This window comes from Lycium ferocissimum, unplaced genomic scaffold, assembly GCF_029784015.1.
Source record: "Lycium ferocissimum isolate CSIRO_LF1 unplaced genomic scaffold, AGI_CSIRO_Lferr_CH_V1 ctg9298, whole genome shotgun sequence".
Taxonomy (NCBI): Eukaryota; Viridiplantae; Streptophyta; class Magnoliopsida; order Solanales; family Solanaceae; genus Lycium; species Lycium ferocissimum.
The window spans coordinates 1-69,600 of NW_026727667.1; the positions used below are offsets into that span (position 1 = coordinate 1).

At 39.0% G+C, this 69,600-nt stretch overlaps 3 protein-coding genes across 5 annotated transcripts; 2 read left to right on the plus strand and 1 right to left on the minus strand.

Annotated features, from left to right (window-relative positions):
- Positions 1-6: 6 nt before the first annotated feature.
- On the plus strand, positions 7-4,333 carry LOC132046078 (uncharacterized membrane protein At3g27390-like). 3 transcript variants are annotated; one of them, XM_059436622.1, is made up of 8 exons: positions 7-264; positions 361-433; positions 720-1,008; positions 1,106-1,212; positions 1,312-1,438; positions 3,366-3,564; positions 3,640-3,883; positions 3,977-4,333. In XM_059436622.1, exons 2-8 carry the CDS (start codon positions 387-389, stop codon positions 4,206-4,208), a joined length of 1,245 nt encoding a protein of 414 aa, XP_059292605.1. In that variant the 5' UTR covers positions 7-264; positions 361-386; the 3' UTR covers positions 4,209-4,333. The 3 variants fall into 3 exon arrangements, with proteins under 3 accessions (XP_059292605.1, XP_059292604.1, XP_059292606.1); XM_059436621.1 differs by having other exon boundaries at positions 7-433; XM_059436623.1 differs by lacking the exon at positions 361-433.
- A 39,931-nt stretch (positions 4,334-44,264) lies between these two features.
- Positions 44,265-50,066, plus strand: LOC132046077 (uncharacterized). The gene is given in 14 exon segments (XM_059436620.1): positions 44,265-44,717; positions 44,796-44,850; positions 44,983-44,991; positions 44,994-45,037; positions 45,151-45,251; positions 45,386-45,455; positions 45,798-45,867; positions 46,717-46,773; positions 47,032-47,099; positions 47,369-47,449; positions 47,893-47,970; positions 48,083-48,238; positions 49,277-49,429; positions 49,688-50,066. Coding segments are annotated over 14 exon segments (1,164 nt in total). The 5' UTR covers positions 44,265-44,579; the 3' UTR covers positions 49,772-50,066.
- Positions 49,881-54,140, minus strand: LOC132046076 (uncharacterized). The gene is made up of 14 exons (XM_059436619.1): positions 53,638-54,140; positions 53,448-53,507; positions 52,511-52,612; positions 52,312-52,392; positions 52,109-52,227; positions 51,750-51,851; positions 51,511-51,627; positions 51,339-51,407; positions 51,177-51,243; positions 51,032-51,085; positions 50,841-50,927; positions 50,629-50,691; positions 50,516-50,554; positions 49,881-50,296 (listed from the first exon to the last, which is right to left on the minus strand). The coding sequence occupies exons 1-14, from the start codon at positions 53,761-53,763 to the stop codon at positions 50,180-50,182; spliced, it is 1,203 nt and encodes a 400-aa protein (XP_059292602.1). The 5' UTR covers positions 53,764-54,140; the 3' UTR covers positions 49,881-50,179.
- Positions 54,141-69,600: the final 15,460 nt, after the last annotated feature.

Here is a 69,600-nt window from a genome sequence, read left to right on the forward strand (position 1 = left end):
TTCCTTAAGTTTGTGCCTTTTAAAACAGTGATTAAGTTGCTCTTACCTCTAAAAAGGAAAAAGAAAAAGAAAGCAGAGGCCCCTCCGCCCACACCCAGGAGTTCTAACTTGTTTTGGAGAGCAGAAATGAGGTCAATATGTTACTCAACTTGTCCATGAGTCATGCTCGGGCGAAAGTCTCTACTCCTGGAATCTCAGGTGTCAAAGTTTGGATTTCATATAGTGCCTGAAAGAAGGGCTATATCCAAAATGTATGAAAATATAGTAAGTAGCCGTTTGGCCATAGATTCCAAATATTTTTCACTTTATTAGGAATTTATGAAGTTGGAGTTCTATTTGATTGTACTTTTTGCAAAGAAGAGAAAGGAGCACCTTATTTGGAATTTATGAAGATGCAATTGGAAAACAGTTTTGCAGCACTTCTCCATATTAGGTATCCAATTCCAAGTTGGATTTGAAAATTTTATAACCAAACACTAATAATCATTGCTTATGAACTCGGAAATTATCTTCTGTAGTTGTATTTGTAATATTTTTGTAAATTTTCCTTTCACTAGGTCTCTGTATTTGTCATTTTAGGTTTAAGGAGGGCTTCCACCTTTCATGACAAAGTACTCTTACATTTTACTGGATTCTCCATTAGTTATTTATGCGCAAGCATAAACTAGGGGGTTAACGTTAAATTTTTCCTCATGGGAATTTTCTTCATTCTCCTGCAGGCTGCTTTATATTCCTGGAGCAGTAATAGCTGGGGCATTAGGAGTGTTAGTAGACACGGTGATGATCATAGTAATTGCGACTTGCAAATTCCCTTACATGCTTTTTAAGGGGTGGAGTCGTTTGTTTCACGACTGTATCGGTGGACAAGGCCCCTTTTTAGAGACAATCTGTGTGCCATTTGCTGGTCTTGCTATCTTACTCTGGCCATTGGCTGTTGTTGGGGCACTCCTTGGCTCAATGTTATCAAGTATCTTCCTTGGTGCTTATGCAGGAGTTATCGTGTATCAGGTTAACTTTGCACTAACTGAATGCTTCTATAATGTGGCTTGTATATGGTTTTGTATTTTCTTCAACTGCTAAATTTACCTATCCCTTTGAACGTCAGGAAGAATCGTTTTGGTTGGGACTTTGCTATATTGTTGCTTCCTTGTCCATATATGACGAATATAGCAATGATGTTCTTGACATGCCAGAAGGGTCCTGCTTTCCTAGGTTCTGATTAGCATCCTTTTAAGTTTGATAAATGTGAATTGATAGTTCATTGATTTAACATAATTTTTACAGTGGCCATAAATTATGAGATTCATACAGGCCACAGTACCGAAAGAAGACTATGTCAAGGGCCAGCTCTCGTTCAGCTTCTCTTTCCAGGCCAAACTCTTCCAGGAAAAGTACAAACTCCATCAGCGCTCCTATGCTCGAGTTGAAGCCCCTCGAGGTACACTTTTTTGTGATAATCTATATTATATTAAAAGCATGAACTCCCTAACTTAAAAGTTAAATTACATAAATACCCCTCCTAAAAACCTAACTAACCTACTTATTAAAAAAAATTCTAACGCAAAGAAACAACATAATAACAAAGTTGAATAGTCACGTCTTTACACATTCTTGGCAAAGATTTGCATTGCTTAGTTATCTCTTTTCTCACGTGCTCTCTCTTACGTATTTGATGCCAGAATTTCAACTCTTCCACTATTTTTCCCCTTAGATCATTTGCGATATTTATAGGCGTGTAAGTTCACTTCTGTCTATTTACCAAAAAAATATTACCCGCTGATATATCTTATGATTCACAAATTATGCTATCCAATTCAAAATATTTGATGTTTCAATCTCTACAAGTTTGTCCAAAATAATTGATGTTTCAAAAAACTAGGAAGGTATTTAATTTATTTTCACAAATTTACCCTAGACACATTTATACTCCTAAGAAGAACACAAATCATAGTATTTTAATCAAAAGTTCTTTTAATTTTTTAGGGTAACTGAATTTTTTAATCAATATACCCAAGCCTAAAACATCAATTGTTTTGGACAGGAAGGAGTAGAAGTTATGGATTCTGGTGGTTTCTTTGGGAATTCTTCTATTATAGTTTGTTTTGAGATTTCTTGTTGTTATGTTAAAGCGAAGGGAGGTTTTTGCATGTGAAATATGTTTTCGGCTTCACTACTTTACTTTTGCCTTTTATAATCTTGTTTGTATTTCTCTACCAAAATAAATCATCAAATATTAGTGACAAAATGTAAACTTTCTATAGAAACAAGTCGAGGATAATCTTACTTACTACTGGTATATTTGCCAAACTGCTAGATTAGAGAAAGTTCTATCGACTAAGCTTGTAGATCACATCTACTGATAGACTTAATAGATACCATTGGCCATAAAGTTATTCTTATTTTTCTCTTGAAAAGACTATGATCTATAGGCATAATTTGCATAATAATATCGGTGGTGGGGAGAGGATGAGGATGGGTAATTTGTATGTGGAAGTTCAGAATTAAGGAAATTACAAATTTCTATTTCTTCAAGATTTGCGTGCAGGTGTAGATACTTCATAAAACATTTTGAAAATTTTGTGCAAAGACCAGAAGCTAAAATATAATAAATTGTTGGGTCTTCCCAGGTAGTTTAGAACCACCTCATGCACATATTTCATAGTGACTTAATGATAAACAAAGTAGCATGAAAGTATACTAGAGAAGTAGTGTAATAGAACAAAATCTGTTATTTTGGTTCCCTATTGCATAAAACGTTCTTGAATATCTACATATTAGATATGAGAAAACATTGGATGAAGGTTAAGTATTAGATGTCAACTACTTAAACGAATCACTCAGGGATCATATCGATATCTCACAATGGGGTGGTTTTCTAAAAAGGTTTAGAAGTTTGATAACACAGGCATACAAAATTTGTTATGTCATCAAAATGAGGAGGGTGATACTGCTTCGTATATTGCTGCAGAGAATTGCCACTGTTTAATTGTTATAAAATTACCTCCACAGCTTGATTATTTTAGAAAAGCATGAAAAGGGGACAATGAAAAAAGGAGAACAAAAACAAGTAATCATAGGTTTTACGCTTTTATCTTGAAGCATTCAATTTTTAGTAAAGCATTATTTGGTAGATATTACATTGAATTGGTACTTTAAATGTTTACTTACTGCTAACATTTAGGTCAATATGACTAGGCTTATATACACGTGCAACGCACGTATTGAGAAACTAGTAAACAGAGATAAAGCAAAAGATATATTTCCTTGAAGGTACAACTCGAAACTGGCTATAGATCATAATGATTCTAGTCACTTTGATGCTAAATTGCTAATTGCTAGTTTCCCCAACATATGATCTCCTGTAGCTTGCTGATGGCTTCTTCGAGGACTGTCGTAATTATGGGGAAATCATGGTATCAAAAGATGTAATTACACTAAAAGACATTGAAGATGCAAAGTCTAATAAAGATTGTGGTCAGGTCATTACCATTGGTTTACCTGCCTATTGCATCCTTCAGACCCTTATACGATCTGCCCAAGCAAACAGTACAGGTCTTTTGCTAAGTAAGTAAAAATATGCAAGTTTTTATCATTTAATACAAAGTTGGAGTATAAGACTGATCTCGTAAATCTTTACAGCTGACAATGTTACCGAAATAACTAGTACAAACAGGCCCGCAGATGCCTTCTACGAATGGTTTCTCAATCCGGTCTTGATCATCAAAGACCAGATTAGAGCTGAAAATCTTTCTGAAAGTGAAGAGGAATACATTGGCAAATTGGTTCTGTTAAGTGGTGATCCTGAGAGGTTGAAGAACTCAAATATCGGATCACCACCAGAATCTGATCTGAGGCGAGCGGAGTTTGATGCATTAGCTCGAAGGTGAGTTCTTCTAGGAAATCAAAATCCAGCTCTTTTGTATGGTTCTATTCCATTCTGAATTTGCGTTAACACTCACTGCATTTTGTCATGAAGGCTTCGAGGCATCACCAAATCGATATCTAGGTATCCAACATTTAGGCGCCGTTTTGATGGTAGCATCAGGATTATTTTAGAAGAACTGGCCAAGAAGAATGGTCATAGCAGAAAATCGGAAGATTTAGAACCTCTCAACCTTTCCAGGTCAAAAAGCATGTTTGCTCGTGTGTTTGGCCAGAAATCTGTCAGGACCAGAACAAACAAGAATGAATTTGATCAAGTGGCTTAGCCAGTAGCTATTTAGTTACATTTACCATAAATTATATATCGCCTCAGTTTCATTATTATTTCCTTGTTATCTTGATGGGATTTGATTGAAAATATCAGTTATGAATAGAAAAGGATGTTTTTTCTCTTTGGATGCTTTAGAATGAGTGTATACTTTTATGGTTTCTTCTTTCTCAATATTTTGAGCTTAGGATAACCACGACTTACAAAGATTCAGTTAATTTGTTTCTTTCTCTAATGTGTTAAAACAGAAGACACCTAAATCACAACCACATTACCACACCAAGACAGCCAAACGACTATTTCACAAGTCCATTCTAAGCATCTTATTCAACGGTGAGAATATCCATTGCTTATGCTTGTAAATCTGAAGTTTTTACAAAAACGAATAATTATTGATGATTCATATTTTTTATCCAGAATTTTTGGTCTCTAAAGTCTAACAATTGATCCCACATACAACAAAAATAGAAAAGAGAAAAAATGGAATACCACGACCCAAATTTCATAAGCTGTAATGGCACCTATTCCCAACCCGATAGGCAAGCCAAAATGATTAACATACCAATTCATTTAGAGTTAATTAAGCGGAAAGTAAAGTGATACAGAGATAAAATCCAAATACTAAGTCTTTTATAAAGAAACAAGTGCAGAAATACAAATACCCCCCAAGATTGTTGTCATGTGTACAAGAGTCACGACGAATACAATACAAGTCTGAAATTCACTAATACAATGTCTGGATACAGAGGAAAGACAAGAATAAATAAAGGATAGAGAAAAAAGGGCGTTGGGGATCAACCAAGCTGCTCACCACGATCTCCTGTAATCACGGTCTCGGGCTCAAGCAGCTTCGCAGGTCCCACCCAAACTCAAGACCGAATATGCACCACAAAGAGTGCAACAAGTGTAGTATGAGTACGGGAAACACGTATACTCAGTATATCTCATAGGCCGACAACAAAAGAAGTAGTGACGAAGTAATAGAAGAGTTTACTTTTTACCTTACCAATTGCCTTAACTCAAAACCAAATCAATAACCAGATAAAGAATTTAAAAGTACCAAGTAAAGCCATATACTTAGTGTTACACCTCGGAAAATTTTCCGTTGACGCACAGTGAATAGACTAACGAAGAGCACGAAGTGTGCGGTATTTCAATAAGAAAGGAATGACATTTGATGACCCTAATTAAGGTTTCAATGACATTCGAGGTAAGAGAAGAAAGTTTGCCAAGAGGAGGCAAGGCATACGATAGGTATCGAAAAGGAATTACGAGTAACAAGTTAACGATGACTTAATGATTCTTTGGAGAAGAGTTATAACATCCCTTAGATTGTTAATGAGGTGATAAACAAGTGTTAAGAAGGTTCCATAAGGATTAGAGATCAAACGAGTCGACGAGAAAAGTTCGGAAGAGCGGGCATTATGCGCCCAACATGCTGGCCGTATAAATTATACTGGCCGTATGTTTGGCCGTATAATCAGCCCAGAATAGCACACCTTTCTGGACCAAATCTACGGCCAGATGTACGGTCAGTATAGTTTATACGGACCGTATGTTGGTCCGTAGAATATGGTCGGGATTGAATTGTGTATTATTAATAAGGGACCAAGTTCATTTCATTTTATTTCCTCTTCACACCCCTTCTCTCTAGAACTCTCTAGAACACTTCTCCCACAAGAATTCAAGAGATATTATGTTATATCCCGCATTTTATGCAATTGGATAATTCGAGACAATCGCGGGAAGACGATAAACAAGGCCACATTTTATTTTGTTAGGCATATGAGTTGCTTATGAAAAGAATTAGAAGTGGAATTAGTGAGGAAGGTCAAGGACACAAAGGGAAATTCGCAATACGACTCGTGAAAATATGGAAGAAGACGAAGGGTAAAATTGGAAATTGGAAAATGTTTCATGAATTACAAGAATTTGCCAAGAATACAAAGTGGGCTTGAAAGAATTTTTTTTTGAAAAATTGGAAGGCCCAACCGGCCAAGTATAGGGTCAAGCCCATTTTGAATAAAATTTGGTCAATAAATGGATGACAAGTCACCCTTGCTCCATAATTTTCTAGAAATTTCAAGGAAAAACAAGAACAAAAAGAAGGAGAAAAGAAGCAAGGCCTTTCGGCCATAAGGAAATTTCAAGAAAAAAATTGCAAAATTCTTCAAAAATCATTTCCTACTAAGTAAAGGGTGCCTGACAAGGTGGAGTATTCATTTGGGCAAGAAAAGCTCATATTCATACAAGTTGGGAGTTCTTGTTAAGTGAAGAATCAAGGAAAGGTAAGGTTTAATTCTTCTTTTATATGTTATGAGTGCTTATGCATGTTGTGGCATAGAAAAATGGATGAAATTCATATGTTATGGAAGTGTTTGTGTGTGGCCGTGCATGGCAAGGTCAAGCCGTGGATGTGTGTGTGTGTTATGTGTATGTTGTGTGTTGGTTGTTGATGTAAAGGATAGATATTATGAGAATTCATGAAGAATATGCATATGAAGGTGTTGGCCGTGGGTTGTATGTTATATGTATGGTCGTGTAGTTGCGGTGTAGTATGGAAAAGATGAGTCAATTTTATTTAGTGTTTTGGTTGTCGTTGCGTTGCGGATACTACGTCGCCAATGAATGCATAACAATCTTGTGAAGTTCTAGAAGTTGGAAGCTTGTGATTGAGGTATTTAAATTGAATATTATGTTCTTGTATGCATGAAAGACAATATGAATAGTACGGTGTTGTTGGAATGTAGATTATGAGGTTGTTATTATTTTCATTGAAGTCGGAAGGTTTTGAAGGAAGTAGTAAATTGAGATTATGTATCTTGAATGGAATATGTGAATTGCTAGTATGATTGTTGAATTATGTTACTAGTTTGGCGGGTTTGAATTCCGGATTGTGGATTGTTGAGAATTTGGCTATGTTGAATGTTGAGGATGGTATATTTGCGGGGAAGTCTTTGTAGAAATTTCGGTAGCTAAGTGTTTCCTTAAGATTCCAATTCTAAGAACCCTAATAAGAGCTTTGGTAAACATGACCAATTTGCGAGATTTTGACGAGATTGCGACGCGAATTCGGAATAGCTAAAGAAGCCGGAAGAGGTATGTAAGGTCTTCCCTTCCTTTCTTGGCATGTCTTAGATGCATAGGCCTGATTTCGCGCCTCGGGGACCTTCCTAACTCCAGAAATCCGCAATCGACAATAGTTACTATTCATTCAGTAAGATTGAACTAAAAGTGCATGAATTGTGAAGACAATGTCTAAACATCCTAGAACTTGCAAGAATGAGACCGATTACCCTAAAGCCTTCATAGTAACGTCATGACACGTATTATATGTAAGTTGTCTACCTCATTTGACTCGAGGTGGGCCCACGGTTCCGAATTTTCTTTAATGCCTTGATTATTAAATGATAAGTGTTGTAACTATTTTAATGAGAATATTTCTACGACGGTAATGCTAAGAAAGAACATACGTCATGATCCTATGATGATAACAATGGGGTTGAGAAAGGGTAAACGTCTACGATAGCTACATTGACGGTATATTCTGCTATACAAATGAAAATATGGAACTGTTAAACGACCTCTTAATGTTTCAACTCTATTATATGGGATGACTGCTATAAAGGTTCTAGATTAACGAAACTATATTTTATGACCCTATTTGATGTTTTTTTTATATAACGACACTTTTCATTGGTGACTTCGTTCTATGATACACGTATATGTGCATACTGTTATGTGCAAATATATATGTGGGGAATGGGGGGGGCAACTGTGTCCACCTGATTCAGCTGGCTCATCATCCCGGACGCGGGATGCCCGGACGCGGGATGCCCGGACGCGGGATTTATGGGAAGAGCCGTACGCGGCGACTGTTTATGTGGTATATAACTTATACATATAATGTGATACATTGGGGTCACTGTTGGGGAGGGGGTGGGAGAGCTGATGTACTCAGCGTCTGTAAAGGTAAGAAAGAGATACTGTTTACTGAAATGTACTGTTTACTGAAATGTACTGTTTACTGAAATGTACTGTTTACTGAAATGTACTGTTTACAAAAATGTACTGTTTACTAAAATGTACTGTTTACTGTATACAGGGCATACACATGTACAGGTTACTTCTGTACTAGGATAAACTCTGTATATCTATTCTGTTATGACTTGTATTCTATATTCCCTTACTATGTTATCATTTATGCCTTACATACTCAGTACATTATTCGTACTGACGTCCCTTCTTGTGGACGCTGCGTTTCATGCCGCGCAGGTCAGCAGACAGGCGGACTTGATCTTTAGGAGCTCTACCAGCCGTACTTGACAGCGCTCCAGTTGTTCCGGGGCCTTATTTCTGTGGTACTCTACTGTGCATATTTTCGGGCACGACAGTACTCGGCCCTTTCTGTGTATAAGTGTATTATGTCTAGAGGCTCGTAGACAGATATATATAGTCAGTTATGTACAGTTAAATATGCGGTATTTTGGCATCATAATGCTGTTGTATAACGTGATAGCAAAGCTAACTGGTCTATGTTTATAGTGATGCTGCTGATGTTAATGTTTAGTTTGAAAGAAAAAAAAAACAGCACCGTTCATACGACTTGCTAAAAGGGTACAGGTAAAACGATAGGTAAGGGGTGCTCGGTACAAGTATCGGGTACTCGTCACGGCCCCTAGTCGGGTCGTGACAGAAGTGGTATCAGAGCAGTTCGGTCCTAGGGGTTTGTCTACGAGCCGTGTCCAGTAGAGTCTTGTTTATGGGTGTGTAGCGCGCCACACTTATAAACAGGAGGCTACAGGGCATTTAGGAAATATGACCTTCTTTGTGTTCTAAGATCGTGCGATAGAGCTATGCTACCAGGATCATATTCCTTTCCTAATCCTATGTTATGGTTTCGATAATGCGCGCGAAGAAGAAAGCTAGGGCGGCCCGGGGAGGGCGAGACAGCGGCTCGGGCCGGGCCGATGGCGGGGGCCATCCGATTCGACTCGGTTAGTTGCCGCACGGGCTCGGCGGCGGAGATACGGATCGGGAGAGCAGGGCGATGGCGCTAGGGCCCGTGATTTCATCGCCCTAAGACCCGGAGTTTATGGGTCAAAACCAGAGGAAGACCCGCAGAATTTTATAGATGAGATGCTAAGGACACTAAGGATAATACATGCTTCAGATACAGAGTCAGTGGAATTGGCATCGTACAGATTGCGGGATGTAGCAGTCCTGTGGTATGACAGTTGGAGAGCCTCAAGGGGAGCAAATGCCCCTCCCCCGGTTTGGCAGGAGTTTACGGGGCATTTACGCGACATTTCTGCCTTGTCGGAAGTTCGACGAGCCGGGCGATATGTTCTTAAATCTCGAGCGAGGGGGAATATGAGTGTCGGGGAATACGATCTCCGCTTTAACTCGCGGCCGAGGTATGCCCCGGCCATGATCGACGTATGGGGGATCGTGTACATCGATTTGTGAGTGGGTTGGGCCCGCGTATAATTAAGGAGTGTTTGACGACTTCCTCCGGGGACGGAATGACTATTGCCGGTATCCGGGCTCGTGCCCAAAATACGGAGGAACAACACCGGCCACGCCGGAGAAGAGCGCTATCCGGATAGGGGCTCGAGAAAAAGGCGATTTTCCGGGGCTAGGAGCGAGTATGGGGGGGGGACGAGGCACGAGGAGCAATCTAGGTATTTAGGCCAATCAGCGGCCAGTGCACCCCCTCAGTTTGCTGACAGAGCTTCAGAGTCCCAGTACAGGGCTGATTTTAGTAGGGTGGGGCTGCCCCCACCACGATGTGCTCGGTGTGGCAAGCCACATGCAGGCGGTGTTACGGAAACGGGCGGTTGCTTTGCACTCGCGGTCGAACCGACCATTTAGTGCGTGTTGCCCACTAAAGGATGGAAGAGGCCAAACTCGGCCGGCCGGATCGACAATTGGTTCATCGTCGACCGTGCGCCCTCGCGGACGGACTTCTCGAGGGCCCCGGCGGGCGCGGCCGAGGTAGAGGAGGGGCACCTAGTTCGGCGGTCCTATGCACCGCTTATATGCATCGACGGGACGACGGGATCCGAGCCTTCCGCGAGATGCGGCCACGAGTACTTTTCGGCACCTTACATGATATGCGTGTTAATTGATTCGGATTCTATCTTATCCCATGCCGCCCTTGTATTGTTGAACATTCGGAAATTAGGACGAAAAGTGACCATACGTACAGGTAACAGTGAATACTAGAGACTGCGGAGGGTAGAACTGTAAATAAAAGAAAAGATGTGTTACGCGGGCGTTTCAAAAACTGCGAAGACCCCAACTCGTCCCATATTGTGTGACATGAGTAGTGCGGGGGGAGGGGGAGCGACGGCGAAAATACTAACGCTAAGACGCTGAAATGTATTAAAGTTTCAAGGTTAAGCGTGCTACGGTAAGAGTAATTTTACGATGGGTGACCCCTGGGGAAATATGTTGGAAATTGCATAATTATGGAAGGCAGGGACGAATGTGAAGGTAAGTAGTTTAAAGTAAATTAGAGTGTGTGGGTATTTGGAAGCTCTATAAAAGCCGTGTGAAATCTGGACTAGCAAAAAGGGAGAGCGTGCTAGATTTAAAATGGACATGTTAAGCGACATATGGGATATTGACGAAGGAGACTCCCCCGAATATTATCATACGCTATGAGGCCGGTTCAACATTCGAGGACGAATGTTCTAAAGGGGGGGAGATGTTATATCCCGCATTTTATGCAATTGGATAATTCGAGACAATCGCGGGAAGACGATAAACAAGGCCACATTTTATTTTGTTAGGCATATGAGTTGCTTATGAAAAGAATTAGAAGTGGAATTAGTGAGGAAGGTCAAGGACACAAGGGAAATTCACAATACGACTCGTGAAAATATGGAAGAAGACGAAGGGTAAAATTGGAAATTGGAAAATGTTTCATGAATTACAAGAATTTGCCAAGAATACAAAGTGGGCTTGAAAGAATTTTTTTGAAAAATTGGAAGGCCCAACCGGCCAAGTATAGGGTCCAAGCCCATTTTGAATAAAATTTGGTCAATAAATGGATGACAAGTCACCCTTGCTCCATAATTTTCTAGAAATTTCAAGGAAAAACAAGAACAAAAAGAAGGAGAAAAGAAGCAAGGCCTTTCGGCCATAAGGAAATTTCAAAGAAAAAAAATTGCAAAAATTCTTCAAAAATCATTTCCTACTAAGTAAAGGGTGCACAACAAGGTGGAGTATTCATTTGGGCAAGAAAAGCTCATATTCATACAAGTTGGGAGTTCTTGTTAAGTGAAGAATCCAAGGAAAGGTAAGGTTTAATTCTTCTTTTATATGTTATGAGTGCTTATGCATGTTGTGGCATAGAAAAATGGATGAAATTCATATGTTATGGAAGTGTTTGTGTGTGGCCGTGCATGGCAAGGTCAAACCGTGGATGTGTGTGTGTGTTATGTGTATGTTTGTGTGTTGGTTGTTGATGTAAAGGATAGATATTATGAGAATTCATGAAGAATATATATGAAGGTGTTGGCCGTGGGTTGTATGTTATATGTATGGTCGTGTAGTTGCGGTGTAGTATGGAAAAGATGAGTCAATTTTATTTAGTGTTTTGGTTGTCGTTGCGTTGCGGATACTACGTCGCCAATGAATGCATAACAATCTTGTGAAGTTCTAGAAGTTGGAAGCTTGTGATTGAGGTATTTAAATTGAATATTATGTTCTTGTATGCATGAAAGACAATATGAATAGTACGGTGTTGTTGGAATGTAGATTATGAGGTTGTTATTATTTTCATTGAAGTCGGAAGGTTTTGAAGGAAGTAGTAAATTGAGATTATGTATCTTGAATGGAATATGTGAATTGCTAGTATGATTGTTGAATTATGTTACTAGTTTGGCCGGGTTTGAATTCCGGATTGTGGATTGTTGAGAATTTGGCTATGTTGAATGTTGAGGATGGTATATTTGCGGGGGAAGTCTTCCGAAATTTCGGTAGCTAAGTGTTTCCTTAAGATTCCAATTCTAAGAACCCTAATAAGAGCTTTGGTAAACATGACCAATTTGCGAGATTTTGACGAGATTGCGACGCGAATTCGGAATAGCTAAAGAAGCGGAAGAGGTATGTAAGGTCTTCCCTTCCTTTCTTGGCATGTCTTAGATGCATAGGCCACGATTTCGCGCCTCGGGGACTTCCTAACTCCCGAGGAAATCCGCAATCGAAAATAGTTACTATTCATTCGGTAAGATTGAACTAAAAGTGCATGAATTGTGAAGACAATGTCTAAACATCCTAGAACTTGCAAGAATGAGACCGATTACCCTAAAGCCTTCATAGTAACGTCATGACACGTATTATATGTAAGTTGTCTACGCCACCTCATTTGACTCGAGGTGGGCCCACGGTTCCCGAATTTTCTTTAATGCCTTGATTATTAAATGATAAGTGTTGTAACTATTTTAATGAGAATATTTCTACGACGGTAATGCTAAGAAAGAACATACGTCATGATCCTATGATGATAACAATGGGGTTGAGAAAGGGTAAACGTCTACGATAGCTACATTGACGGTATATTCTGTTTATACAAATGAAAATATGGAGCGTTAAACGACCTCTTAATGTTTCAACTCTATTATATGGGATGACTGCTATAAAGGTTCTAGATTAACGAAACTATATTTTATGACCCTATTTGATGTTTTTTTTTATATAACGACACTTTTCATTGGTGACTTCGTTCTATGATACACGTATATGTGCATACTGTTATGTGCAAATATATATGTGGGGGAATGGGGGGGGGGGGCAAGCGTGTCCACGATTCGGTGGCTCATAATCCGGACGCGGGATGCCGGACGCGGGATTTATGGGAAGAGCCGTACGCGGTGTTTATGTGGTATATAACTTATACATATAATGTGATACGTTGGGGTCGTTATTGGGGAGGGGTGGGAGAGCGATGTACTCGGCGTACGTAAAGGTAAGAAAGAATCGCATTCCTTCGAAATGTCTTGTTTACCGAAATGTCTTGTTCTTCGAAATGTCTTGTTTACAAAAATGTCTTGTTTACTAAAATGTCGTTTACGTATACGGGGCATACACGTATACGGTGTTACTTCGTACTAGGATAAACTACGTATATCTATTCGTTATGACTTGTATTCTATATTCCCTTACTATGTTATCATTTATGCCTTACATACTCGGTACATTATTCGTGCGCGTCCCTTCTTGTGGACGCATTGCGTTTCATGCCGCGCGAGTCGGCGAACGGGCGGACTTGATCTTTAGGAGCTCTACCGGCCGTGCTTGACGGCGCTCCGGTTGTTCGGGGCCTTATTTCTACGCGGTACTCTCGTGCATATTTTCGGGCACGACAGTACTCGGCCACTTTACGTGTATAAGTGTATTATGTCTAGAGGCTCGTAGACGAATATATATAGTCGGTTATGTACGGTTAAATATGCGATATTTTGGCATCATAATCTTTGTTGTATAACGTGATAGCAAAGCTAATGGTCTATGTTTATAGTGATCTAACGATGTTAATGTTTAGTTTGAAAGAAAAAAAACACCGTTAAATACGACTTGCTAAAAGGGTACAGGTAAAACGATAGGTAAGGGGTGCTCGGTACAAGTATCGGGTACTCGTCACGGCCCCTAGTCGGGTCGTGACATATTAGTGACCAACTTCATCAAACCAAGTGAATCAAGTGTAAGAAACCCATTAAAGTTCATCCAAGACAAGAATCCAAGTGAAGGTGAAATTAGGGTTTTGCTCAAGTGAAGTGTTTGCACCCAAGGGTCATTCCTACACCATCTAAGGTAAGTTTTATGGTATTTCCATATTGTTTAAGGTATTGAAAAGTTGAAACACTTGGATTGTAGAAGGCTATAGAAAATGGGTCATGAATGTGGGAATAGTGTCATTTTTGAGTAATAGTTTGGATTGAGTCATGATTCTTGATGTGTTGTGATTATGGTTATGTTATAAATGATGTTAAGAACACGGGATAGACATTGTATATGGATGAATGTAATCGTGTGCTATGACCATGAATATGGATGATTGGAAGTGAATTGAGAAGTAAGGATAATGTATGTGAATAAAGAGTATTGTTATGATGTTGAGAATGTTATTATTGATGTTTGGGAGTTGATATATGATATGGAGGAAGTTGTATAAATAAAGGAAATGCTGCCCAATTTTCTCTAGCTTTAGTCATGTATGCTAAGCTATCGATTTTCTAATGATAGTATAACTCTAATGAAGGTAGAAACGTGAGCATTGAAGGAGAACGTGCAAGTGATAGAATAGTTAAACGAAGAGGTATATAAGGCTAACCCTTCTTTCATAAGGCATGGTTCTTTAGCCAAATATCTATTCTTCTATGAGCCTATGATGTCCTCCAGATGACTTTATCTCTAAAAGCTACTAAGCTCATGATCCTCAATATGTTACGATTGTACTAAGTTCCTTATATGATGAGTAATCCTTTAAGGATAGATGTAATGAACGACGATAGTAATGATGTTAAAGATCTTATGAGCTTTTATGTATATGTGCCTATGTATGGCTACTATGAAACCCCGAGCTTATATGGTCGGGTAGAATGTATAAATATATATATATATTGCGCGCGCACCACTGCAGTTGGGTACGGTTAACCCTGAGCCTTAGTAGGGCCAGGTATGTGAAACACCGAACCTTCGTGGTCGGGTATGCTATGTAAATGCTATGTATATGATATGAATATGAATACAAATATGCTATGAATACGGAAATGCTATGAATATGAATGTAAATGAATACGAGTATGAATGGAAATATGACTACAAATACGAATGGATATGGAATGTAAACGAGTTCGGATACAGATATGGATGTATGTACACAATCACGCATTAGAAATGGAAATTCCCTATGAAAAGCAAGTAAGTGTTTATGACGATGATACTACTATCTCCCATCCTATGCTATTTCTTATGTTGTCTATTATGCTTTGATAATGATGTTGCTCATGCTTTACATACTCAGTACATTCTTCGTACTGACGTCCTTTTATTTGTGGACGCTGCGTCATGCCCGCAGGTGGCCAGGGAGACAGGCTTGATCCATAGCTACATTTCTCAGGGACTACATAGCGGAGCTCCATTTCATTCGGAGCTAGAACTTTTGGTATTCATTCTTTTGTGTACATATTTATGGGCATGGCGGGGTCCTGTCCCACCTATATGATATGACATACTCTTCTTAGAGGCTCGCAGACATGTGTATATGGTTAGATGTGTTTAGCCTTGTCGGCCTATATTTTGGATATCATTTTGTTAGCCTCATCGGCTTATGTACATTGATATGGGCATAGTTGCTAATGTGATATAAATGTATTGTTGTCCAATGGGATTAGTATGATTGATGGATGGAAAGTATGAATTAACTATGTGGCTCACCTAGATGTAAATGTGAAAGTATGATAAGAGGTGCCCGGGTGGGTTAGCACCGGGTGCCCGTCGCGGCCCTCCGGTTGGGTCGTGACACTCAGATAATCTGATATCATGTAGACAGAGAATCAGATAATCAGCTAATCAGTAATCAATTAGGAGATGAATAATGAAATGCAATGCAGTGAAGCATGCTTCGAATACACACAATGCTCCACGGGGCTGGAAAGAGATGTGGCCCATGAGGGACCACTAAGTTCATATACCAATGATGTGTCGTGGAATTATGACACATTTGATGTCTTTTGCGTGAAGTTTTTATTGTTTTAAGCCTGTTTTATGTCTTTTGTTATGTTATTTGTTTTATTGTTGGTATTTGGAGATAAGATGGCAGATATAAGAAAAAGATGATTATTCCCAGTTTTGATGATTTACGGACTGTACATTTTATGTACGGATCGTGCCTTGCGGCTTTGAAGAAGGTTGAAAGATAGAAGTTCCAGTGATTCAGAGATCTGTGTAGATTACATATGGTGGAATTCTATGGATCGTAAATTAGACATGCGGACCGTAATCTTACCGTAAGTCTTATCCAGAAACTTGGTTTAGCAAAGGATCGACCAACGATAGGACTCTACGGATCGTGTTTCTCTTTTACAGTTCATAAAGGTGGGTATAAATCAAACCCTAAGAAGAAGAAGAAATCCATCTATGGAGGCCTGAGCATGAGTTACGGATTGTTATTCCCTTTTTACGGTCCTTCCTTTTACCTTAAGTGAACCTGCAGGAATATTTTTGTCAGAATTTATTCCACATTTTTAGACCATTATAAATAGTTTTTATAGGGTTTTTGTGGGTCATCTTGTATAGAATTTTAGATACAATATTCTATAGCATTAAATAACTTTTAATTGAAGCTTTTAAAGAGAATATTTCATCTTTTCTTGTCATCTTCCATTCACTGTAAGCTTTCAATGATTTCTTTAATGCTTTGTTTTGTACTTTTAGACATGAGTAGCTAAGCTTAAATACTAAGGTTGGGGAACCCAATGGTGGGTGTTATGTTAATCGGTGTTTACCATTAAATATATGAATAATGGGTTGTTGGTTTCTATTCGTTTCTCTTCCTTTGTTGTTGGTTAGTGCTTGCAAACATTAACCCATGCCATTTACTCTTTCTTTATTTGAAAAAGTAAGTTAGAGTTTGGTAGAAATGAAAAAACAAGAACTGGGGGCGTTAACCCTCGTTTAATAGGCTCGCTTAGGGATAAGATGAGTTTACTTGGCATATATTGATCGTTCTTAATCACAACTCTTTTGCATTTGGGAAAATCATAAAGAGGAAATACTATTTAACTGTTGAAAAATATTGGATAGTGAAAAAGAGATCATTTCATATCATATGACGACCCTTTAGAAATTTATTATATTAACACCCATAGCATTACACTTCATTAACGGGAACACGACCTTTGTCTCTCTTTCCAATTAAGTAATCGTAAATCAAAATAGCGAATTAGAATTATCAAAATCTTTTACACTTTACCGGAGTAGAATTACGACTAAAGTCAAATAACACACTACTCAAAGTAATATTTTCACGCCATATTTTCTGTGGGGTTTGACTCCAACCTTGTTGGGTTACTATATTTGACATCAATTGCGTTATACCATTTATACAGGTGTAATTTGATTGTACAAATTTTGGCACCATTTCAAGGGAATACGGTTTTCAAATTACTAAATAGTGTGTACTCTACTTTAATTTTTTTTCAATTCCATCACACCTTGTTTACTTTGTTTTGTGAACCAGGTGAGTATGGCTAGACGGAGAGGAGGACGAGGAGCACCGGACTCGGGCACCAAATGTAGTCCCAATGCCACCGGTACGAGGAAAATGTACTTGCAGATATGGCTCAAGAAATTTACTATACAAATGCAATTGTTCCTCTAAGGGTTGATGCGGCCACATTCAAGATAGACAATGGAATCTATGTAATGCTAAAAGCTCAGGGTCTTTTCCAGAATTCGATTGATGATAACCCATATCAACTTCTCAAGAACTTTATTGGGTTATAGAACCACATGTCGGAGGATGTTATAAGGTTGAGGGTGTTTAAATACTCTTTGGCCGGTGAAGTGAGAACATGGCTTCATAATCTACCACCAAACTCCATGCACACTTAGGGTGAGCTAGTGAGTGTTTTTCTCAAGAAATGGCTTCCACCGAGTAAAAAGGCTAAGCTCAGAGATAATATCTTCCATTTGAAGCACCTTTCTGGGGAACAACTCTTCAAAGCATGGGAGAGGTTCAAACAAGCTTTTATGAGGTCTTCAACTCATGGTTTTCCAGAGAATATTGTTACACCTCGAAAATTTTTGCGTCGTTTGCACATAAGTGAACTAACGTAATCCTGGAGAGGTTATGGAACCCTTATAAGGTTAAGGAAGACTTTTAACAAGTGCTAAGAAAGTGTCTAAAGTTTCCGGGACCAAGCGAATCGAAGGAATTAAGTTTATCGAAACTTGGGGAAAACTTGGCAGAATTTTGGATAGAAATTTTTGGTCCAACTTGAGGAAGGTATATCTCATAGAATGTTGGGAGTTATGGAATGAATAACCTATGTAAATTCAAGTTCAGCGAGTCTTCTTTCCAATGCAACTGACAGATCGCAAATCTGAGAAGTACGGGATAAAGTACAGCCCGTACAAAATTGTACGTCCCGTACCTCATTTGCCGTATTTTTCCAGAATTTTCCAGAAAGTTGAATTTTGACCTTCCAAGTACGGGCTGAAAGTACTGGACGTACATTGAAGTACGGCCCGTACATTTTGGCCGTATTTTAGGTCGGTGGAAATTTTTCCTTGGCCTATAAATAGATTTCCCACGACTTGGGGCTCATTTGTTCACCAAAATAGATCCCTAGTGACCTTCTAAGCTCTCTCAAACATCTATAATCATCCCAAATCATTTCAAGAGAAGATCAAGCCATAAAATCTCTAACTAGTTCATAGATAGTGGTTGTTCTTGCTTCTACTTAGAGTTGTGGTGAATTTGGTCTTGAGAAAAGTTGTGTGTGACTAAAGTTCTTCAAGTATAAGGTATGTTCTTCATCTTGTTTCTTATGTTGAGTTGATTTGAAGGTTAAACAAGTCTTATAATTGAAAAGAGACATGGAGAAAAAATCATAAAGTGTTGTGTTGTAGTTGATGGCTATGGATTGAATTTGAAAAGAAGTTTTGGATGGATTTGAGTCTAGTTTGAATGTCATTTCTTGGGTATGATATTGTTGATGTCATTATTAATGCTTGGGAGTTGTTTTGGAGTTTGACGGAAGTAGGTGATACAGGGGAAATGCTGCCTAAATTTCGTTAGCTTACCTAATAGTTTAGTTTGACCTTATAAGAGTTTCAACGACTTAACCTTAGTGTGAATCATCTTGAATGTAGATTTGTAAGCTCGGGAGGATAGACGTTGAGTGGTTAAGTAGACGACGAGGTATGTTAAGGCTATCCCTTTCTTTCTTTTTGGCATGATCCTTATGAATAAGACGTACACGTAACGTTAATCCATATTGATTCTACTCTTAGAGTTAGGGATGATCCATTTGATTCATGTTCCATAAGTTATCTTCAAAAAGTCTTCTTTCATAGTTAGTATGATCTTAGAGTCACTTGTACTCTTACATGTTTTGCATTGAATTTCATTTATTTATATATATATATATGACCCCTCAGGAGTTATATACGCGTATATTTTGTATTTTATATATACATATGTATGGGGTATGGGGAAGGTGACGACATTATATACGCACCACCACCTGATTAGCTGGTCATATGATGATACGACGACGATGATGATGATGATGCCCACAGAGGCCGATACGATACGATGGGATACCCACAAAGGCTTGACATGCGTTATATACACATATATGTATATGTATGACCACATGTATTCATGCACAACATTTATGTATATCATTGGTTCACAGAGACAGTCCAGACGTACAGGTTGCATTCATTTACCCTATGTCTTCTTATGTCTCTATTATGTTACTCTCATGCCTTACATACTCAATAATTTGTCCGTACTGACGTCCTTTCACTTGTGGACGCTGCGTTCATTTCCGCAGGTAGACAGGGAGACGGTTCAGACCCTTAAACTATCTTCTCAGCACTTGTACAGGAGCACTCCACTTGTTTCGGAGTTGCAGATCAGGTTGGTATGATTCTTTTGTTTACATTTGGGCATGGCGGGGTCTTGTCCCATCCTTATTATGTTATGCGGTCCAGTAGAGGCTCGTAGACAGATATGTACAGCCAGATGTTCCATGACCTTCTCGGTCCATACTTTGTGGTATCATTATTTTGAATAGGAAAATTTAGGAAAATTGCCTTTCTTTCTCGACTTAGATCGTGCGATAGAGCCATGTTATGAGGATTCCCTTTTTCCTGACCATGTGTTATGATTTCAGTAATGCCTGTGATGAGGAAAGCTTCAGTGGCCTAGAAGGGCAAGTTAGCGGCAGGTAGGAGAACTAGACGGATACCGCTTGTAGATGTTAATGAGGGAGAGTCCCAGAATGAGGTTCCATCTGAGACCTCTCATACTCTGCCCGCTCCAGAGGAGCTCCATCCCCAGCTCTAGCTCCAGCACCCTTAGTTCCTCCATCAGATTCCTCGAGCCAGGAGATGCGAGAGGCTATTTAGTTGTTGACTCAATTAGTGGCTGTCCGACCCCAGCATCATGGTACGGGTCATGGTGATAGGGTTTTTAGTGCCAGGGTTCGAGATTTTATAAATTTAGACCCTCCAGAGTTCTTTGGATCAAAACCAAATGCGGACCCGCAAAATTTTATAGATGGGATGTTGAGGACGTTGCGGGTGATGAATGCTTCCGACACTGAGTCAGTAGAGTTGGCTTCCTATAGACTACGGGATGTTGTCGTGCACTGGTATGAGACTTGGGTGTCATCTAGAGGGATTAATGCACCCCCACCCGTGTAGCAGGAGTTCACAGATGCCTTCCTTCGGCATTATTTACTGCCAGAGATTAGACGGGCCCGAGCTGATAGATTTCTGAACTTTAGACAGGGGAACATGAGTGTTCGGGAGTACAATCTTCATTTTAATTCTTTGGCTAGATATGCTCTAGCTATGGTAGCTGAGATGGAGGATCGTGTTTATCGATTTGTGAGTGGATTGGGACCACACTTGATTGATGACTGTATGACGGCCTCTCTTCAGACAAGTATGGATATTTCTCACGTTCAGGCGCACGTTCAGAATCTGGAGGGGCGTAGGAAGCAGCGGAAGGTTGAGCGTAGCATGATAGGAGTCAGAGCAAGAGAGCTAGATCTCCAGATTTTGTCAGTGAGTCCGTGTAAGTGGTTAGAGGCAACAATTCTCTAGGCGTTCAGCCTATTCAGCGGCTAGTACGCCTTCACGCTTTTCGAGACACGGGTTTGATAAGACCTACTCATTTTGAGCCGCCCGCAGTTCCGTGGCCTAGCTCCCGGGCGAAGGGCGGTTCCAACAGATGAGGCCATCTCTACCGCGATGTACCTAGTGTGGTAAGTTACATGATGGGCAGTGTCACTTGGGATTAGATGTTTTTTATACCTGTGGTCAGTCAGGCCATATTATACGAGATTGTCCATAGAGAGGTAGTGGAGGTATAGCTTAGCCGATAGGGTCTGCATCTGGTTCTTCGACATCTGTACGCCTTCTTGGGCAGGGTACTCAGATACCAACCGGTAGTGGTAGAGGTAGAGGTGGAGTGTCTAGTTCAAATGGTCCTCAGAACCGCATTTATGCATTGGCTGGTCGACAAGATCTTGAGTCTTCGCCTGATGTTGTTATAAGTATATTATCAGTCTCTTCCCATAATGTGTATGCATTGATAGATCCAGGTTCTACATTATCGTATGTTACTCCTTTTATTACTAGTCAGTTTTGGGTAAAACCCGAGTCGATTAGACCTTTTGAGACGTTTACACCCGTTGGTGATCCAGTGATAGCTAGACGGGTATATAGAAATTGTGTGGTTATAGTTTGTGATCATCATATGATGGCAGATTTGATTGAGTTAGATATGGTAGACTTTGATATTATTATGTGTATGGATTGGTTGGCCTCTTGTTATGCTAATGTTGATTGTAGAACGAAGATGGTTCAATTTCAGTTTCCAGGAGAGCCAGTTCTAGAATGGAGGGTAATACAACATCACCGAGAGGTAGGTTTATTTATTATCTTAAGGCAAGGAAGATGATTGCCAAGGGTTGTACTTATCATCTTCCTGTGGTCAGTCAGGCCATATTAACTCGAGCTTCGTTGCAAGACGGGATGGACATTTCCCGCATTCAAGCCCACGCCCAAAATCTTGAGGGACAACAACCTCCGCAGTGGTGATTGTGATGTTGATAGAGGGCAAAGCAAAAGGGCTAGATCTATGGGCACGGCCGTGATTATAGAGGGGGATCGAGACAGACATTTTCTAGGCACTCGGCCCCCGGTCGGCCCGACGAGTGCACCTCCCCGATTTGCGGATAGAAGATTTGATCGCTCTTTCCGTTCGGTGACGGGGCCGCAGTTCGGCGGCCCTGTGTTCGTAGTTCGGGTGGGGTGAGTACAGAGTGAGACCTCCATATAGAGCTTCATACGGAGCCATTCAGATACTGGAATGATAGCTATTGTTATAGGCAAATTCGATCAGGGGTAAATGGTCATCCCAACTACCACCAAAATCTAAAACACATGCCCTTAACATATCCTCCAAGGTCTGTATAGTACGCTCGGCCTGTCCGTCAGTCTGCGGGTGAAATGCCATACTAAGCCTTACTTGGGTACCTAGACCTTCTTGGATGGATTTCCAGAACTTAGCCGTAAATTGTGCTCCTCTGTCTGTGATGATAGATATTGGAATGACATAAAGCCTTACAATCTCCTTAAGATATAACCTTGCATAATCTTCAGCTGAATATGTAGTTCTGACTGGGAGAAAATGAGCTGCTTTTGTCAATCTATCCACAATCACCCATGTAGAATCATACTTGCCTCGGGAACGGGGCAATCCTACAATAAAATCCATATTGATCACCTCCCATTTCCACGTAGGAATTTCCATTGCTTGTAATAACCCTCTTGGCTTCTGATGTTCTATCTTCACTTGCTGACAATTTGACTTATTGTGAAGTAGAATCTAAAGGAAACCTTTGGGTTATTGTCTCGACTAATAAGAGATAGTTGCTTTAACTAGTCCATCGATTCCAAGGCTTGTTTTTCTTTCTAAAATTTATAAATGTTTTCTAAAAAATATTTATTTTTCTCCAAATTAAAGTTGTACACTTTTTGAAAGTCCTTACAACTAAAATGACGACTATGATTCTATGATGGAAATAATTATGTCAAGAGGAAATGTCTATGACACTACATAACATGACATGATATAATACGATATGCTATACGTATATATACGGGGATACGGGGAAGGGATACAGGAATCGAAAGCGGAACTATGTTTCATTGCCACCTGGTCGGTGGCTTATCATCCGGACGCGGGATGCCCGGACGCGGGATATATGGGTGAGCCGATATATTCGGTGCTATGTGGGCGAGCCGACGTTGTTCGTGCTATGCTATGCCACCGTATATGCTATGACACGCTATGCTATGCCTGACAGTCGGATAAATACTATTATGATATGGTACGCTATGACACGCTATGCTATGATATGACAAGCTATGACACCTTATGCTATGACCCCGATGCCCCGACATGCGATGCTACGACATGACATGACACGATATGATATGATATGATCTCCTACGATATAGTACGACATGATATTATATGATAAGCTATGTCTATGCTCTCTTATTTTCTATGTCTATGATAAAGAGATATATTCCTAAGATAAGCACGCATAGTACGAGATGATAATACCTTCCTAGGTACAAGTTATTTTCTTACTTCATTACATATCCCCCGAACCTATGACATGGTGATCCTTACTTATGTTTATACTTGCCGTTTACTTCCACGCCTTACATACTCGGTACACTATTTGTACCGACGTCCCTTCGTGGACGCGCGTTCATGCCGCGCGTGTCGGTGCAGACGATGGACTGGTTCCTAGGAGTTCTATCAATGCAAAGAAAGCTCCGGTTGTTCCGGAGCCTTACTTCTTTTTGGTACTATTTTGTGTATATGTATTCTCGGGCACAAGACTCGGCCTTTCCTATGTATATGTATACTATGTTAGAGGCTCGTGCCGGCTATGCACGATAAAGCTTTGTGTTCGGTGTCTTGTCGTCGTATTATGTATTGTCAAAGGTGGCTAGTCTATGTATTATTATGTTACTAATGTATATGTCGTAAAAAAAAAAAAAATGGTGTAGTTCATATGGCCCACTTAGTGGGTCAAAGGAATATGATACAACAAGGGGTGTCCGGTACAAGTATCGGGCACTCGTCACGGCCCGAGTTGGGTCGTGACAAGGCTGCTCGAAGCCGGTTCGGTCCTAGGGTTTGTCTACGAGCCGTGTCTAGTAGAGTCTTGTTTATGGTGTGTTGCGCGCCACACTTATAAACAGGAGGCTACAGGGCATTTAGGAAATATGACCTTCCTTGTATTCTAAGATCGTGCGATAGAGCTATGTTGCCAGGTTTCCATACTCCTTTCCTAATCCTATGTTATGGTTTCAGTAATGCCGCCGAAGAAGCAAGCGAGGGCAGCCCAGAAGGGCAAGACAGCGGCTGGAAGGAGGGTTGAACGGGAGCTAGAAGAAGGAGAATCCCATAATGAAGCTCCCATACCGAGAGAGTAGGAAGAGTTCCCGCTCCGGCCCCCCGCCCTCCGGTTCCACCGCCGGCGACTCCGGGTCGGCGGATGGCGGAGGTCATCCGGTTATTAACCTAGTTGGTTGCCGCACGGAGCTCGGCGGCAAGATACGGACCGGAGACGAGGGCGCGTGAAAGTGCAAGGGCCCGTGATTTTATTGCCCTCCGACCTCCGAGTTTTATGGATCAAAACCGAGAAGAGGATCCGCGAGCTTTATAGATGAGATGCTGAGGACTCTGAGGATCATACATGCTTCGGATACGGAGTCCGTAGAGTTAGCTTCATACAGGCTGCGGGATGTGGCAGTTCTATGGTACAACAGCTGGATATCCTCTAGGGGAGCAAATGCCCCTCCCCCAGTCTGGCAGGAGTTTACGGAGGCATTTCTACGACATTTCCTACCACCAGAGGTTCGACGAGCACGGCCGAGATGTTCTTAAATCTCGAGCAAGGGGAATATGAGTGTTCGGGGAATACGGCCTTCTTTTTAACCTCTCGTTGGCTAGGTATGCCCCGGCCATGATACGGCGATATGGGGATCGGGTACATCGATATGTGAGTGGGTTGGGGCCGCGCATAAATTAAGGAGTGTCGGCTTCGCTTCGCTCCGTGATGGATGACCATTACCCGCATCCAAGCCCACGCCCAAAATGCGGAGGAACAAACCGGCCCGGCAGGGGAACGATATCCGGATGGGGTTCTAGAAAGAGGGCGGGGCATCTTCTCGGACTAGGAGCGAATACGGAGGGGGGACAAGCACAAGAGCAACCGGGTATTCGGTGCCAATCGGCCGGCCGGTGCCCCACCGATTTGCGGATGACCGCTTGGGACCGGATCGGGGTACTAGAGTTTCGGGGTCCCGCACGCAGCCGATTCCGGCAGAGGATGATGGCAACCCCCGCCACGGTGTGCTCGGTGTGGCCGACCACGCTCGGGACGGTGTTGCGAGACGGTGCATGTTATGCTTGAGGACGGATGGACCATTTGATGCGAGATTGTCCGCTAAGGAATGAGAGGAAGCGAGCTCGGCCACCGCCGGTCGGCCCGATGGGTTCGTCACCATCCGCGCCCTCCGGACGGAGCCTCCCGGACTCCCGCAGTCGTGGTCGAGCGAGGAGGAGCATCCGTTCAGCCGGCCCTCCGCACCGCCTATATGCATTGACAGGGCGACAGGACCCTGAGCCTTCCGCAGACGCGGCCACAGGTACTTTTTCGGCACCTTCTATGATATGCGTGGCAGTTGATTCGAATTTTATCTTATCCTACGCTGTCTTTCGTATTGCTGAACATATTGAGAATTCGGAAATTAGGACGAAAAGTAACCATACGTACAGATAACAGTGAATACTAGAGACTATGGAGGGTAGGACTGTAAATAAAAGAAAAGATGTGTTACGTGGGCGTTTTAAAAACTGCTAAGACCCCGACTTGTCCTATGTTATGTGATATAAGCAGTGCGAGGGAGTGAAGGCGAAAATATTAAGGCTAAGACGCCGAAATGCATTAAAGTTTCAAGGTTAAGCGTGCTAGGGTGAGAGTAATTTCACGATGGGTGACCCGCGGGAAATATGCTAAGAATGTCATAAATGAGGGAACAAGAGACGAATGTGAAATTAGATAGCCCAATGTAAATTTACGGCGTGTGGAATGGTTAGAAACCTTATAAAGTCATGTAGGCGGAGACATTAAACTAGCGAAGGGAAGGCATGTTGGGACCTAAAGTGGACTATGACGGTTCAAGATCCACGAAAGGAGACTTGTTAACGTAGCGGCGTTCGGAGTTAAATCATTCGAGGACGAATGTTCTAAAGGGGAGGATGCATACCTAAGTTTTAGAATGATAATTTGAACGATCGTGAGAGGATCGACAAGGAGACCTTTATTTTGTTAAGTATCATAATGCACTTATGAAGAATTTGGGAGCGAAATTATTAGAAAGGACGAATGGGCATAAAGGGGGGAGGATGTTATATCCCGCATTTTGTGCCTCGTGATAATTCAAGACAATCGCGGGAAGCCAATAAAATGGCCGCATTTTATTTTGTTTTGGAAAGGATGCTTGTGAAAAATTCCAAGTTGGAAATAATGCATGTGTGAAGGTCATGGGCATAAAAGGAAATGGGGGCAATATGACTCGTGGAAATATGGAGAAAGACGAAGGGCAAATTTGGAATGTTGGAAATTAGTTTCGAAAATTATAAAATATGATCGGTAGTTAAATGGAAGACTTTTCAACAAAAATCATAAAAAACGAGGCCCAAATTTTGATTTTGGCCGGCCATGAATTTGGCCCAAATAATTAAATCATGTGGAAATTAATATAATATGACCAAGTCATCTTATTTTCCTACACTTCTCTAGAAATTTCATGAAATAAGAAGAAGAGAAAAAGAAGGAGAAAATCAATAGGCCATTCGGCCAAGAGAAAAATTCCAAAGGAAAATTGATAAAATTCTTCAAAAATTATTTTCTATCAAGTAGAGGGTGCACAACAAGGTGGAGTTGTTGTTGGAACAAGAAAGGTTCAAAATCATATAAGTTGCCAAGAGTTAGGCAAGTGAGAAGTTGAAGAAGAAAGGTAAATTCTAATCTTGTTTTATGTGTTATACATGGTTTATATGTGTGTGTGTGTGTGTGTGTGTGTGTTGTAGTATGCTAAAATGGATGAAATTCATGAAAGAGAGGAATATGGCATGTGGCCGTGTATATATATGTATGTGAAGGAATCATATTTCAATTATTTTGTTTAGTGTTTGGTTGTTATTGTTGTGGATGATATGTGAAGAAAATGGAAGTTGAATGAATTTTGAGAAGTTGTAGTATGTATGTTGGTGTTGGCCGTGAGGTTATGGGAAGGATGGAAGAGAATGAATCAATTTTATTTAGTATTTTGCTTGTTGTTATGTTGTGGATTCTATGTTGCTAATGAATGCCTAGGAACCTTAGTGAAGTTGTAAGTAGTGAAGACTTGTTTTAGAAGTTATATGGATGGAATGTAATGTTCTTGCATGCATAAAAGATGATATGATTAGTATGATGTTGTTGGAATATAGATTATGAGGTTGTTATTGTTTTCATTAAAGTTAGAAAGTTTTTGGAAGAAGTAGTAAGTTGATTGAGGGTGGAAGTTGTTGGTATTGTGTTGTTGAATTATGTAAATAGTTTGGCCGGGTTTGAATTCCCGGATTGTGTTTGATGAGAATTTGACTAAATTGAATGTTGAGGATGGTATATTTACAGAGGAAGTGCTGCCGAAATTTCGGTAGCCAAGTGTCGTTTTAAGAATCCAATTCTAAGACACTAATCATGTTTGGTAAACATGACCAATTTGTAGATTGCAGCGAGATTGCGACGTGAATTTGAAGTAGCAAAAGGAGCGGAAAGAGGTATGTAAGGCTTTACCTTCTTTCTTGGCATGTCTTAGACGTAGTAGAGTGGATACGGGCCTCGGGGACCGTTCCTTTCCTCGAAATCCAAGATTGAAATTGGCCACTATTCATTCAATGAAATTGAATTAGAAATTTCGCGCAAATGGTTGGAGAAATTTCCTAGACATCTAGAACTTATACAAATAGGACCCGATTTCTCTAAGATCCTCATAAGGGACGCCATGAATCATAATATACGTAAATTTGGTACGCCGCCTCAATTGCCCCGAGGTGGGCCCCTTTGTTCCCGGATTTTCTTTATTGTTTTATTTGACTTATTGTGAAGTAGAAACTAAAGGAAACCTTTTGGGTTATTATTCTAACTAATAAGAGATAGTTGCTTTAACTAGTCCATCGATTTCCAAGGCTTGTTTTTCTTTCTAAAATTTATAAATGTTTTCTAAAATATTTATTTTTCTCCAAATTAAAGTTGTACAATTTTGGAAACCTTTATGATAAAATGACGACTATGATTCTATGATAGAAATAATATGCTGAAGATGAGGAAATGTCTATGACACTACATAACATGACATGATATGATGTGATATGATATATGTATATATAAAATAGGTACATGTAAATAGGATAAGTAAGTGTATACAGGGAACATGTATATGTGTACAAGCTATGGATATGAATACAAAAATATGCGTATGTATATAAAATGTGAAAATGTATATAAATACATATATGCAAGCTATGTGTTTGAACCTGGGTTGGGGGGAAGGGATACATGGGGGAATGGGAAGGGAAATATGTTTGCTATGCCATGATATGCTATGATACGCTTTTCATCCCCGATGATACGCGGGATACGACTCGGGATGATATGGGTGACGGTGTATGACACGCTATGTATGAGCCGACATGCGGACACCCTATGCTATGACCTACCATGTCATGACCGACACGACATGATATGATAAGATACGCTACGATATAGTACGACATGATATTATATGATAAGGTATGTCCTAATACGCTCTCTATTTTCTATGTCTATGATAAGAGATATCTTCCTAAGATAAGCACGCATGCTATGATACGCTATCCTATGACAGTTACACGCTATGACATTCATTATATATGCTATACTATGACATGGGATCCTTACTTATGTTTATAATATACTCTACGCCTTACACACTTGGTACAATATACTATGACACGTCCCTTCTTGATAAGATGTAATACGATATGATACGAGATGATAATACATGACGGGTTATAAGTTCTATCTTCTCCATACCTTATGGCTCCACGACCTTATTAATTCTACATTTGTTATTACTAGTATATGTATTCCATTACATACTCGGCCCTTCCTATGTATATGTATACTATGTTAGAGGCTCGTTTCTATGCACGCGTAGATGTTTTCGTGTTCGATTGTCCTTGTCGCCGTATTATGTATTGTCAAAGGTGGCTAGTCTACGTATATTATTATGTTACTAATGTATATGTCGTAAAAAAAAAAAAAATGGTGTAGTTCATATGGCCCACTTAGTAATAAAGGTAATATGATATTCTCGGGTGTCAGGTACAAGTATTTTCGTCACGTATATATGTACTATGTCGTAGAGGCTCGTGGAAATTGTCATACCTTTATAATGTTTGGGATTTTGGGCGCTGTTTTATTTCCGCATCCAATGTGATGAAAAAGTTTACTTGTTATGTTTATGATGCCGCTACTAATGCATTATGTTAAAAAGGTTAGCTAAAAAAAAGAGCACAATTATTTCTTTCTTCCCGCTAGGTAACAAGAATATGATACCATAGGGGGGGCTCGGAGCGCATCCGCTACTACGTTAGCTTTTCCAGGTGGTATAAAATATTCACATCATAATCTTTCAATAACTTTAACCACCGCCGCTGTCGTAGATTCAATTCTTACGGTGAAAATATATTGAAGACTCTTATGATGTATAGATATCGACATGTACGCCATACAAATAATGTCTCCACATTTTCAATGCATGGATAAGCGCGGCCAATTCGAGATCATGAGTTGGATAGTTCTTTTCATGTTTCCGCATTCTCTCGAAGCATAAGCAATGACTTTTCCATGCCGCATCAACACACATCCTAACCCAACACCGGAAGGCATCACAAATACAACATAGCCATCCGGCCCTTCTGGAAGCGTTAAGACTGGAGCTGAGGTTAATCTGTCCTTCAACTCTTGAAGCTACGCTCACAAGCGTCATTCCACTGAAACTTTATTGATTTCTGCGTTAACTTCGTCAATGGGGTTGAAATGGATGAAAAGCCCTCTACGAATCTCCTATAATAACCTGTCAAACCCAGAAAACTATGAACTTCCGTGGGCGTCGTAGGCCTTGCCAAGTCTTCACGACCTCTATTTTCGAGTATCAACTCTAATGCCATCATCTGAAATAACATGGCCCAAGAATGTCACAGAATTTAGCCAAAACTCGCACTTCAAAAATTTTGCATACAACTCCCGAGTACGGAGAATTCCAAGAACAATACGTAGGTGATCTGCATGTTCTGATTCTGTGCGAGAATACACTAAAATATCATCAATGAATACTATCACGAACAAATCCAAGAGAGGCCTGAATACATTATTCATTAAATTCATAAACACTGCCGGAGCATTAGTCAGCCCAAACGACATCACTCGGAATTCATAATGGCCATATCTCGTTCTGAAAGCTGTTTTGGGAATATCTTCTTCTCTGACCCTCACTTGATGATAACCCGACCTCAAATCTATTTTTGAGAACCATTTGGCACCTTGTAGTTGATCAAATAAATCATCAATTCTCGGAAGAGGATACTTGTTCTTTATCGTCACCTTATTCAGGTTGTCTATAATCAATACACATTCGTAGGGAGCCATCTTTCTTTTCACAAATAAAGGCGGCGCTCCCCACGGTGACGAACTCGGGTCTAATGAACCCCTTTCGAGCAAATCTTTCAATTGTGCCTTTAACTCTTTCAAGTGCTGGGAGCCATTCGATAAGGAGGAATAGAGATAGGCTCGGTATAAGGCAACACATCAATGGCGAAGTCAATCTCCTTTCGGAGGAAGGCCTGGAAGTTCATTCTGGAAATACATCCGAAAACTCATTCACTACCGAAGCATGAAAAGTTGGCGATGTTGCCTTGGTGTCATGAACTCGGACTAAATGATAAATATAGCCCTTGCGATCATCTTTCTTGCTTTAAGATAGGAAATAAACCTACCTCTTGGTCTCCGTAACACCTTTCCATTCACGCACGGGCTCTCCCGAAATTGAAATCGAACTAATTTCATTCGGCAATCAACATTAGCATAGCATGAGGCCAACCAATCCATACCCATTATAACATCGAAATCTAGCATTTCTAGCTCAACTAAATCAGCTTTGGTTTGGCGATCACATATCACAATAATACAACCTTTATACACTTGTTTAGCTATCACGGGATCACCAACCGGAGTAGATACCTCAAAAGGCTTGATCGGCTCGGGTTTCACCCCAATACGATTTGCAACATAGGGAGTAATGTAAGATAATGTGGATCCCGGATCTATCAATGCATATACATCATGAGAAAACACAATCAATGTACCTGTAACCACATCTGGGGAGGACTCAAGATCCTGTCGTCCCGCTAATGCATATAAGCGGTGCTGTGTGGCACTTGAAGCAGATACTCCCCCTCGGCCTCTACCTACCTCGGCGCCGGAGTCCGAGGAGTCGCCCGTGGGGGCGTCTTCGACGAAGAAGAACCGGCCGCCGACCCCGTGGTCGGGTCCCTAGCTCACTCATCGACGGGCAATCTCTCATCATATGCCCCACCGACCACAAGCATAACAAGCATCGAACCTCGGCGGCGCATGTCCGAATGTAATCTACCGCGGGCTGTATCGCGGTACTGGAGGTCTCCTCTGACTGTAATCACCTCCAAACTGTGGACCTGGGGCCCTGTCCTGAATGGAAAGAGCGATCAAATCTTCTATCTGCAAATCGGGGAGGTGCGTTCGTCGCTGACTGACCTGAGTGCCTAGAAAATATCTGTCCCGATCCCCCTCTATAATCACGGCCTGTGCCCATAGATCTAGCCCTTTTGCTTTGCCCTCTATCAACATCACGATCACCCCTCTGCGGAGGTTGTTGTCCCTCAAGATTTTGGGCATGGGCTTGAATGTGGGAAATGTCCATCCCATCTTGCAATGAAGCCGTCAAATAATCTTTGAATAAGTGTGGCCCTAAGCCACTCACGAATCTATACACTCGGTCACCCATGTCGGCCGCCATCGTCGGGGCATACCTAGCCAAGGAATTAAATTGAAGGCTATACTCCCGGGCGCTCGTATTACCTTGCTTCAAATTCGAAATCTATCCGCTCTAGCTCGGCGGACCTCGGGCGGCAAATAATGGCGAAGGAAGGCATCAACAAATTCTTGTCACGGGAGGAGGCGCATTTCTTGCCTCGATGCTATCCAATTGTTGTACCATAACACCGCCACATCTCGGAGTCTATATGATGCTAACTCCACCGATTCGGTCTCAGAAGCATGAATAATCCGCAATGTTCTTAGCATCTCATCAATAAAGCCTTGCGGGTCTTCATCCGATTTTGACCCAAAGAATTTCGGAGGATTGGGGCTCATAAAATCGCGGGCTCTAGTGCTAGCTGAACGATCACTTGGCCCCACATTTTGCCTTTGTGCCTGAGCGGCAACCAACTGCGTCAATAAATTAATAGCCTCGGTCACTTGTTGACCCGATGTAGCCGGTGGAGGGACTGGAGGCATAGGAGCTGGAGCTGAAGCCCCTTCTTGTGCTTCCGTAATAGGCGGAGTAGTGGAGGCATTAGATAAAGCCTCATTATGTGACTCATCCTCATTTACATTCATAGGCGGCTCTCTTTCTGCCTGCTTCTTTGTCGTAGTCTTGCCCTTCAGGGCAGCTTTAGATTTTCACTTTGGCGGCATTTTACGAAATCACAACATACTCATTAGGGAGGATTAAATCTTATGCTCAGCTCTATCGCACGATTTCATATGAAGAAAGATGGTCATTTTTCCTAAATGCCCTGTAGCCCCCTGTTTATTAGCGTGGCGCGCAACACACCATAAACAAGACTCTACTAGACACGGCTCGTAGACACTTCCTAGGGACCGAAGCGCTCTCGATACCACTTCTGTCACGACCCGAGCTACGGGCCGCGACGGGTATCCGGGGCTAACCACCGAACACCGCTCATATTACTGCTTATCTACTATCATTCATACTATATGCTCGTAATCATATAAAACTGTCATTTACTGAAATACATTAGCTTTTATAAACATAAGCCCTTCGGCTATCAAAATAATGTATGTACATGCATATACGTAAAAGCCATAGGACCATACTACCCACACTGCGTATCTACGAGCCTCTACTAGAGTACTAGACATATAGACGGGACAGGACCCCGTCATGCCCAATCACGAATATACATACATGTGTACCAAAAGAATAATCCACGTCACCTCCGAAAGAAATGGAGTGCTCTCAAATTTACCGCTAGCTCTGGGCGAGTCCGGATCACCTCCCCGTCTACCGTGGGCATGAACACAACGTCCGAAGAAAAAGGACGTCGGTACGAATATTGTGCGAGTATGTAAGGCATAAACAATAATGAAATATCCATGAAATAAGGAGGCATCAATAAGGAGCAATCTGTAACTGACTGAATCATAAAGGATATCATACATACTGGCTTACTTTAATACTCATCATCGTATCATATATGCATAACTGTATAAGCTGCCCGACCATATAGGTGCGGTGTGATAATCAATGATATTAGCAATAGCATTAGCCTGCGTCCAGGCCTCCCGCGTCCAGGCCTCCCGCGTCCGGGGTATCTCTTCATCCGCCCACTAGTGGTGACCGCCCATGCCATTTGGCCATGGTGTGTATAATACCGCCTTCTCAAGTGGGTGATCGCCCGGCCATATAGGCGCTGTGTACTATTATCATATGCTTATTCTATCATGCTCATCATAATATGCTTATTATAACTCATCATGATATGCTTGACATCATATACTTATTACAATGCATGCATAGAGACTCTTAGCTAATCATACTTTATCGGGGTGACGTAAGGTCGTGGACCCCCGATGTCGTTATGAGCATTCTCACGTATTCTGCCTCACCTTGAAGGAACAAGCATAAGGTGAGTGTGCACAATGATCAATATCATTAGCTTCTTAGGAGCATCGTATCATAGACTATAGCATTTCTAGCCTTTAGCTTACTATCATCATTATCGTATTCATCTCATACCTCTTATCTCGTATAGCTATTCGTGAGTGAGGACTCTTAACTTTCTTAGAGATGGAACATTCATAGTAAAAGAGGAAATTCATGCCATAGGACTCATGCCTTGGAAGGAAAGGACTAGCCTCACATACCCTTGTCGCTTACTATTCTATCATTTGCTCGTTCTCCTTTAATGCACTCGTTTACCTTCAATGGAATTCGTATTGACATTAGCTATATCATCGTGAAAACATACTTACTAAAGCTATAGAAATTTGGGCAGCATTTCCTTTGTTTATACTACTTTCCTCCATATTCCATATCAACTCCCAACATTCATACTAATCATCATGATATCACTAACAACAATTGTCATTCACTCATATGATTCGCATCTTATAATTTCACTTCAATTTTCCATAATTATGACTAAAAGTCCATCATCGTATTCTTTCATGTCCAATACTTATTTCATGTTCTATAGGTCATTTATAACGCATTCATATCATCAACATATCCATTTCCATGATTCAATTCAACTACTTCTCACTAGCAACACTATTCACACAATTGATGACCCATTTGCTATACACTTCTACAATCCATGTGTTTCAACTTATAAATACTTCAAACAACATGTAAAAACCATGAAACTTACCTTAGATGATGGAGGAATAAGCTTGGAATGGTGATTCACCCTTAGCACCAAAACCCTACTTTATCTCTCTTGGGATTTCTTGACTTGGAAGACTTTTAATGAGTTTTCTTCACTTGATTCTCTTGTTATTGATCCTTGATTTCTATGGATTTCTCATGGATGAAGTGTTTGGAACTCTCTAGAGCTTTCTTGAAGTGTGGAAGTGAAGTGGGAAATGAAAATGAAATGGAAAGGATCCCTTATATAAAAATGCACTTCAGTTCCGCTGGAAATATACGGACCAACATACGGTCCGTATAAAATCTAGTGACCGTATGTTGGACCTTATATCTGGTCCAGTGAATCATGACTTGCTGGGCTAGATCTACGGCTGGACATACGGTCCGTAGCTATTATACGGCCAGTATGTCTGGCCGTATGTCTACCCAGTTTTTTCGAGAGTTGTTTCGTCGACTCATTGATCTCCGATCCTCATGGAACCTTCTTAACACTTGTTCAACACTTCCATATCATTCTAAGGGACGTTATAACTCTTCCTCAAAGGGTCATTAAGACATCATTAACTTAATACTCGTAATTCTTATCCGGTACTCAATATATGACTCGCTTCCCTTAACAACTTTCTTTCCTTAACTCGAATGTCTTTGGAAATCTTAATTAGGATCGTCGAATACTATTTCTTATTTGCTCAAACCTCGTATACATCATGTCCCTCGCTCGTCTATCCACTATATGCTAATGGGGGATTTTCGAGGTGTAGCACTTGGATGATGTAATTTCTTGAATTGGGATCCAATTAGTGGACGATTTTGGCTAAGTTTCTGGATTTAGTGTCACGACCCAATTCGTGAATCGTGATGGCACCTACACTGTACCCCTAGGTAGGCGAACCATTCCCAAATAATTTTAATCATTTATAAGAATTATGCGAAAATAGACAACAATTTAGCTAACAGATTCGAATCATATAGATAATAAATACGGAAGTAATAACAACCCCAAAATCTGGTCGGGACTAGTACAAAAGTCACTATTTCGAGATACAAGTCTGATATGAAGTTAAATTCTCATGTATAACAATACTGTCTCAAGAATACAAAATAGACAGTTATATACAAAGGAAGAGTCTCCGGGTTGCGGATCTAGCCAAAGCTCACCCTGGAATCTCTGTCAAGTAGACTCGGATCACTCTCGACGACAGGAGCTAGAACTAGTAACAAACTCTGCACTAAGAAGAGTACAGCAAGAGTAGCATCAGTACAAGCAACACGTACTAAGTAAGCATCATAGGCCAACTAAGATTAGTTCACGCATACAAGCACAAAATCAACAAGATAAGCAGACAAGCACATAATACTCAATCTAAGGTCACAAAATATCCTATAACTGAATCACAACCTAAGATGAAGCTTCTAACCACAAGTCTGTCGAGTCTACATAATCTCAATCGATAATCGCGAATCTAATTCCTAAAACTGGGCGGACTCACTACTCCGCAATCTGACCCACTCCATAATCCGATCCATGCCACCACAATGATACTAACAGGCCATGCCAAATTAGAAGTAAGAGCTATATGACGATGCAAAAAAAAATGTAATGATGTGCAATGCAATTCAATGCAATGCACTGGCCAAATACCTTAAACATGTACACACATGCTAATGATATTGTTTGCCCAATAGTCATGACCCATGAGGGACCGGCGAAGTCTATGTACCCCTCGCTCCGGAACAGACCTCTGATCACGAGTTCACAAACAGGCCACACCCTCACCCCCTGTCAAATGTGCCTTTAGTATATATTAAGATAGGCCAAATCCTCACCCCCTGTCAGATGTGCCTTTTAAACTTATAATGTATGCAAGATGAGTATTCAAGATATGGTTCAAGTCTAGAACCCCAAGATTAAACATCAACTCAACAGTAGCATGATAAATCAATGAAATCAAATGCCAATGAAAATGCAAGTCACAATGCCATAAGCCATATCAGGACTTAGCTAAATCAGCTCAACCATGGAATAAATCATACAACCCATCTTGATCGTCATAAAGAGTCTTTGACACCCTTTACTTCTAAATATAGCATGTACACCTCACAACTAAGTCTTGTGTCACTAAGTGCTCCACTTTCTCAAGTATCATCATCAGTATCAAGTCATAATTCGATATCGACATACATGTAAAATGAGAATGTATGCCATGCATGATGTCATCATAGTTATACAACACGATTCAGGCCAAATCTCATTATCCTTTCTTTCTCCGATGATAAATGACATAACGAGAGAAAAATGAGTGCAACACGTATCATAACACAACAAATTAAGTAACAAGCCTAATCACGATAACAGGGCAACAAGCCACAATCACCAACACGAGTATATACTAACTCCTTCCTCCTCATATCACAACCAATACGCCTCCTATTCAATACATAAAGTAATGGCGATAAGCCCACATAATTAGAAGTCATACCAACCTAGGTAATATCCAACCAGACATCTTGTACGAAGACCTATTTGTGCTTTCTCCTGTCAATTCTACATAATATATACGTTTCGCTAATCAAAGTCTAACTAAAGTAAGCCGTAACTTACCTCGAATGCAGAGTGGGAGCCACGAACTACTCCACACGAGCCTTCTGTTTTCGAAATGCCTCAGAACACTGGTAGTCTAGTAAATAACGACAAACCATAATGCTAAGTAAGCCACAGACCATCTAATCAAACAAAACAACAATGGGGGAAGAAGACCCAATTACTTCTACCCTTTTCAATTAGGTGAACCATCAATTAATGGTGAATTTGTCATAATCTCAATCCCAACAATTATACTATCCTAATTCATGCGTTTTCTAATCAATTTAACCCCTTTCAAATAGATTTTAGGCCAAAGTTCTCATTTTTATTAGAACCCTAAGTCTCAATAAGCAATTTCCACCATAGGTAATCAAATTCCCTTCCTAGAAAGTGATAACCTATACGCCTAGATGATTAATCCACAAAAAAATCAACAACCCATCAATTATTTAAGGGTTTACTAATTCTAGGGTTCTAGTCTTTTCCTTCACCATTAGAGAACATTAAAGTATTCATGGAACTTAAAGATGAGAAGGGAAGGAACAATGAAAAGGGTTAAGACTTACCTTCAAAGGAGAACTTCACCCTAGCCTTAGAAAATCGCCTCTCACTTTCTTGGGAACTATTTTTGGTGTTATATGGTGAATGACTCGGAGTTCAGTAATATAAAAGTCAGTTTCTGCCTCCCGTAGACCGCTGCAGCGGTTAAAGTTTCGCTATAGCGGTCTCGCTAGAGCGGAACTTTCCCTGCTACGGCGAACCCACCAGGTGCAGCAACAACTGTCCGCACTAAAATGACCATAACTTCCTCATACGATGGTGATATGCGACGATTATTTTTGCTATAGCTTTGTAATTATGATACAGATCTAATGGCTCAATCAAAACACAAAACAAAGGTCATTTGATCAATATGGTTCCCTTTATCTCCAAATAACTAGGCGAAAACATCGAATACGAGCGTGACATAACCCAAATTCATCTGAAACTCTTCAGAATCTCACCAAAACTTGTGGACAAGTCCAAAATCATCATACTAACTTGTTAAAACTTTTGAAACATCGACACGGGGTCATCTTAACCCGATGTTGACCGTCGTCAACTCTACCTCTTCTCCTAACTAGTTCCTCCACCAATGACTCAAATCACACTCAAACCATTCGGGAATCAAACCAATAACTTCACTAAGTCATAAATCACGTTCCGATCCTAATGGAACTATCAAAATTTGATTACGGCCACTTTTAATCAAAAGTCAATTATTGGTCAAAGGTTTTTCAATTTAAGACTTTAGATTCCTTAAATCCTACTGGAACTCGCTCGATGACCTCAGGAATCGCGTGTTGCCCATTTTCTCAGGTCAAAATCATACTAACGGGACTCGAGGAAGGGTCAACAAGGGTAAATGGGTCAAAAACACTATAACGACCAAACAGGTCGTTACATTTAGACTATTAAAGTCATCGGTAAGATAATTTTTTAATAAATTCTGATTTTGTGCTTGGGGGCTCGGGTTTGGCTTTTTGGGTGACTTTTGAGGCTCGGGATATAAGTATAGCAATATAGGTGTCTATGGACTTGTTATCTTACATACAATGCGTATTTGTTAGATTAGGAACTATTTGAGGCTTTGTGAAAAGAAAAGGCATTATCTTGAGGTTCGTGGCACGTTGCTCGACATTCGAGGTATGTTAAAACTTCTGACTTCAATTGAGGGACGTTTTTGATAAAGATAATAAAACAAGCTTAATAATAAGGAGGTAAGGGTGTAACAGGGGGTCTCATATCTGTGATGTGACATGTACTGTTACGAGTACCGATGTCATGATATGGGTAGTAGTGTATTGTGTAGTTATGGGTCGTGACCCTAGAATGTCAAGGCATGTGGACATTAGCTGTTATGTGCTACTTTTTTATACTTGATTGTGTAGTTGTATTTGGTACTCTAAGGAACCTCGTACATACATGTTGATGAACTTACTTGAACATGTTGTCTATTAAGTCTGGATTGTTGATAAACATACTTGAACATGGTCGCTACTAAGTCCAGATTGTTGAGATATTCACTCTCTTATGTGTTGTGTCATGAATATGCATTGGTATGGCTATGTATGATTTGAGAGATCAGGATTTAAATATAAGTGACATATTCTCGGCCTAAATAGTTGGTTGAGGAATATTTTGGCCTCATAAGATTGATTGCATGGTATTTTTGTCCTCTTAAGTCGGTTGCATGGTATTTGGCCTCTTAAGGTCAATTGCATGGTATTTTGGCCTCTTACGGTAAGGAGCATGATATTTAGCCTATTAAGATCTATAACCCGATGTGATCTGGATGACTTGGTATTCCGGGTGGTATATGGACTTAGCGGTCCCCCATGGGTCACATCTCCCATACAGTCTCGTGGAGGTCTGTGTGTATACAAAGCATACTGCATTGCATTGCATTTCATTACTCATTTCTTAATTTATTACCTGATTGGCTAGTGATTGATCTGATTCTATGATGCATTTAAGGTTAGACCTTGGGGTACAGACCTGTTGCGGGATTCTTTGGAGAAGGTCAGGCTGATTCAGGAGAGACTTCTCACATCTTAGAGTAGGTAAAAGAATTATGCAGATTGGAAGGTTCGTGACTTGGAGTTCATGGTTGGTGAGCGGGTATTTTTTAAGGTTTCATCCATGAAGGGTGAGATGAGGTTTGGAAAGAAGGGCAAGTTGAGCCCTAGGTATATTGGTCCTTTTTGAGATTGTTCAACGTACTGGTGAGGTAGTCTATGAGTTGGGTTTGCTTCCCGGTTTGTCGGGTGTCCATCCCACGTTTTATATATCTATGTTCAGGAAGTACCACTCAGATGGTTCTCATGTGATTCAGTGGGATTCGGTATTGCTTGATCAGAATTTGACTTTTGAGGAAGAGCCAGTTGCTATTCTAGATAGACAGATTCGAAAGTTGAGGTCCAAGAAGATTGCTTCGATAAAGGTTCAATAGATGCATTTTCCGGTCGAGGAGGCTACTTGTGAGACAAAGTCGAACATGTGGAGTAGACGTCCAAAGCTTTTCGGCGATTCAGGTACTTCTTTTCTCATTTATGTTCGAGGACGAACATGTGTTTAAGTGGTGGATGATGTAACGACCCGTTAGGTCATTTTGGTTATTTTGCCTATTTTACCCTAAATGATCCTTCCCTTAGCTTCTTCATGATGTATTTGACTTGCGAGGATGGGTGGTGCGATTCCCTAGGCATTTGGGTAAGTTTTGAGTAAGAAAAAGGAGTTTTGGGGAATCTTTAAGGAATGGGTTGACCCAAGTCAACACTGGGATAGATGAGTCTTTTTGGAAGTTTCGTCGATTCCTTTAGGTCCGGCATGTTGATTATGACTTAGTTGAGTAGTTGGTTCGGCTCTAGAGGGACTCGGGAGTATTTTGGACCTTTGGTTAGAAATTTGGCTTCTAAGAGAATTGGAGGTTCCAGAATCGGGATTGTCCAAGGAAAGGTGAATCTATTCAGGGAAGGGTTCATGAAAGATGTTAAAGAAATCCACTATTTGAGGGATTGCATTCTAGGGGCCCTACCAGCCACTAAAGAGGCTGAGTAAAATAAATACTCGGAGCGGCCATGGGAATCAAGTGCTGCACCAATGCTTATCCCATAGCGATTCAAAATTTCGGATATCCCAAAGTATGATAGGACTACAGACCCACAGGACTAGGGCTGGATATCATTCGGTTCGGGTTTGAAAGTTATCGGTTCAACTTATCGGTTATCAGTTTGTAGACATGTTATACCATTAAAGAATTGTTAAGATATCAGTTAATGGGTTATTGGTTAATCGGTTGTTGTTTGTTATCGGTTCGGTTATTGGTTTAACCGTTAAGATTTCACACAAAAAAAAATTTAAGAACAAAGAACCCATCTTCAAAATTGAAAGTAGCTTCAGCTCCTAAGACTATGCTGAACAAAATAATACAATTGAAATATGATGGACGTAAACAAAATTGGACCAACTAAAGGTGTGATTTTATCAAACCTGTCACTGCAAACACCAATGTATAAGGAAAATAAGAAACATTCTTTAGGCATTTACATAACATTAGTTAGCAATATATTGTCTAGCACCACCAGAGAAATACAAAAACACAGAAACAAGAGTGAGAATTGAAAGCAATGTAGATTGCAAAAGAAGTAAAAGATAGTTATGTTGGGCTTGCGTCTTGCGAGTTGGAGGAGAAGGGTTTTTGAAGTTGAAATCGGCGCTTGATCTGAGAGACTGAGTTTATGAAGTGCCCTAAATCTAGTCAAGTGACTTTATATATGGAAGGGTAGAATTGTAATAAATTAATTAGTTATCGGGTTACCGGTTCACCCGTTAACAAAATTGGCCAAACCATGACCCGACCCAATAAGCCAATAACCATAGGGCACCGCCCGATACCCGAACCAGTAATCCATTAACCCAATAACCCAATATTGGTTCGGGTTATTGATTTAACCGTTAATATGCACAGCCCTACACAGGACCACGTGACCGTGTATACCACTGGTATCCAAGGGAATGATTTAACGAAAGAGGAAATCAAATCCATTCAAATCAAGAAGTTCGGCAAGACACTCACAAAGAGAGCTTTAACATGGTGTTGACACCTAACTTTTTCCCTCCATAAATTTTATTTAATTAGTTGAACTTCTTGAATCGCAAACGGAGTGGAATATGCACTTTTCAGAGTAAAAAAAAAAAAAATACAAAATTATTTTGGTGACATTTTACCATTTCATTTGGCAAAATATCATCAAGTATATCATTTGCATATTTTTGACATAACTTATGATTTTTAAACATATTTATCATAATTTAAAGTCAAAATAGTGAAAACAATTATTTAATTAATTGTTTAAACTAAACTATTGTTAATTGATAAATATTTCACTCCGTATTTTTTGCATCTATGAAAGAAAAGAATGATAAACAATTAATTAAATAATTGTTGTGACTTTAAATTGTTTAAACTAAACTATTGTTAATAAACATATTCTCATGGAATAAAGTCAAAATAGTGAAAACAATTATTTAATTAATTGTTTATCAATTAACAATAGTTTATTTTAAACAATTAACGTTCTCGTGGAAAGAAACGTCATGCAAGTAAAACATATTTATCAGAATTTAAAGTCAAAATTGTTTAGAAATTAGCACTTACAAGCAGGCGTTGTGAAGATTGATTTATAAGCATATTCTTGTGGAATAAAGCAGTCAAGCTAATTGTTCTGCTCCTGGGACTTCTTCTAGTGAAGGAGTGAAAGAATTGAATACACTTCTGAGCACCTCGTGCATATCATTTCCTGTTTTTGATTATAACACACAAAGAGAAAAGACATTGACTATGACCCACTAATCCATAATGAAAGAATAAGAGGAATAGAACTGACCATTTGTACTATGTTCTCATCTCTTTCCCAGATAACGTGACGGAATCTGTAAAGAGTTAGAATGTTCCTGCAACAACAACTATTCTAATGGTAAGAATAGAATTTTAGTTTTTAAAATGATAACATGCTAAAATCGACCTCCTCAATGTTGAATAGAGGACGTATAAACACATGCATTTAGAAAAATAAGAACTAAAAGTTATGAACAGTATGATAATAATGTAAATTGTATCAACTTGCTTGTTGAGTATCTGGGGAAATTCTATCATTATGCCTATGAATATACCTAGGCTACGGCTAGCACCTGAACGAATCAACTTTTTACTAACATTTTGCTTGAAGTAGGTAGGGCAAATCAACTATCTATAAAAATTTGAGACAAAAGGTTTAATTAATCACTAATTAGAGATCCAACGACATCATAAGGCATAGTACAAAAATCATCATTGACCAGAAAAAGTATCAACAAGCATGAGGCAAATGTAAAAATAGAAACAAATCAATAGGAAATTATCAACACAACTTAACAACCAATATCATATTAAAGAAAGTTCATTAAACATGCGTGACTAGGTAGACTACCAAAGGATGAGCGCTCAGAAGGGTGCAAATGAGATGTAAAGTATCACTATTTTGAATAGCTAATTAGTGTTTAGTGTCCAACGTGGAAATGAAATAACAAAGAGACAAAATCCTCAATAACCATATTCTACTTATAATCAATCAGTTTGGCAAAGTACTGTTGGCATTAGCAAGTCTAAATGCACGTCTGAATTTTGATAATTGAGAAAGTGAACAGAGTGAACATATAAGGTGAATAAACCAAGTTTAGAAACATGGTCCAGACAAAGTATTTGAACAAAGCTACATAGATGATTGAAGTTCAGGATATGTTCCAAACACACTGATATGTCTGAAAGAGCATGAACGCACAGGGTGAATGGAACTGGTCCAAAGACATGATCTATGGCAAAGAGACAGTTGCAGACAAAGCACATGAATTAGGTCTACAAAAATATTCCATCACAGAGACAGATGCAGACAAGTACAGTTCAATGAGAAAGAGATGACTCAGTCAAAGAAGCAGTTTAATGAAGATTAGAACAAGCAATGTATACATGTTCTATTTTAAGAAGTCATCAAGGGCAATGGATGAATGATCACAGGTGTAGAGATCAGGAGATCAAGTGAAGAGACACAGACGTGCAAGTGCCAACACTCTACCTCTCCTTAGGCCCACCATAGCCAACCTCTTACTGGGACATCTGTGCATCTCCTTTTCACATGCTCGAATCATATCAGCCTCGCCTCCCTCATCTTGTCCACCACGGAGGCCACTCCTACCTTGTCCCGAATATCTTTGTTCCTCTATCCTATCACTCCTGATATGTCCACACATATGGCTCAATATCCTCATTTCCTCTATTTTCATCTTCTAGACATGCGAGTTGTTGACCGGCCAATACTCCATCCCATACCACATAGATGTGAATAGTCAACTAAATAAAAAACTAGAGGATCTTAGGTTACATTTTCCAGAAAGAAGTGCACCTCAAAACTTCCTTAATTTTTGTGTACCAAAATAGTGAATAATGAGAACCAGAGACACCCTATCCCCACACAGGAAAAATAAATAAAAAATCTTTAGTTATTGTGGATATTGGTAACAAAACGGTCATAACTGTCACATTTCTTATTCAAGAATTCCATGGCTACTCTTCACTTGCACTGTTTCCGCATGGTCCCCTGTTCTCCTCCTGCTAGGATCTCTTCGCCCCTTCACAGAGCTCAGGCAAGGAAGAAACTTTTGCAATTCCATTGTCGATCGAGCAGCGATAATAACGATGTAACTTTTTTCTCAGGATTTATCTTTTAGTAAATTATGTTTCTGGATGTTTTGTAATATTATCCGACAAATATTCAGGAATATTTGCTGGATGCTCCTGTTTCAATTGGGGACGGCTTTTCTTTTAGCGGAGGTTGGAATTTCACTTGTTTGCACAATCTGTTTTTTGTTTTTTTATTTTAGAATATAGTCTAATTTCAAGAATGTGGCATCTTCAGCTTAATTATGGATCAACACTGAGACCAAATTGATTTCTTTTGCATAGGAAAGTATTCAGGAAGCCGAGTCCTGCTGACGAATGGTTCAAGAAAGGAAAATATGTGCGTTTTTTCATTTCCATTTTCCGTGTTCTGAAGCTGAAAAATCATTGTTGATTAAAATACTAGCAATCGTTTTAGCCCATCTGAATTTAGTAATGTTTTGTGGCATCCAGGTGAAAGCTCATCCTGTCTCTGGGAGTGGGGAGAAGGCCAAGGATCCCATTTTTGGACTTACAATGGGTGGGAGTTCGCAGGCATCATCTGGTCTTTTCAGGTGAATCTGGCTGACTTTTTTGTGAACCTATTAGTTTGTTTAAGGGAGTAACCAATCTTATATGCAGAAATTGAGGATGGGTTGTTTGCAGGATTACCGATTGAATGCTCTCTGTATATGATTTTGTGCAATAGATGGTTTTGTGTAGAAAATGGAAGCTCTGAGAATTCTCCCATTTTATTACTCCACGGGTTGCCATCGCAGGTTAGGATGTTGCCTTTTACCATCAAATTAGTAACCCTCAGAAAATAGAAAACCTAGTTAAACTGTAAGTTTATTTTGATAGTCTGTCTTTCGAATGCAAGCTCAGGTGATCAACCAATTATTTTCAACATGAATTTCGAACTATCAACTTCAATCAATGTTCTACATTTTAAGTTTGAAGAATTGCAGATTCTGATATTTGAAGTTCTTGCTAATTTGACAAACTTTTTGTTCTTGGCTACTTAATTACAGTTTAAGTCACCAATTTATGCCCAGCATTTCACCATGTAGCACTTTCTTGGTTGATGGTTCGCTAACCATGCTTCAACTGCTACTATACAGGCATACTCTTATCGCAAAGCTCTTCCCATTCTTGAGAAAAACTATCATGCTATAGCAGTTGATTGGCTGGGTCAGTATTTTAGTACTTACATTCTTGCATTATCTTCCTAATTTCTTCGGAATTGTTTTCCATTCTAAATGCTACCTAAAGTATGCATGCATACCTCCGCAGTTAGATGACGTGTCGTTTTTTTTTTTTTTTTTTTTTTTTTAAAGAAACCACTCGAGTTCTAGTCTCGGAACCTTGACTGTTAATTTCATATCCAAAAGAACATACTCCCTCATCCCATTTTTGATGATGGCATTTGATGGCATGAAATTTAAGAAAGAAATACTGTTGAAACTTCTGGTATGAAAATAAGCCATAAATATTTATGTGGCTATAAATCATCTCATTAAGGGTAAAATGGGAAGTTTAAAGTTGAATTATTTCTAAATATAGAAAGGTATCATTCTTTTGGGACAAACTAAAAAGTAAAGTACATCACATAAATTACGTCAAAGGGAATAGTATATTAGAGGGGGGCATACCTTACTTCTAAATGTGTTGCAACATAGAACAATGTTCATAATGAATATGTTTACAAAAGAGATCGGGTAAGGCTCCTTTACATTTGTTACTTTCAGAAAAATGTAGTACATGGTTAGCATTAACATATACAACCCAAGTAATGAAATCTTTAGCTGTTAAATGGTCCTTGGCCGTGTCCTAAAACTTGACGATTCCATTTGATCACTTTTCAATGCATCTCTAACCACGTGACTTTGAATGTGTTTTTGTTTCTTATCATACTTAACAGTTATAACAGTCTCTCCATGTTATCTTCCATTCTGGTTTTCCTACTATACTTAAGATAGTGTGATTCACATCCATCCATGATCTTTTCAGGCTATGAATAGTTTTACCTTCTCCTTACAGGATTTGGATTCTCAGATAAGCCCCAACCAAGATATGGATTTGACTATACATTGGATGGTAAGTAATATTTTCTATCCGCCTCGTAACTCTATTGCTTGGACTCTTCAAAAATATCCCAGGGTGTGTGTCGGATCCTCCCAAAGCTATGTAATTTTTGAGGATCCGCCACGGGGTCAAAAACATTTTTTGAGGGACGTGCAACATAGCCTAGTAATATAATGATGATGATCTGATTATTACAATGGTTGGATCTCTTGTCAAAAGAATGAAGAACTTCTCCCTCCATTTTAACATTCAATTTCTCATGTTTGACAGAATATGTGGCATCCTTGGAATCTCTTATCAATGCTCTTACCGACAAAAAGTTTACTCTGGTAGTGCAGGTATGTCTATATGTATGAAAAATTCTTCTATAGGGCCACCATGCCGTTTAGTCTTGGTAAAACAATTCAAAAGAAAACCAAGCCCCCGCCCCCCCCAAAGCCAATTAAGAGGGAGGCAGCACCCTGTTCCCCCGCAAGCATGGAAACACGTCCCTACTTATTCTTCCATTTGCACTACTTTATTTGACTGTTCGCATTTAACTTGTTCTGTGTTACTTATCTTGTGCTATCTGATTTGAAGAAAACATCTGCTTTTTCCACTCTCACAGGGATACTTCTCACCAATTGCAATCAAATATGCCAGCAAGCATCAGGAAAAGTTAAACAGTCTTATACTTCTAAATCCGCCAGTAAGGATTAATCAACAGTTGAACTGCCATCAGTACATGCATTTATTTGCTGAACATTTTTTCGTCTTGGGTCTGTATAGCTTAGATGGTGATGTGCAGTCAAACTACAGAATTGCCATATTCTGGTGATAACATTATTCTGCAGATTATGAAATTGCCAGCAAACTCCAGGATATAGAACATGTAATGGTTTTCTTGGTTCTCTGTCCAATAGTGTTTTTCCTTGGCTGGAGGCCTTTCCTAATTCTATTTTCTAGGACCTTGGACCACATTATTTTACACTCTTTTCAGACATAAGAATGATAAAACTGTATATTGTGTTCAGATTCGTGTCATCTAGATGAAGTCACTCTTGTTTCTTCATATTCTTTTTCTCCTTCAAACTAGTTGAGTGAAGACATGTTCGGATTCCCTAATACATTCTTTTTCTTGGTTTACTGAAGCTAACTATAAAACATGCCAATCTGCCGTCAAGCTTATCTGTTCTGAGCAACTTCTTGCTGGGCGAAATTTTTTGTCAGGTAAAGAGGATGCAAATATTTTCTCGTTTATTCTGCTTGCTGACATACTTGCTTCTCTGCAAATTTTCTGATAGTTTTCACTCATCCTTGGTTTTAAATCTATTGCAATCAGGACCCTCTTAGAGCCAGTGATAAAACATTGCTGAGTTGTGGTCCTTACCAAATAAAAGAAGATGTGGCAATGGTTTACAGAAGACCTTATCTCACATCTGGTTCTGCAGGGTTTGCATTAAACGCGATAAGCAAGGGAATGAAAAAACAGCTTAAGGTGCACATTTTTATCCATGTGTTAATTTTCTAATTAGTTTGCAGGCACTGCCACAGGTCAATCTACTGGAGTTTAATTTTCAATGGTTTCCAGATAAGTGATACGTACCCAAAGTATCTCTTCTCAGTGCTAGCCGGCTAGAATTTTGTTTGTCCTTTCTTTTCTTCTCCCCTCTTGTCTGCTTTCCAAGCGACGTGCCTCAGAGGGCGGAGGTGTCCTTTCCTTTTATTCTTCTTTCCCTCCATATTCCGTTGTCTATGATTGTGGCTTTTGTTTTCTTTGTTCTTTTCCAACCAAGGCAGTTGGCTGAGGGCCGTTGCCTAATCTAGACTTTGTGAAGTTCAAAGAGCGTGATTGTATGAGAATTTCCATTGCTCATGCAAAGGTTAAATAAGCTAATACCAGAGAAAGCCAGAAAGATATTTTTGATATTGGAGATGCAACAGATAAAATTAGCTTATGATACATCAATGTGTGGGATGCCAATCTGTTTCCTTACATTGTTGACCACTCGTTATCGAACCAAAAAACATATGGCCCTACTTGGATTGAAGGATTTGGTCTAATGTATATCAAATTCATAGGCTACAATTTCTGACATCTGTTTGGACTTGCTTAAAATTTGGGTTTGGTACACAAATTTTATCAAAAAATTTCAACCTTTGTTCTGTTCATTCAGATGAAAACTGTAAAAAGATGTCAGCTAAAATCCATAAAAACTGAGATTTATAAATCTAAAATCCACTTTAGAATCCAAATGGTAATGGAATGGGAATGGGAATCTGCTTTTGAGGGTTCTATTTGTCAACAGAAATTCCATAAGATTATTATGAAAAATCAATTAAATTCTCTTCTACTTATGAGTCTGTTAAAGAAGTATAACAGAAGATGCCAGAGTTCAGTTACTTTAATCTATCTTCCTTGTCAATTAAGGATATATTGATCTAAGACTTCCTTTTGTGCTCTCTATAGTCTATCTTCCTTGTCATTTAAGGATATATTGATCTAAGACTTCCTTTTGTGCTCTCTAATCGGCAGGGCTACGTTGAGGACACGAGAGCAATACTTATGGACAATAACTGGTCAGTCCAAACAACAGTTTGCTGGGGACAAAGAGACCGCTGGTTAAGCTTTGATGGTGTAGAAGATTTCTGCAAAGAATCAAAGCATCGACTAGTTGAACTTCCTATGGTAATGACACTATTTCATGGCTCTTTTTCTTTGGATAGTTACAAATGCAGAGCACTGCTTTCGGGATGAATATCATATTCTTGAATATGCTATTTGAACCCTCACTAAATTAAAACGGGGATTTCTGGTCATTTGGAAGAGAACCAATTATCAGAAATCAATTTGTAATACAAGCTAAATATTCTTTATATCTCCCTTGTGTTTCAATGTGCTGGTGATTCATAGAGAAAAAGTGTATTTATTTTCTGAATTATGCAGTCAGGACATCACGTTCAGGAGGACAGTGGTGAAGAATTAGGTCAACTCATTGCTGGAATTGTTGGAAAAAGAAGATTGTCATAAGATCTAAGCTCTGGATTGAATGGGTAGTCCATCTGTCAATATTTATATTTCAGCGTGTTTGTTAATTGTACAACATGATGTATATCTAATATTGTGATACTGCATGACATAACAACAGAAACGCTAAAATTTTCATTTTAAGCTGCTTGACAGCTTTTTATTTTCAGCAACTGTTTCAGACAGAAATAACTACAGGGTGAAAATCTTAAGTTACTCTGTCTGTCTGAACTATTCTATTTGTTTTTATACATAATTGGAGTTTATAAAAATTGACAATGTCCCTCTGTTATCATGAGCACTTGAAGTCGATAAGAATTATCTCAGCCTTCCAACTTCAGCTTGAAGACATAAAAGAATAACTGTAATTAGTGTCTCTCAGTTTTTAAGTCTGAAGATGCATCCCTTCAGTCACCTTTTTTGTTTCACAGGCTGCCGAAAGGGATCGACCCAACATTGGTCTTCTCTGACAGCATTTTTCCATCTATTCTTGAATCTTTCTAATTCGACAAGAGATTGTTTCCGCACCTGCAAAACGACTCTAGGTGTATCATAACATGGAACGGAACTTGGGGATACTAATTAGTGGTGTGTTTAGCTTCATATGCAATTCAACGTTAGAAGATTGTCTTATTGTGTTGTGTCTGTGGTGTAGATACACTAAGATATGCATGTTACAAAGACATTGGTAACTGCAAGGGAAGCAACTAAGAGGATTTTTTTTAAGAAAAAGTTAATGGAACTTACAGCATTTCTTGCATCAGACAGATGAGATTCTGGCCGTCCCTGCAATGATATTTCAGTTAATTCATTCTATTCAAGCAGTTAATTGTTGAAAGCTAGTTATTTTTAGCACATACCATTTGGCCTTTCTTTGGTGAGCTTTCCTGGTTAGGAGTTTGCCCTTGTGCTAAGCCACTCCTCTACATAGAAAATCAATTGTTAGAACTTACTGAAAAGGGAGGAGATGGAAACAATGAGGAGATGGAAACAATCTTCTACACCACCGTCTGTTAGAATTTATTCAATTGTCTACTGCAAGTTTAGTCCCTTCGGTTTTGGCTGGACATACCTCATTTTCTGCACCACCTAGTGTTGGAAGACCATAGTGAACCAAATATTCTGAGTCAACAACCCCAACATTTGTGGTTCGGTTCCCCTATCAGAAGCAGTTACTCATCAAACAGGAAGTAGACTTTTTTTTAGTTCTATTGATGACAATAACTTTTGAAAAAAAGTAAATGCTGGAAGAGGATATGAAACCTGTGCACAATATCCAAGCTGAAAGTCCACCCCCCATGCATGAACGAAGTCATTCTGTAAGCAGCGGGAATGCCAAACTCACCAAATTAAATAAGATTTTTTTTGTACTACTAGTCTGTTAGATTCATTACACCTGAAACCATACCTGAATTATGTACCAGGCACAGCGCCACGATGCCTTTGAAAAAACCGGAGCCATCATTTCCACAAATCTGCATGTGCATTACATTTCTCTCAGGAACTTAGAATTCAGAGATGGATAGGAAATATGTAACTGAGACACAATTCTTTCTGGCTATAATTTTACCCAGTGCATGGAGGTTCAGTACTGTCTTCGTAGCACCTCCTTCCTGGACCCCTTGGGTTAATTGTCCTCCTGTTTCAACCATAAGAATTTTAGTGTTTGCAATATTTACAAGACAGCCTTTCAAGAAGATCAACTTATTACTGATAAATCTGTCAGTGATCATGAGTAATACCTGTGCACCCTTGACACCTTTTCTCGTGCTGTAAGTTCGTGATGAATTTCTGATATATCTGCATCAATTGCTGGCTGTGATATGTGAAGACCTTCTTCTTTTATTATTGATAAATATCTGCAGTTGAGATCCAGGGTGGAGTTTATTTTCTGTGTAACATCAATGCTAATTACCTTCTTACTATGAAGATGATATAATGTATCTTTCTATGGGCTTAGCCCTATATCAGTGATAATTACCGTCCAGCATTGAAATTTTGAACTCCAAGATCTTCATCCCACAGGAATATGTAGGCATACTCTGCAACAATATCTGGGTGTAAGAACCTCTTGGCAAACCACCTAAAATAACAAGAGAATAAAGAGTCAGCTAATGCTTTTATCAACACACCAGTGGTGGATCCAATTAGGGGTTCACAAGTTCGGTAGAACCTAGTGCTTTAGAGTGAAGGTTATCTAGATATATATCGGTGTGTGTGTGTGGAAAAAAAGTATGGATGGATTTAGGTTTACATTAAGTACACACACTCAACTAAGAACCTAAATTCTGGATCCGGCGCTGGACACGTATCTTGATTGCAGTATGTAAAAACTCATACCATTTAGTTTGATTAATAGCAGAAATGTGAATAGCAGTGCTACTCCATTCTAGATCTTTCCATTCATCCACGACGCCATCATAATGAAAAAGCATAATGACAAAATCAGTCTCTGGAAACTGCAAATGAGATAGAGAAGTTGTTTTACTCATCAAATGCTGGGATGAGAATTGTGTAAATGGGGATAAATTATGGCCTCTCACCTTCTTTACAATGTCATTTACATTCTTTTTCTGCTTAATTCCAACTGCCATAGCTAGTAAGCTCATCGGTGATTTTGATTTCTACAAGGAAAAAAGAACAGTGCCCTTTAGAGTTATGACCATTGTTTACACGACAAGCAAATATATAATCAATAGCCATTATAATCTGTTACCAAAAGAATATATAATACATACATACCCTTTTATTTGGGGGACCCCAGAGTGGATGCATATCTAAATCAGAGGTCTTAGCCACAATACCTCTGGGCAGTGTCTCGCTTCCTTCAGGCCTGCACTCATCCTATAACACAGCAAAACAAAAGTATAAAAACGGCATTTATTTTAGTATATTACACTTTTTCTACTACTAAGAGCCTGTTTGGCCTACCCTGAAAATTTAAAAACTGCTTATTTTGAGAAGTGCTTTTTTTAAAAGTAATTTTGATGAGAAGCAGTTTATATTTGGCTATTTATTTGAAAAGTGCTTTTGAATGCTTTTAATAAGCAGATTGTGTTTGGCTAATCTTCTTAAAAAATGCTTTTGAGTGTCAAATTATGAAAAAGGACAAGTATCAATAAACATAATATCAAGATTATTTTACAGAGATAAATTATTTTAAACATCTATTATGAAAGACTTTAATTAAGTTTTTACTTTTAACTAATTAAAATTTAAAAGTACATATTAATTTTTTTAATTAATATAATACATAAATAAAATATACATGATGATTTAAATATACTAAAAAACTATAACCAAAATAAAATTCAAAATCATTTCAAAAATTAAAATTCAACACAAAAATAAGTAGAATCCTTCATACACCACGAAGATCCTCAATGATTTCATTCCTAATGGATTAATGAGGGATATACTTGGTAAGTATGTATTTTTGGTAGAGATATTTTTATCTTGAAGAAAATTAATTTCTGCTTCTGCTTTTGCCTTTTTCAAGAAGCAGAAACTTCTCCCAAATAACAGAAAAATTGCTTCTGCTTCTAATTAAAAATAGTTTTATTAATTAGCCAAACACCTCAGGTATTAAAAAAATAAAAATAAAAAAGTGCCTCAAGCTAAGTCTTATTCTTTTTTTACGCACACAAAAACTAAAAACGAGATGACCCCATAAACAAACCTCACACATCTTCGGTTTCGTCATTGTGAAGGCTTCAACCAATTGCCATCCTAAAATTTTCTGTACGAAGAAAGGCGACAAATGAACTCGACGTTTAGTAAATTTTGAAAATCAAAAGAAATTACTGAATGAAGTGTCCAATATATTGACAAAAAAATGGAGTTAATTGAATTGATTATGTGCCAATTACCTCCTTACATTCAGTGATAACGAAGGCGCTTCCTATTAAGAAAGCAGCGGAAAGCAGAAGTACACAAGATATTAGCCAAGTGCAAACTAACGATTTCTTTCTCTTAGTATCAGAATTTAAAGCCATGGTAAGTTAAAAGGCGCAGCTTAAAGCCGTGAAACAGCACAACTGGCTAGAGGCAGTGCACAGAGTGGCAGAGGTGGTTCTTATTCCGATAGGGGTGGTACTCAGTCAGCCCGTGGTGGTGGCCGTGCCAGTATCTATGAAAAAGAAGAACAAGGGAAATAGAGGTTAGCCAGAGGGTGATGAGATTATGATCCACTGCATTTAGTCTATTTTGATTTGGATTAGAATGTAACATAGTATAGTGCTTTCAAGAATTAATTAATGGAGAGGTCAACGGGAGATAGTAGTGGAAAGTTGCTTCAACTCTAGAAAAAGTTAGGTCAAGTTGCGGAAAGCACAAGATATTGCTCAGAGATGGAGTGTTAACAGATTTTCGTCAACTCGGATGCCGAACAACGCGCTCCATGCAAGACAAATATAGCAAAAGTAACGGGACTTGGGGTGTGTTTGGCATGAAACAAAATGTTTTTCTGGAAAATAAGTTTTTTTTTTTTTTTTTTTTTTTTTTTTTTTTTTTTTGGGCTTGGTATGTGAGCAGAAAATATTACCCCAAAAACATTGATATACTCGGGGGCGAATTTACCTTATGCCGAGGGATGTCACGTGACACTGCTTCATTTAATTTTGGCTAAAGTCATAAATAGACCCTCAAACTTGTTCATATTTTTCACTTCTGACCCTCAACCGAAAGCAATGTCAGTACCATCCAACCCTCCAAGAAGACGTTTACGGTGCCATATAGACACATGTCACGTGCGTGCCCATTTTTTTTAAGGAGCGTGAGAAGCATTTCAAATCTTATTGTGTGGATCCGCCGATTGATGAGTGTCAGCAAAAAAGGCAAAAAATAAATAACTTTTTCTCTCCCTCCCTTTCATCTTCTCCAACACCGATTACTGCACCAACAACAACATTTCTCCTCCACCTCTCACCATTTCTCCTTCACCTCAAGTGAGAGCATAAGCATTGAATGTAAAGTGTCAACAAGCTTTGTTTTATCTTCTTTTCCAATGTATTAGCTTTCAATATAAAGTAATATGAAAATAGTTAGTACTCAAATAAATATACCGCCGGAAAAAATGGAGATGGCCGGAAAATTTTAAGAATTCAGATTTGAATTTTCCCCGTCTCTCTCTTTCCAGCCTTGGAACATGCTTTGTTTTCTCTTCTTCCAATATACTAGCTTTCAATATACCGTAATATGAAAAAATATTTATTTGCTCGAAGAATCATATTGGCGAAAAAAATGGAGATGACCGGAATTTTTTTAAGACCGGAATTTTTTTAAGGATCCAAGTCTCTCTTTTCAACGGAAAAAAAACGACCTCAGGTGGAGAAAGAATAAAAGGGGTTATGAAGGGTGAAAGAAGAAAGGGAAGAGGGGAGGATCTGGTAAGAGAATGGATAGTGGCCTTGGGGAAGAAAAGATGGTGGACACTGGACAGTAATGGTGAATCAGAGGGAGAAAGAAGAAATAGGGAGGGTTGGGTGGACGTGGGTGGGGTATAAAATTAAGCTTTTCCTTTTCTTTTTAAAATATTACTCTTTTCTTTTTTTTTACTTTGCTGATGTGTATTTTTTTTATTGGTTTGTTTCCATGTCACAGCAAGTATCATCAACGCACTCTGATGCACAATATAATTGTCAGATTTGTGTCTATATGGCACAAGAACGCCTTTTTAGAGGGTTCAGATGGTACGCCACTCAGTTGAGGGGTCCAAATGAAAAATATGGACAAATTTGAGGGTTTATCTATGACTTAAGCCTTTTTTACTAAATATGTTCATATAATTGGAAGCAAAAAACGAAAATACGGATATATTGGTGAAAATGACCCTGCTTGACATAAGTAGGTCATACATGTTGACACTTAGCAACCTCAGTTGTTGTTTACTATTTTTTTCGCCTCATATAAAAAAAATGTTTGTCCAAGTTCGAAACACGGACCTCTTAAAAGTTACGAAAACTATCAACCAATAAGTCCTGCTTAACATATGTAAGGTTCTGTGACAAGCAAATATTTGGTACTTTCTGCTTCCATGGTTAGGCATGTTCTATTTTCATTATGTTCGTTTTTTAATATGATGTTATAGTTGTGGACAATGATATTTTATTAAATTTAAATCCGTAAGAAATTCGAATTATATTAAATTCAAGATATATTAGTCCAAGCAAATAGTATGGATTAATATAATTGGATTAATTATTTAAGTCCAATAAATATGGGTTTAATTAATGGTCCGATTTTGTTAGGCTAGTCCATTGATTTGGGCTACAAATGAGGAGCCCACTTTGCCAAGCCGAAGGTGTCATCTTATCCAAGAGGCCCAATTTGGTGCCACGTGTCAAATGACTTGGCGTGACAAGTCAAATGAAAGAGCCAATAGGGTCATGCCACATGTCAGAATGATGCAGCATGCCTAGTCAGATCAAAGGCCAGTGAAAGTGTGCCATGTGTACAAGTGACATGTTCCAACCAATCAAATATCGTCATGTCAACTGAAATCTGATTGGCCGAAAGGAGTTCGTCCTTATCACAACTCCTCCATTCTACAACTATGAATAGGGGCCTCATAATTCAGAAAAAGGACCAGAAGTTCAAACAAGAATCCAGAGGGAGCTCGTAGATCAAACACTACAAGTTTTCTACAAGCTGCAAGCATTCTCTACAAGTTTCAAATATCCGAAGATCAAGAACGAAGGCGAATCAAATATCAAGGCGTTCAAGATCAAATTCACTTGTTCGTGGCGGCCATCAAAGTGTTCGTGACAAATCAATTCAAATCAAAATCAAATCCAGCATAAATTCAAGATCAAGCTCAAAAGCCCTTGAATTCAAGTCCAAGTCAAAATCAAATCCATCAAGTTCAAGATTAAGCTCAAAAGCCCTTGAATTTATTGTTGAAAAGACTAATCAGAGGAATCATAGAGATTGTAACACTCATATTATGAAATCAAATACAACGATTGTTGCAATATTTTCCTGTCTTGATTGTTATTTTCTCGACGCGAATTTTATTGTCTACAAATTTTGACACGCCCAATGGGACAATCTCTACCTCTCATCTCAACTTTTCGACAATTAAAGCTCAAGATGACTTCAGAGAAGATCAACTCCAAGGTTGCTAACTCCAAGTTCTCTGTTGATGTGGAAAGCATCCTCGACATTACCTTCAGTAGCATTGGACCAGTTACAAGGAGCAAAGCAAGCATGTTGGGACAACAAGCACTCCAAGTGTCATCCGCAACAACTCCTGTTTTTGGATCTTCATCCCCAAAAGGAGAAAGATCCTCTACTAATGCATTGGAGGAAGGAAGCAGCATTGCTGAAAAGATTAAGAAGACTCTAGCTCTACTTGACCTCTCTGGATTCAAGAACTTTGCTATGAAGAAAGATGATGATACTTCAAGTGACGGATCCTCTCCACTTACACCACATGAAGTAGGCCAGTCAAAGATCAACTTATGCGATAATCCATGCAATTCTCCAACATCCCCAACAATCATGCAAGCAATGGTAACTAACGCTTTATCGATGGAGGAGACACTAGCAAACTTGGCAAAGGTGATTGATGGCTTGGCCAAGCATGTGCAAAATCAAGACGCTCGGATTGATAATTTGATGGACAAGATGGATGGATTAATGAAAGGAGAATCCAGCCACACACCTGGGAATGGCCCAGAAGCACAAGAGACGGAACCTCGTGCAAAACAAGTACCGCCTACCAAGGAAATTCCAGTTTCTTCTGAAGGGATGATTCTGCTCGACTGAATCAAAGTTATGTTGGTAAATTACCAACAAATTTTAAATTCGTTAGTAAGTATGGTTATTTATTTTTCTAAATTATGTTAGTAATTGGTTAGCAATTCTAGTAATAGACAAACTTCTGTTAGTAATTGTCAGTAATTTACTTACTGAATGATAATTCGATAGTAAAATTTTCGTTTTAAATATTTATATTAATTTATACTAGCATTAAAAAAAATCTAAAGAGCACTAAAATGAATTCAAAAATATTTGTTCTTGTATAAGACATAGTTTCAATAAAACAATGCAAAAGCGGTCTAAGATAAAGAGTTAAGAAACTAAGTATGATCCATATCATTATTTGATGGCATGTCATGTCTAAACTGATGCGGTGTACAAGTGGGCAATTTAGGTAAGTCCGCAACTTAAATGACCCAAAGATTGGGTTCGGGTACCAAAATAACCCATTAAAAAGAAAGTAACCAAACTACTCTTTGCGCACTAAATTAGTGCGCAATAGTGTTTAATAAAACCCCTTCCAGCTTCATTTTTCCAAGCTACTCTTCTTCACCTCCTCCATTTTCACTCTTTCAACATATTTTAGGACCCCCAAAATCATGTCTCAAAGCTCTGAAATGTCAAATTTTGCTATAAAACATGATATTTATGAATGTGGTCATTATTGTAAGCTAAGAATGTCACGACCCAGCCCCGTGGGCCGTGACTGGTGCCCTACTTAGGCACCCAAACAGACTTACGAACCAAATTGTCATACTAGGACATATCCAGATTCAATGTACATTATTCGTACCGATAACGTATAGCGGACATCACACAAATACCGAAACGAATGCTACCCCCACGCGTCGCCCGTGCAAACTCATTATATCAAAATCAAAGCCGGCGGAACGCACATCGCCCGACATACGCATACATACAAACACGTGGGCCATATAGGCCATAGTAACATGCGGGGCCGCTTAAGGGTGCAAAACAGACTCACATACGAACAAACCGGACCCATGACCCACAAATATGACTACAGCCTCTACAAACAACGAACATACGAACATATGACGGACGGGCCCCGCCGTACCCGCAGCCACAAATGGGAGCATATACATAGAAAAACATATATACCAAATGTGGGCTCGGATCGAGTGAGCACTCCAAAATAAGAATGGGAAGCCTAAACCGAGGATCACCCCCGGCCGTCCGTACCGCGAGCATGAAACGAGCCCCGAAGAAAGGGGGTCGATTTAAAGAAGCACCGAGTATGTAAAGCAGAGGTACGGTAATCCAAACCATGGCCGGAGTCGGAAGATACAGAACAAATACAGAACTAACAGATCAAACCTGTGCGGAATGCAAATGTACAGAATGCAAATAAAAATCATGCATAAGGCTCAGGAACGTGGCCACCCCCGACGCTGGTGCCACAACACATCATACCCAGTGTTTTCAAATCTCCGTACATCTCCGAACACATCATAACATCACACACATCAAATCATCGTAACATATCGATGCCATATCACATCATAACACCATAAACGGTAACCGGCCACATGGTGAGGTCTCGGAAACCGTAACACATCATACTGCCGAATGTGTCATAAAGCGCACGATCAAAAAACCGGCCCGGGTGCGGCGAACGGAATCATAACCATTGGCACGAGCGAGTAAAGAAACCATATGGATATTAAAAGTAAATTCCAAGACTCGACACATAATTTCATATACCTTTACATTAGCCTCGGAGAAGGCTTAAAATGAGTATCGAGTTAACTTAACTAATATATCAAAGTTACGGACATTTAGTTTATCAATTTTTCGAAAAACACGTCGTAGGTCGTTTTCAGAAAAACTTAGTGTCATTCACAGTAATGAACGTTCAAACCCCATTATAGGACATTTCGAACGGACTTTAGAGTCATAGGCAAACGTTTCCTTTTGATATCATACGAAACTGAGTCAAACAAATCAAATAAGGGAAGTCTCGGGACTTGCGAGCCCACCTCGGGTCAAGTCGAGGCAGCAGACATAAATTGCAAACATTGGGATCCATAAAGTCATTTGTGAGAGTTTCAAAGCGACTCGGATACATTTGCGGAAGTTATGGAGGTTTAAGCATTCTTTCAACCAAATGCAAGATTGTAGTTCAAATGCACAATGAATAGTACTTAATCATACTCGAATTTCCAAGAGCGTAAACAATTATCCCCGAGGTTCCGATCTTAACCTAGTATGACTAGACATGCCAAATGAAGAAAAGGTAGGCTTTATATACCTTAATTATGCTTTACGCTCATCCAATTTCGACTCCCGTTTCGTCAAAAATCTACAAATGGTCATTGTTACCAAATGTGAGTTTCCAGCTTTTATGAATTCAACTTAAGTCCATACTTGTCTACCGAAATTTCGGCAGCATTTCCCCTATAAATTCCACATCCCCGAGAGTCGTCTCGGCCCAAAATATCAACAACCACAACACAACAATACCAAGAATATCAATAATCGTCACAAAACACGCTATAAGATAAATAGTCTTCTTTTCTACATAAGGCAACAAATTCCATTCCAACTTCACAATATCCAACTAATATCATTATTCTCATATTCACTTGCTAACTCAGGGTTATTCAAACATATTTCGGACACATTTCTCATTATTCTTTACGATACACAAGTTTTCCATCAAACCCATAATTCATCCAAAACCCCTAATCTTCAACATACATATTCATAACATTTTTCCATCTTCCAATTTCATGATTCATAATCATAATTCACATCTAAGATCTTACTTTCATCATTATATAAAGACTATATAAAAATCACATAAATTTCTCATAACAACATACAACCAACTTCAACACCAACTTGATCATCAAACCTCTTTTTTCATCACAAACATCACAACAACACAACTAACAACTAAATAAAACTTAATTCATTTCTCTTCCATTCTTCATGGCACACGGCCAAACACATCCTTCACACACACACACACGCCATGCACACACACACCACACTTTCATAGTTCTCATCTAATTCTAATCATTATAACATATAAACTTGTTCCATAACTCAAAACATAAAATTCATACCTTTCCTTCAAATTTTCAACTTGCCGCAAACGTAGCTCTTTCGCCAAACTAATTGTACCACGTCGAAGAGCGTCTTGAACTTGTTAAGAATTCACGAAGAACAAGATTTTTGGATCAAGATTGAAGGCTAGGAAATTTTCTCTTTTTTTTTTTCTCTCTTCTTTCTTGGAGCCGAATGCTCCTTTCTTTTTTTTTTCTCTTCTTTTCTTTTAATTTCTTGAAACTTCTATGGATTTTCATGCATGGTTATCCCCTTATATTAAGTGGTCATGTGACCACCACATGCATGGGCTTGGGCCAAGGCTTGGCCGGCCACCCCATTGATTTGGGCTCAAATTTTTCTCTTATTTTTCCTAGCCCAATTCATCACGGATCTTATTTTTAAAATCCCCGGAACTTATTTCCAAAATTCCAATTTCGCCCTTGGCCTTTCCTCCATATTTCCACACCACTATTTTTCATGAACAACACACACATGGCTTAATCCCAATCAACATATGACATTATTCTTTACAAATCGAAATTATTTCGCATTTTCCAAATATGCTAAAATGCCGGATATAACAAAGAACATCAAGGACCCTAGATAATCCGGGGCGTCATTTTTGGCGTTGTAAAGTGCCCGAAGTAAGTGTTTTTACAATGTTTTAGGGTTTAATTTTTTTTTTCACATTATCTACATATTTTACTTTAAAAGCTGATTTTCTTGTAATATTTATAGGATATGGGCGGTTGCAAACATTTTCGTTGGGAACATAGCATTCCCATGGATAAAACGGTGGCGGCGAAGATTAAAAAGCCTCATGTTGATAGAGATACCCCGAACTCACGTATCACTAGAGATACCGTGAAGTTTGACTTGCAGTTTAAGATTATGGAAGCTCAAGAAAAAGTTGACCTTTTGGATGTCTTGCTAAAAGAATCCAAAGAAAAACAAAGTTTTTTCAAGGCTAACCTTAGAGACACTCAACACGAGAAAAACTCTTTGAAAGAAAAAATAAAATTTCGGAAAATTATTTCTGCTATGTTGTTGTTCTTTATTATTTTTATCTATTTTGTTTATTAAGTTTAATATTTCTATGTATTTTGTTTTTCTATGTATTTTCTATTTATTTTTTTTATTTTTATGTACTTTGTTTTTACTAGTTGAACGTTTTCATTTATTATGTAATCCGCACCCTTTATGATATGACCCTACTTGGCACACCTCATTTCAAGACTTACATCCAAGGTCAAGATATGGAACTTCAAGCTCTACAAGCGGCATGGATGATAAGGATGGTGTTGAAGGCCTTTGGAGGCCCATACAAGTCCCACAATGAAGCCTATGATGTGTGGGAGGTGGCTTGGGTAAGGCTTGAAGATAAGGCTACAAGAAAGAAGGCCGACACTCAAAGTGACTAGAAGCGCAAAAAGGACAGAAATGCAAAAGTGGCCAAACATGCAAAGAAGGGACATACATGCAAATGGTCGTAATTGCAAGCTTTGAGGATGGGATGATGGCTATTTGTGCAAGGGAGAGACATTTCGGATTCCAAGCCAACATCCAACTAGCCAAACAAGGCCCTTGCCTCATTAATGGCATTTTTGTAATAACCTAGTCTTTTTTAGTCTAGGAGTATAAATACTACACTTAGCCATTTTTTACACTTAGATTTTGATGATGAATATTTGAGAGATACTCATATTTTGAGTGATAGATTTTTAGGTAGATTCTAGGGCTATTTTAGTCAATATGATGGTCAAATCCATTGTTGGTTTGTGAACCTTTTATGTCCATGATATTCATGAAGAGATTGCCATTTGTTCTTCTCCAAATACAAGAACAAGTCCACAAGGCCCAACAAACTATGAGAGAAAATCTTGAGTGGAATAAGGGAGTGAAAAGTGACAACTCTAGAGAGGAAAAAGGAGAGGATGTGAGGGAGTTGTCACAACCTTTATCTAACCCTTGTGACTTGTCTTTCTTCTCTAGTGGTCTTAATGATAGTGCAGGTATTCTCGAAAGCAAACCTAATGATGACCCTCAACCTTTGAAGGTTCTTGAGGTGATTGAGAGCTTCCCGAATGAGCAAACGAGCTCCAAAGTTAAAACCCAAGGCTAAGGAGATGAATGTGAACTTTAAGGTAAAATAGCTAATCTTAACACCACAAATGATGTGATTGATCATGTTGTTGAAGTGAGTGTAAATGATAGCTTGCCCTTAATTGAGCTTAATGAGTCTTTGCCTTGTGATGAGCTTAGTGCTATTGTGACAATTGACAATGTGTTTGATATGGGTGATCCAACACTAGTTGATCCTATTGATGACTATCTTGACTCTTCTTTTGAGTTCAAGTTGTGTCCACCTAGTGTTGATTCCTATGATTTGCATGTTAGTACATCGTCATGTGAAATGATAGCTCACCCACTAGTTGATCCTAGCGATGACCGAGTTGATTCTTCTTGGAAGATCGATTTGCGTCCAACTAGTGTGGATACTTTTGTTGATCAATTTGTTTGCTATGAAAATCCACTATTTGAGGAACCTTGTGATGTGCTTAATGACACTTAATTTAGTGATGATATTAATGTAATTGATCATGTGAATAGTCATGTACCTAGTAGGAAGTTTGGTAATGTTGCAAATGTAGTGTCCTTTGGAGGCTACAAGGTATTTAGTAACCCACTATGGGATGATGATGGGCTTGGTCTTGATGACAAGCATGGGGTGGTTGAAGTTGTTGACACCATTCCTGATGACGAAAAGTCCTTCTTGAGGGTTCGTGACCCACTTGATGGACTAACGTCGAATTTTAGAATGGCTTCCGAAAGTGAAGAGTGCTCTTTAAAGAAGAGGATTGACTTACATGAACAAGAGCACACTTCTTGGAAGGACTATGCTAGATCTTCTAACCTAAGGGTTGGGGAGATGCTATTTCTAGCTTGGCGTAAGTTAGATAACCCTTTCCTTTGTGATAGAAACCTTCCCTTGAAGGGAAATGACATGATAGTTGGGGAAGGATGTTTTGAAAAAGAAGATGAAACTTGTTTGCAAATTGTCACGTCTTCCATGAATGTTCCAAATAGTAGTGGCTTGCTTGAACTTGTGCTTGAACCCCATAATGAGTCTATACTTGAGGTCACTTTAGTTGAAGAAGTTGTTTTGTGTGACACCTTTTTTATTACCTATTTACCTATGATGAACTTTGGGATGATGCTTATGTGTATGTTTTGGGTGCATCTTATGTGAAGGGAGACTCTAGGAGGGTAAATGATTTTGTCCTTGACCATACTAGGTGGGTAATCTATCCATTTGATCCGGGTGACACCTTGTGTGATTTGAGAGCACTATCTTGGGAGAGTCCTTGTTTGAAAAATTAGAGTGTCCTTGTTTGGACATTGTGCTACATGTCAAATAGAACCAATGTAGAGTTGTATACTTCATCTTTTGAATCCATTGGTTTTATTACTCTATCCTCATGTCATGAACCTTGGAGGGATCAACTTCTTGATAACTTATGTGAGCAATTGTTATCCATGATTGTCATTGATGTGTGGTTATACCATAAATTTGTTCATCTTTGGCATAAATATGTGATTATGTTTTTGTGTGCTAACCCTCAATCTTTGAGGAGTATGTTTTCGTATGTCTTCCCTTGGATTTTGCTAGGTTCAAATTCGAGGACGAATCCTTTTAAAGAAGGGGAGGATGATATGATCCTACTTGGCACACCTCATTTCAAGACTTACATCCAAGGCGAAGATATGGAGCTTCAAGCTCTAGAAGCGGCATGGATGATAAGGATGGTGTTAAAGGCCTTTGGAGGCCCATACAAGACACATAATGAGGCCTATGACGTGTGGGAGGAGGCTTGGGCGAGGCTTAAAGATAAGGCTACAAGAAAGAAGGCCGACACTCAAACTGGCTAGAAGCGCAAAAAGGACAGAAATGCAAAAGTGGCCAAACATGCAAAGAAGGGACATACATTCAAATGGTCACAATTGCAAGCTTTGAGGATGGGATGATGGCTATTTGTGCAAGGAAGAGACATTTCGGATTCTAAGCCAACATCCTACTAGCCAAACAAGGCCCTTGCCTCATTAATGACATATTTGTAATAACTTAGTCTTTTTTAGTCTAGGAGTATAAATACTAAACTTAGCCATTTTTTTCACTTAGACTTTGATGATGAATATTTGAAAGATACTCATATTTTGAGTGATAGATTGTTAGGTAGAATCTAGTGTTAGTTTAGTCATATAATGGTGGATTCCATTGTTGGTTGTAGAACCTTTTATTTCCAATGAATTCATGAAAATTGTTCATTTGTGGATTTCAAGTGAACTTCTTGCCTTGATTCATATTTCTTTCGTTCTTATGGATTCGAGTACATATTAGAAGGATTTAGGTTTCGTATACCTAGGTTTGTCTATAGAATTCTACCATTCGGGTCAAGTATTTATCTCTATTTCTCATCCCTTTCTTTCTATCCTTAATTTTCGCATTTTGAGTTGAATTGGTCCTTTTCCCAATTCGATTCGTATCAATTCATACCTATTTTACATGATACGTTGATATGAACTGTGATTGGTACTGGGGATGATAAGTGAGAAAGGAACATCCGAGATTATGGACAGACTTGATATGGAAGCCATCTCTGGGCTTTGTGCGGAGTGACTAATACATGGACTTTGCGGGTCCCCTATGGGTCATGAATATAGAGACGTGGAGGATATCCGTCATAGCATGTGTGTACGAAGACAGACAGTTGGCCAGTGCATATCATTGCATTGCATATGCACTCATTTACTTCACTCATATATATCATTGATTCTGCCTTGGTATTTATATCACGTGTGTTGTTTTGATCTTGGATTGTGTTGTGATTGTACTTGACTGCTCGCATGCCTATGTTTTAGTTTATTTCTTATATATATGTATTATCTAATTGTTGTCGGCCTATGATACCTACCGGTACATGGTGTTTGTACTGATACTACCTTGTTGTACTCTTTTTCTGAGTGCAGAGTTCATAGCAGGTTCCTCCTCCGCACCTCGTGAGTGATCCCGAGGCTCAGGTTTAGAGTGTCTAAGGTAAGCCTCCAATGGATCCCGCTACCCGGAGACTCCTCTATTCTACTTGTCTTATTTCATATTCTGAGACATGTTTTAGTATTTTAGACTTGTATTTGTAGACTTATGTATTTTAATAGCTCTTGTACTATTCAGACCAAATTCGGGATATTATGTCTAGTATTTCCGCGTGTTTAGTTATCTATGATTTGAGACTATTTATCCTTTTATTTACTTTCTTATGTTTTGAGTGGTCGATGGATAAGGAAAGGTTCGCCCATCGGGGGTCGGTGAGTAGGTTCGCTCAACTCACGAGTTAGTCGTGACAACTAGGTGGGACCTAGTGACTTATTTTATTAATGAATGAAAGAGTTCAACAAATACAGAAAAGAAAAGAAAAGACAAAATGCAAAATTAGAAAAACAAAAAGGACATGAGGCGAGAACATCGGCCCTAAAATCTATCGTTTTCCATTTCATCCGTGATTTCTCACCGAGCCGCCGGTGCTCGCGGGATTCACGATGTTTCTCCGAGATTCGACGGATTTGGAGGAAATACAAGTGTGGCACTCAACAATTTCTCTAATAATCTTTCTCTCCTCGATTTCTTTCACCGTCGATTGACCAATATAATTGACTTGGAGTATCTCAAGTGAATCTCGATGATTTCCAACTCGTTCCAGCTGATTTTTACTCCGGTAAGCTCGTTCTTTTGTGTTGGAACTGTGTTGTTCATTTTTTGTCTCCAGTGTTGACTCGGATATGTCTCTCTTTCCTTGATCGATTCAACGTGTCATCTCCACATTGATAATGATGCAGTTGATTTATTTTTGTCGATTCGAATGAGCATCCGGTGATGCTAATACACCACGAATCGAATAACCATCAAATCTATACGATACATACATACATATATATATATATATATATATATATATATATATATATATATATATATATATATATATATATGTATGTATGTAGATACATACATATATATATATATATATATATAGATACATACATACATATATATATATATGTATGTAGATACATACATATATATATGTATGTAGATACATATATATATTATATATGTATGTATCTACATACATATAAATATATGTATGTATGTATCTACATACATATATATATATATGTATGTATGTATCTACATACATATATATATATATATGTATGTATGTATCTACATACATATATATATATATGTATGTATGTATCTACATACATATATATATATATATATGTATGTATCTACATACATACATATATATATATGTATATATATATGTATGTATGTATTCTACCAATAATTTCCCTGTATGTGATATTTGTGCAGCCGTTTTCGCATCCTTTAACCAAACATATGTATGATCTAGCGTGGTTGATAGTTTTCCGCACCGGTGTTGCTTTTGTAATTTTGTTGTACTGTGGTATCTCCATATATCTTTGCATATGTACCTGCACACATTAACAACAGTTAGAAAATAAATCCTTCACATTCTCTTCCAAAGGATTTGAATGTAAGGATCTCCTCTTCTCTATTCCTCTTCTAGTTCCCCTTTCCTTAGCATCCTTTGATTCTTTGGTATGGTATCCACAACTTGTCACTATTCACTATCCTTTTACCTTGGCTCTTCATGTCGTGAAATGAAGTGAATAGTATATCTTCAAGGCTGACTTCCCCATGTCCTCTGTAATGATGTTTTTCACTAATAATGAATAAGTTTCAATCCTGATCTGATCCATCTGATTATCTCTCATAAATCTGAGTGCCTGTAAAATTGCTAGTGCCTTTGCCTATGTGTTAGTGCTCTGAGCATCTTCCATTTCTTTAGCTTGAGCTTGAATGACATCCCCATATTAATTCCTTATACAGAATGCCCATGAACTTCTCCCAGGATTACCCCTAGAAGCCCCATAAGTATTTACCTTGATCCATCCACTTTTAGGCATTTTCGACAAAACTCGAGTCACTTTCACCTTAGAATTGTGCTTCGTAACGCCTCTATCACAATGTACCATCTATAAGTGCGGACTTAAAGTTTTTCTCTCTCAATTTCATGAATTGGATCGAGTATGGATCACCTGGTAGATGATGTCTCATAGTATTTCTCCTTTTCCACAATTCCCAAATAATAATAGTAGGGACAGCCAGATAAACACATTTAATGTGTGCCTTTCTTGGAAAATCCCACCACCTATTAATTATCTGAATAACTTGAAGATTCTCAATATTTATCCCCACTGGCCCACAAAAATATTTCCAAACAGGTTGAGCAGTTGAAGAGTGTAAAAAAACATGAAATGCCTCTCGCTTTTAGATGTTGACAATAATTGCATCCGGAAGGAATGGATGACCCCATTTCTTTAATTTATCATCTAAAGGTAATTTGAATTGCTAAAACTTCCACATAAAGAAAGATATCTTTATTGGTAATCCTTTTATCCACATTTGCTCATAAAGGATACTAGGATTCCTTCCTTTGTATAAGCAATTGGAAAGCCGAACCTACGATAGAATTAGACTTCGAGTCCACTTTCCAGTAAACCTTATCTGCTTGCATGCTCTCCTCTAGTGGTTGAATGTTCTATATTATATGATCTGATTTATCTCAATAACTCTTCATTCCACTACCCTTCCTCCACCGTTTCTTTTGCCAAGAATGATAGTTGAGTCATATATAAAATCTACGATAGAGTAATATGATATATATCGCTCCAATCCCGTCCTAAAGAATCAAACCCGTAATAGGAATTGCCTTGTTGAATGTTCCACATATTTCATGTTCTATGTCATCTCTATGCTTGAGCATTTTCCTCCACACATATGTACATAACTTGATAGGAGCTATCACAGCATGAAACTTCTTCAGACATTTGTTACTAATAAAATTCCTCCAAAGGGATTGTGGTCCTCATATTCCACCACAACTTTGCAAAAAGGGCTTTAGATATATCTTGTAAGCTTCTGAATCCCATTCCTCCCTCTTCTACTTATGGATTACATAATGTTGCCCAATGCTTGCTAGAATTCCCAATTGAATTGCTCCAAAAAAACTTTGCAAACGGCATCCTGCATTCCGTTCAAGAACTCCATCGTGGGATTACACTTGCCCAAGTAGATGTATGGGCATACCGTAGGACATGCTTGATCGTTGTCCTTCCCCTAATAGATAGCAACTTTCCAGTCAAGAGCTGTTCTATTTTGAATCTTTCAATCAACTCCTTATAGTGAATATTGACCTCCGCCATAGTAAATTGGTACCCCAAGTAAGTAAAAGAGAATTCCTTCTCTCGGTAACCGTGTGACATTGTACACCATCTCGTTGATAATTTGCGAGGTCAAGTGATGCATGTACACCGCACTTTTCGTTTATTGTATCCTCTCGGTCACTCACCTCCTCATACTCGTCGTAGCTTGCATTACCAATCTCACGGATCGTTCATCAACGTGAGGTGAAAATAATAGTGTCATCTCGCATATGCCAACTGGTTGACATATGGACTCCATTTTGGCACTCAATTGCTTGCAATCGTTATTAAATTGTGTAGGTCCAAAATTACTATAAGGGAATTTCTCTCTCAAGCTCACTAGTGACTTCTTGTGATAATTTAGGTGTTCGCTTGTCTTGCTACGTATCATGTCTTCCATTTACAGATGAAACTCTTAGAAATTGATTCACCACTTTATTGTTTTTATGGTCTAATGGGATCAATTTTGAGTTGCTCACATTTCAATAAAGGGTTAGCATTTTGACTTGGTGATAAAGCATCTCTTCCGCCACGACTTTGAATGGTAAAAACTTATTTGTATCAGTTATTTATATGAAATTATTAAATGTATGACATGTGGTTTCTTTATGATTTTTTAAAACTTAATATATATAGTTAATTTAAAA

Excerpts from the sequence above, each read along its gene's own strand:
- LOC132046078 (XM_059436621.1), top strand. The coding sequence starts at position 387 with ATGAAGATGCAATTGGAAAACAGTTTTGCAGCACTTCTCCATATTAG. Across the intron at positions 1,009-1,105 it reads CAGGAGTTATCGTGTATCAG|GAAGAATCGTTTTGGTTGGG; the intron begins GTTAACTTTGCA and ends TTTGAACGTCAG. Across the intron at positions 3,565-3,639 it reads CAGTACAGGTCTTTTGCTAA|CTGACAATGTTACCGAAATA; the intron begins GTAAGTAAAAAT and ends AAATCTTTACAG.
- LOC132046076 (XM_059436619.1), bottom strand. The coding sequence starts at position 53,763 with ATGGCTTTAAATTCTGATACTAAGAGAAAGAAATCGTTAGTTTGCACT. Across the intron at positions 53,508-53,637 it reads TTATCACTGAATGTAAGGAG|AAAATTTTAGGATGGCAATT; the intron begins GTAATTGGCACA and ends TTCTTCGTACAG. Across the intron at positions 51,244-51,338 it reads ACTGAACCTCCATGCACTGG|ATTTGTGGAAATGATGGCTC; the intron begins GTAAAATTATAG and ends ATGCACATGCAG.